This window comes from Gastrolobium bilobum, unplaced genomic scaffold, assembly GCF_033153095.1.
Source record: "Gastrolobium bilobum isolate Gb01-03AN ecotype WA unplaced genomic scaffold, APGP_CSIRO_Gbil_v1 utg1533, whole genome shotgun sequence".
In the NCBI taxonomy this organism is placed as follows: Eukaryota; Viridiplantae; Streptophyta; class Magnoliopsida; order Fabales; family Fabaceae; genus Gastrolobium; species Gastrolobium bilobum.
In genome coordinates, this window is record NW_026897265.1 from 104,010 (window position 1) to 176,098 (window position 72,089).

Genomic DNA, 72,089 nt, shown 5'->3' on the forward strand with positions numbered 1-72,089 from the left:
CACGGCTAAGAAGGCGATCCATTGTTATTTTAACCCAAGACACGACTGAAGTGACAAAATAACTTATAGAAGCCCCTCCAATTTGGGTTGTCCCTTTAGGCCCACAAATTGGATTTCCCTCGTTTTTATTTAATTTTTAGTACATTATTATTATTCTTTTAAGTAGGAAGAAAAAGAGCGGGATTTTAAGAGATTTAATCAGTTTTTTATATGGGAAGAAAGTTATTCATTTTAAAAAAAATATAGATACAGAAAATTTGAATTTTAAATTAAAAAAAAGCACTCACTTTCTCTCTCCCATTATTTTTGTTTTTCTGTGTCTATCTCTCCTAAAATAATATAACTTATGTCATTTAAAATGACAAACACCAAATCCCTTATATATATATATATATAGGGTAAGGATCATTTTACACCAGTGTAAGTTACACTCTTAATCTTAGCCGTTAATCCCACTTTTATCTAAGGGCTCAAATTTTTTAGTAATGTGAGTCATTGGATACAAGTGGATCAATGGTCAAGATTGAGTGTAAGACTTCTAATTCTTACACCGGTGTAAGAATATCCTGTCCCATATATATATATATATATATATATATATATATATATATATATATATATATATATATATATTTATTTTTATTTTTTTTTATTTTGAAGTCCACTCACTATCTATTACCAACATGGCTTTGACTAGTTATCAGTCATGGCAACATTGCATTGAATATTCAATGTTGTATTTGAACATTTGAAATTTCAATTTGAAAAAAGCAAAACGGCACCCGTGCCAAAGTAGTGTGGCCCTTCCTTTCCCTTTTGTTGTTTTTATAGTGTGAGACTGTGAGTTCAAGAGCGCAATCGCAATCTCAAATTTCTCAATTCGCCCCTTTGAAGTTTCAAACACTTTCAAAATGGAAAATGATTCTGAATCTGAGAGAATCAAAGGAATAGGAATTCCCATTCACGGAGGGAAGTATGTACGTTACAACATTTTGGGCAACCATTTCGAGGTCTACGCTAAGTACGCTCCTCCTCTTCAACCCGTTGGACGCGGCGCATACGGCATCGTTTGGTTACTACATACTATTATTCTTTTTCAGCTCTATTTCGATTATTATTTTCCCCAATTTTTTGTTAAAATCGATTTTCATCTGTTGTTTGTTGCAGCTGTGCAACGAATTCGGAGACCAAAGAAGGGGTTGCGATTAAGAAGATTGGGAATGCCTTTGGCAATAGGATTGATGCTAAAAGGACACTTCGAGAAATCAAACTTCTTTGTCACATGGAACATGATAACGTGCGCATTTTTTTTTTTTATGATTTTGTTCATTTTTATTATTTTAGCTTTCTATTTCCTGTGTGTTTGATAAAGTTCTATATGAATTTTGTGAAGATAATTGAAATTAAGGACATAATTCGGCCACCAGATAGGGAAAATTTCGATGATGTGTACATTGTGTACGAATTGATGGATACTGATCTGCATCAGATTATACAATCTAACCAGGTTCTCACGAATGAGCACTGCCAGGTAAGTGGTTGCGTGCTTTTGCTTTATTGCTAAGTAGTGCTTATTATTTTGGGATTGCGGTATTTGCCTTAATTTGTAAAACTAGAGGAAAATGAAGTGTGTGAGTTTGTATTGTGAGAAAATGAATGCAACAAAATGAGAGTTGGTGAGAGTGAAAATGATGTGTTGTGTGTGTGTGAATGTGGATAGTGAAGTTTAATGTGTGAAGTGATTTGGTGATTGTGTTGTGTGTGCGTGAAAGAAAGAAAAGAAAAGAAAAAAAGAGTGTGTGTGATGTGGAATTTGGTGGCTGCTAGTAATGTGCTGCAGCATGCATGGAAGAAAGATCAAGTCGAGAAGAATCTATATAAATAGAGGTGAGTTTGCGTCGTTTTGGTATGAGAAGAGTAATGATACGAGGGTGTTGTGACTAGTGAGAGGATTTTTGAAGGATGTAAACCATCAGAGAGTTTTGGTAAAGATGTCATTATAATGGTGAGATTGTTGTAGGATAGAGGACACTCAGAAAGATGTCAATATAATGGTGAGATAGTTGTAGGATAGAGGACATTGAGAATTCTTAGAGAGATTATCCTGTAATATCATATTGACAAAGTATTTCAATGCTGAAGCAGTTCTTCATTAGCTAAACAGAAAGAAAGAATGAAGACAAGGATTGCGAGAAAAAATTATTTCTCTTTTATGAATTTTATTTAACAAAAAACAACCAAATAAAAATAGGGTTTTCCAAGCCTTAAATAGGCAAAACAAAATGAAATGAAAATAAAATCAAATAGAATCAAAAGGATCATGCGCAATCAAAGGAGATAACGCACAATCAATGCACACTCAAACATAATCAAAGAAATAACAAAAAGTTAAATAACTAACAATTATTGTAAAAGCTAAAAACTGTTGATGCCCATGGCAAAGCAACAAGTCTTGCTCAGAAGCCCATTTCGAGTTACCTATCCAAATTTGAGCCCAATCTAAGTTGGCCAGCTTGGGTGCATCATATTTGTTCTCTTCTCGTTCATGGAATGTGAGCATATTGGTCAAACTACGATAAATGTTGTGTGCTGATTTATGCTTGGTTTATTGTTATTTTATCTGTGTTGTTATGACTCCACACAATTCTCATCTACTGAACGTACTGGAGTTTGTGAGGTGGGAAAAGGGTCTTGTGTGTAGGATAAACCAACACTTATTATATAAAGCAATATATATGACAGAGTACTTTTGAGTGATGAAGTTGAGTGCAGTTCATCCCCCCACCCACCTAATTTTTTTGGCTAAATTTTATGTTGAAGTTTGGCAGTTTGTTCAATAATTGTTAGACAACGTTGTTTGAAGGTATGGTGTAAAGCGTCAATTCAACCCAAAAACTTAAATTATTAGGTGAATGTCACATTAATGGTTTTATATTATATTTATCTAACACGTCTCCTTAGACAAGGTACGTTGAGCTTAAAGTGTGGACAATGCACGTGATAGAATTTGTGACCACTTGGGCATAGAAGCTTTGATATTAGGTAAAGAATCAATTCAATACAAAAACCTAAGCTGTTAGGTGAAGACCCCATTAATGATTTTATATTATATTTCTAACATATGGGGAAAGAACATGATATTTTAACATGTTTCTTCTCATTCATAAATGCAACCTTACTACCTGAGTGATATCAATACATAATTTATTCAGAATGCTACTGTGAAATTTGAAACTGTTAAAATGGTCATGTAGTGTTGCATCTGTTTATAATGCAATATATTGTTGTCTGAGGACCTTACATTATTATTCTGTATCAGATATTTCCTCTGGAAACTGATATTCAACCATTAGCGTACAAATTCAAATTTATTCATTATATCTTGAGCTTATAAATTTGATTTGTAATGGGGAAATTGTAATTGAATAAAGCTTAAGCAGCATGTTAAATGTCATTGCAGTATTTTCTATATCAACTCTTGCGAGGATTGAAGTACGTACACTCTGCAAATGTTTTGCACCGAGATCTAAAACCGAGCAATTTACTTCTCAATGCAAACTGTGATCTTAAAATATGTGACTTTGGGCTTGCCAGAACGACCTCTGAGACAGACGTTATGACAGAATATGTTGTGACTCGTTGGTACAGAGCCCCTGAATTGCTACTAAATTGTTCAGAATATACTGCAGCTATTGACATATGGTCGGTTGGTTGCATTTTAATGGAGATAATTAGAAGGGAGCCTTTATTTCCCGGTAAAGATTATGTTCAGCAGTTGGCGCTTATAACTGAGGTATTTGTCCTTTTTTTGCAATACTGTCTGTTTCTCGAATTGGCAGAAAAATTTAGTATTCTAGGATCGTTGTCTTCTGAGATCTCTTTTAATTAGTATTTGTAGTAAGTGTAAGCTTCCAAATGATGAAATCTTGACGAACTAAGTCCTCACTATTGTCTCTCAAAATAGTTACTAGGTTCACCAAATGACTCAGATTTTGGATTCATCAGAAGTGATAATGCAAAGAAATATGTTAAGCAGCTCCCTCATGTAGAAAAGCAGCCCTTTGCACAGAGGTTTCCTGACATGTCCCTGTTGGCAATTGATCTTGCTGAGAAAATGTTGGTTTTTGATCCCTCCAAACGCATAACTGGTATGTCTCTTTATGTTTAATATTCCTCTGTTATCGTTCTCATTCATTTCCTTGCAAGTTTTAATTTTATTTTATGGTTGCATAGTGGAGGAAGCGCTGAATCACCCATATTTGTCAAGTCTTCATGAGATCAATGAGGAGCCCACATGCCAAACTCCTTTCGTCTTTGATTTTGAACAGACAATTCTGAACGAAGAAGATATAAAGGAGCTCATATGGAGGGAGTCTCTGAAATTCAGCCAAGGTCAGATGCTGGAATAGCCTTGGCAAAATGGTCTTTTTTCTTTTCATTAGATTCTATGGAATTTCATAATACAGGTTTGGAGTTGGGTTTCAAAGTGGTTTGGCTCTACAAAATATGTTATATAAAGATTTTATAGAGGTTTGGAGTTCCAAGAGAAAGAGGAGCATGTGATTCTGTAATCTGCGGTCAGAGTGATCAGGGAGATAGGTTCTCCCAGCCCCGTTGTCCTGAGAGGGCAAGATTTTTTCTTTTCCTGTTTTTATTTGGGGATTATAGTACCCGTCGATAGTATTAGTGATTGTTATACATAAAAGAGGGACATATGCCTCCAAGCCTGTCTTTGGCTTCGCATTTGTATAAATCCAAATATAGTAGTAATACATTAGTTACTAAAGAAAATCCACAACATAGTTTTTTTTTGGGTGTTTTTGGGTGCTTATAACAGTGGTTTCGTTCTCGTTATTTGTCTTTCACTGGATTCAATTGATATACTTCTGTTTTAATTTAGTTTCGTGAAAAAATCAACCCAGTACTTGTCTCACTTAAAATTTGGAGACACTTTTGTGATATGTTCTAAACTTTATATTTTTTTTAGTTGCAGTGAGGGCGGCATGTTTGGTGTGATATAAGGACGAAGCAATAACCTATTAGTTAAACAGAAAGAAGAACAAATAGATAAAATATTATTTCTCTTTTCTTAATTTTCTTAATTTTATTTAACCAAAAACAATATGTATAATTTTAAAGGATGTAAAGTTGTGTCATTTTAAGTGAGATAAAGAGATAAATAAAGCAAGATAGAGAGTGAACAAAAAAATATAAAAGTATAGGTCCCACTTTTTTATGAGGCTGAAATGACACAAGTTATATCATTTAAAAGAACAAACACTTTTTCGATATATAAGCAACATTTGCCGTAGAAAAACACAAGAAGCTCGCAGCTTCTTGCATTGTGGAACTATAGGAGGAGTTTGCAGTTGTCACGGTCAGTGATGAATTAATCAAATTATAATGATGATTGGATTATAGATTTTGGGTGTTACAATCATATCAATAGAGATATGAAGAAGTTGAAAGACATGAATGAGTATAAATAGGGGAAAGGTGTTACTATAGCAATTGTTTCCTTGTTAACAGTTATGCAAGTATACGCGACAACAAGTAATATAGAACTTTTTTGTGAGTCCCAGTTATCGTTCCCGTAAGGATCTTTGCGTTCTAACTTGGAATAAATTGGTAATTGCTAAATAGAACTAAAAAAAAAAAAAATCAAATTAAATGCTACTACTATTCTAAACTAGTACGCTGAAAATGTTTTTGTGGAGATTTACTCTTTTTAAAACAGTGATTTTAGTTGATGAAAAGATCTTTACTTACTGCCTAGAAAAATAACTTAACTAAAAGACTTGTAAAATAAATTTTTTAATGATTTTCTTTTAAGTTTTAAAACAGAAAAATAATTTCAGATTTGAACAAAAATAACAAGTGACAAAAATGGGGTTTAAAACAGAGTTTGGAAGTAAGTTGGGTGTCAATTTCCCCTTCCCTCATTTGTCATTAGGATGCTTTAACAGAAAACAAAAATTGCTTCCAGCTTAACGAAAATACTAAAGTAATTGTTGTTTCCCAACAACAGTTTTCTTTCACTGACAACAGTTTGCATATCCCTATGTCACTGTTGTTTTAGGACCTTGAAATACCATTTTCACAAGTTACATGGGGTAACTTCATCCCCGGAGCCATACCCTTTGAGAGAAATTTTCTCTCAACTTTCCATGTGCTCACAATGGGGTCTAGTGTGAGTTATTTCTCAATAATCTCACACCACTAAGAGCTACGTATGTGTGATCATCACATAAAAAAAACTCAGCAGTAAAATTACACAGTAAACAAAGTGGAATTAACTATATAAACATCAAAACAACAATAAGGTTCTTCGAGCCTTAATTAGGCAAAAATAAAATAACAAAAAAAAGTAAATAACTATAATCATGTGCAATCAAAGGAGATAGCGCACAATCAACACACACTCAAACATAATCTAAAATAATAATAAAAAATAACTAGCAATTATTAAAATCCCTAAATAAATAAATAAATTATGGAAAAGCCTAATTCAACCGAGTCAGCTTGGGTGCATTATGATGTATAAGGGCTAATAGTATAAGTTTATACTATATGATATGACATTTTTAATTATTTGGTATGACCATTGTATAGTATAAGTTTATACATCAGAATTTTTTAATACATTAAAATAATATATAACTTAATCAGGTCAAAAGAAATAGGATTAGGCTTGATAACATCAAGCTCAACAACAATTTTTCATACCTACTCTAGTTATTTTTCTCCAATACCGTTAGATTACAATCTTAATTGATCTTTATCATTTCTCTCTCCTCTTGAGATTGCAATCTAATAGTGTTAAGAAGAAGTATGTAAAGTATGCATGAAAAAATGTACACATAATATTTTATTCTATTGTACTAATGCCTATGTAAAATAAATAACAAGAATATTATAAATAAAATAATTTTTATTATGAGAGAGGTTCTATTTACAATATGTTTTTCTTACAATTATTTTTATACTTATTAGATCAAAATTACATTAAGTGAGAATTTTGACTCTCACTTAATGTAATTTTGTAAATATTGATTTGATTTTGATTCAACAATCATAAATAAAAGTGGTAGTAAGAGAAAAGAAGTAGTAAATATAGCCTCTTTCTTTTATTATTCTATTTGAGATTTGTTTTGAAATATGTATTTTTTTTTTCAATTTTTGAAAGAAAAAAGAATAGATGACTGATGATACTGGACAAAACAAATATAAAGTGACCTTAGTGTAAATAAGTATCTTTAACTTCTGATTTTGTCTCAATTAGATTTTAAATATAATAGATTATTCTGTAACTTGGGATTAACTTACTAACAAAGAATAAATCATGATTGTTCATCCTTATCATACCAAAACTATTTAATCATATTTTTAATTAAAAAATTATATTTTTTTTTTAATTTTCATAAATTAAAAAATAAAAAATAAAAAACACAAAACACAAAACTGAGAACTGCCTTCTTTTTCTTCTCCTTGGCCAACAAAAATAATAAATATTTGGATTTGTAAAAACAAATATGAATAAAATATTTAAATTTAGTAGAGATGAACGATTAGGATTTATTCATTGTTAGTAAGTTAATCCAAGTTACCAAGAGAATCTATTATAACAATAGTTAAGGTTTATAAATTAGTTGAGATAAAAACAAAACTGGCAGTTTTCAAATTTAGAATTTGCAACAAACATTACCATTTTCAAGAAAGTAGTAACCTTGGCATGAACTTGAATGGTTTCTGCAAGTTGTTGACACTGCAAGAAGCTGTGGACAAAGGAATGCGCCTAGCAGGTTCCTGCACTTTCCATGGGCCAAGCTCTGATTCTTATACGAAAATGGTCTAAAAATGGTATGTGGAATCTAAAGGTGATTGTGATTGTCAATTTGTCATGAAAGGAATATCAATTTACGTGTCTCACATTATCTATCTATCTATTTATTTACTTTATAGTTTATACATTAAAACCTACCATTCATTTGAATAAAAAATGTTCTCAGTTGTATAAAAAAAATGTTCTCAATTAATTGGTTACACTGTACTAATGTAGAAGCCTTAGTACAGTGTGTACCAAGGCATTTGAAAATAAGTCATTATTTGAAAATTCTGTTTGTAGTCCTTAGTTAATAAGCCATTTGAAAATTCTATTAACATTTTTAACTAAGGTTAAGACATGTCTTTCTCTTGAGTTAAATATAAAAAATAAATAAATTAGAAATTACAACATAACACAATAGATAAAATTGATGAAGTCTTCCACACACAGGGCAGAGCTATGTATATTCTGAGGGTGTTACCCCAAAAATTTAATGTTGTTTATTTTATATGTTTTTATTTATAATAATTCCTGAATTTAGGCCCTATATCAATGAGTTCTTTTTTTTATACACAATATATCAATGAGTTGTTTTTCTTTGCCCAACCCAATTAAAGTGATTTTTTTTTTTTTTTGTAATCCAATTAAAGTGATTTAAGTCTGCCTTCTCATTGGATCTAAGATATAATTTGCAGCGCATAAAATTTTTTATATGACTTATGTTTAGTTTATGTTTAGTTTATTTTTAATTTATTTTTCCTTATAAATTTATAATACAGACAAAAAAATTAGGTTGATAACTTTTTTCAATAAGTAAAAAATATTCTGTATTATTTTTTATTGTATGTAGATATATATAGAGGATGTATTATATTTTTCATGTTGTAGAAAATAAAATTATTTTTTATACATACATAAATGTGTGTGAGCCTTATGTTTTCTTTTTTTCTCTCTTTTTTCTCACATGGACTTCACACATTTTTATATGTGTGTAAGAGATACATTTGTCTCTGATAATATGAGAATCATTAAACCCATATATAGAAAAGTAAAAATGTAATTATATATAAATTTAACTTTAATATTTCACCCTTTTTATTTTAAATCCATTTTTATTTGACATAGTTAAAATCATAATTAGGTTTTTTTTTTTGAGATATATACATTACTTTCGCAATTTTAACCTAAGTAAAATAAGAATTTTGTATACTAAAAATAATATGTATAAAAAAAGTCTTGAAGAAAGTTATATAAATTAATATAACTTCACGTATATTTATGATGAGAATATAGTTTCTTATGTTATATAAGATAATTTTATCTATGTAACATGAGAAACTATATTTTCATTTAAGATATACAATTTTTTTTACTAGACTATGCTAGGATAGGCCTCACTATGAAAGTAGCACTTAAATGATATCTATAGAATATGGAAATAAGAAAAGGGAAAAGGATTATATTTTCGGCTGTGTGTATGAAAAAGATTTTGTTGGTGGAGACAAGATTTATTTCGATGATCTTTACACCTCAAAATGATTAATTTTTAGTTGTTGGCCGGAGGATATCTTGAGGAAACTCAAAAAAATAAAAAATAAAAAGGAAGGAGGAAGAAGAAAAAAAAATATTGTATCATAGGGTGTTAAAAATCTTTATTAAAATGGAGAAGTAAAAGTTCCATAAAGTGAGATAGGCTAATAGATTGTGCAAGGCTAACTTAATATAATGTATGTTGCTCATAAAAAAAATTTCAACTTGCATTAACGTAGTTAATTAAAATTTTACTACATTCGCATATAACTTTTTTTTGTTTTTGTTTTGAAAACACGCATATACCTTTTAAAATATATAAAAAAATGAGATAAATAATTTATTGATCAGAAAAGGCAATCTAATTAAGGGAAAATGCAATCTAATTAAGGGGAAAATCTTTAATATATTACGGTAATTTTTAACTGAAGTCGTACCCGGTGTTGGGTACGATGGTAGCACTCAAGATCTGTTCCTAATTAAGATGTTTGGAATAAAACAAGTGTCCTTGAAAATTCAGTCCTTTTAAATATTTTAGGGGCCGTCTGGTAAGAGACATTTTTAAGGATTTTCGAAAAATTGAAAGTGGTAATCATATTTATTTACGTTTGGTACAAGTTTTTTAAAAAATTTGTTGGAATCTGATTTTTCCGAAATTTTATTTTGTGTGTAAATTTTTTTGAAAATACTATCAGGAATACCATCCTGGGGGTGATATTCTAAGATTTTTATGTGAAGGAAAAATTTAATACAACTAAACATAGTATTAAGAAAATTAACTCAATATTCCCGGAAATATTTTAGTCTATCAAACACCTTTTTACTACCATTCTCAGAAAACTCATCTTCCTATCATATTCCTGAAAATTATGATTCCCGAATAATAAAAAAAAATTCTTCTCTACCAAACGCCACCTTAAGGCCTTCTTTAATGTATCGAACATGATATGATAGAATAATATAAAAAGTATGATCTTTATACAATTTGATCTAATTAGTGTATCAAAAACAAGATTCTGAAGTTACATGAAAGGACCAATATAAATTAAAACATGGGAAAATCGAAGGTAAGAACCTGTTGGATTTCCCAACGGTCATTGAATGGTTAATTTAACTCGAAGTGATTTTCTTAGAAATAATTTTGCGCTCAACTAGTTTTTACCTTATGCTTTTCGCTTTTTCCTTTTTTTAGAGGGTATCACCATCTATTTGGATGAGTTTAATTCCTTCATAGCATAAGCCAAAAATTTTGCCATTAACTCCAAAGTTATTTTGCCTACAAAATTGAGCAGACATCTTTCAACTTCAATAATTTGCTTATTGGACAAAACCCATCTGTATGATATATCTATGGCATCTGTTGAGAATTTTGAGAAACTTAATATTATGAGTTGTGAACATTACAACAGAGTCTTCACTATTTATATGAACAGTGAAAGACAACATGTAAAACGATACACTGCTAATAACAATTACACATCAGCAAAACTGAATAACAAATTTCATAATTGTCTAACTAATTGTCTACAACTAGAAAGGGATATGCTACCCTGTGTCCATGCATATACTTGATTCTGTGTTGCTGTTTTCTGAATGTGGATATATTAACATCCCCCCGCAAGCTGGACTATAGATATCTATAAGTCCTAGCTTGGAAACAGTAGCTTGGAAGGAACTGACATGCAGTGCTTTGGTGAATATATCAGCTATCTGTCCCGAAGATGAGATAGGCAACAAATGAATGAGACCATTAAGTACCCTTTCACGAACAACATGACAGTCTAACTCCACATGTTTAGTACGTTCATGAAAGGAAGGGTTATGGGCCAGATATCGAGCTGAAGCATTATCACAATAAACAGAGATGGGCTGAGATAAAGTGAAGCAAAAATCCTTGAGCAAATAGGATATCCATTACAATTCACAAGATAGGCTGCCCAAGGCCCTATATTCAGCCTCACATGAAGACCGTGATACTGTTGTTTTCTTTTTGCATTTCCATGAGACAATAGCTGGTCCAAAAAATACACAGTGACCAGTAATAGACTTACGAGTATCTGGACATGAAGCCCAGTCTGAATCCGAGAAACCAGAAACCTTCAAGTTGTTGTTGGAGGGAAAGAAAACACCAGAACCAGGTGAATTTTTGACATAACGAAGCACCCGAAGAGCAGTAGTTTGATGCCTATCACAAGGAGCAGTAACGTATTGACTCAGTTGTTGAACCGAGAAAGAAATATCAGGTCTTGTTGTGGTGAGATAAAGAAGCCTCCCTACAAGTCGATGATAAGAGGAAGGATCACTCAAAGGAATCCCTGTGGAACGATCCAGCTTAGAGGAAGCGTCCATAGGTGTAGAAACTGACTTGGCACCAAGCAAGCCACTGTCTTGAAGGAGTTCCAAAGCATATTTTCACTGATTGAGGATGATCCCCTTTTTGGAGCGAGAGATTTCAAGACCCAGAAAAAATATGAGTTGCCCAAGATCTTTTATGCAGAATTGTTGATCGAGAAAGAGCTTAACACGTTTGATCTCAGCAAGGTCATTTCCTGCGAGCACTACATCATCCACATAGACAAGAAGTGCAGTAAAAAGAGAGCCACGTTTTATGGTAAAAAGAGAATGGTCAGCAGAGGATTGAGTATATCCCAAAGAAGACAGAGCTGATGTTAGCTTGGAGTGCCATTGTCGGCTGGCCTATTTGAGACCATAAATGGATTTGAGCAATTTGCAAGCTTGATGCGGTTTTTCTGGGATAGCACCAGGTGGAACAGCCATGTAAACCTCCTCATTAAGATCTCTATGCAAAAAGGCGTTGTTCACATCTAGTTGTTCACATCTAGTTGTTCAAGGTACCAATGATCGGCAGCTGCAAGTGCTAGTAATATTCTTACAGTGGTCAACTTTGCTACCGGAGAGAAAGTATCGAAGTAATCTATGCCTTCAACCTGGTTATACCCTTTGGCAACTAGTTTTGCCTTGTGCCTCTCAATAGTACCATCTGCATTATGTTTTGTTTTGTAAACCCACTTGCAATCGATTGGAGTTTTTCCTATTGGCAAGTCAACCAGCTTCCAGGTGTGATTAAGATCAAGAGCTGCTATTTCAGCAGCCATGGCATCTTGCCAACATTGGTGTTGCATAGCCTCAGTATAAGAAGTGGGATCTTTCTGCATGGAAACATTAAGACAAAAATTCTGAAACTTGGGTGAGCAATTAGCATAAGTGAGGACTTGCTGTAGAGGATGGGCTGTGGAATGTGATGAGGTTTGGAGATTGTTGCAGTGAAAATCAATAAGGTAGGTAGGTGTATGTTTAGGTCGTGAGGAACGGCGAAGAGGAATGTGTAATTCTGGTCGAAGGATGACAGATTGTGGTGGAATTGGATCAGGTATGGTAGGTGGTGGGGAAGGAAGATTGGTAGGAAGGCACTGGGAAAGCTCTGGATCATCTATCAGTGAGGAAGACTGTGGAAATATGCAAAATTGAGGATAGATATAAGGCTGTGGTTGCTGTTGATTAGAAAAGGGGAATATGGATTCATAAAAAATGGTGTTTCGAGAAATAAAAATCTGTTTGGTTGAAAGGTCATATAGTTGCTGTCCTTTAGTATGTTCTGGTTGGCCTATGTAGACACACTTGCGTGCTCTGGCTGACATCTTGTTTCTTTGAGATGGTAAAGTGGGAACATAAGAAAGGCAACCAAAGACTCTTAAGTTGGTGAGAACAGGTGGCTTAGAATAGAGTATCTCAAAGGGTGATTTCTGATTCAATATTGGAGTAGGTAGATTGTTAATGATTAACATTGAATGAGCCACTGCATAGCTCCAAAGGGATTGTGGGAGAGATGCCTGGAAAGCAAGTGCCCTTGTGACATTCATGATGTGTTGATGCTTCCTTTCCACTAGACCATTATGTTGTGGAGTTTCAACACAGCTGGTCTGATGAATGATACCCCTTTGGGAGTAAAAATCTGATATCAAAAATTCTCTTCCATTATCCGTGCGAATGGATTTTAATGACATGTTAAATTGGTTCTCAAGAAATATGACAAATTGCTGCAGGATATGTCTAGCCTCACTTTTATGGACCATGAATTTAACCCAAGTAAATCTAGAGAACTCATCAACAGGTGTTAAGAAATACTTGTGTCCTTGAAAAGAGGGAACCGAAAATGGTCCCCAAATATCTACATGTAATCTCTCAAAGAGTCTTGTAGTCTGTGAGGTACTCAAAGGAAAAGGAAGCTTTCTTTGTCTAGCAAAGTGACATATGTCACATGGTTTAGTGTGTACACTGGGAATAAAAGGAAATTGTAAACTAACATGCTTGAGAACATTTTCTGATACATGTCCTAATATGAGATGCCACAACAGTGGATCATCTTTATTACATTGAAGTGAATTACTATAACTTGTAACTTGTGTGACAGAATTTGAATTCTCATTACTTATGACAAATAATGCTCCCTTTCTTTCAGCTATACCAATCATCCTCGAACTGTCCCTCTGCTTAATCAAACAACGAGAGGTGTAAAATATCAACAAACAATCCATATTCTCCAGCAATCTTGTGACAGAAACAAGGTTAACCTTGAATTCTGGCACATATAAAACATTGCTTAAGGTGAGAGACGAAGTGATATTCACATTACCAGAAAAGGATGCAATGACAGAGGATCCATTAGGCAACATAATATATATTAGTTTATTCTTGTGCATAGATGAAAACGAAGATCGAACATGAGTGATGTGGTCTGTGGCTCCAGTGTCTAAAAGCCATTGCATAGAGATTTTACCTGTGATAGGAGAGGAATCTGTATTTAGCACTGTTTGAGCCATGTTAGTGACATGCGAAAATTGAGAATCCTGCATATAGGTCATGAACTCCTCATATTTTGCTTTTGGAACTGATATTTGTTGTTGTATACTATTGTTATCATCTGACTGAGGAACTGCATTGATCTCAGTTGTGTGAACAACATTGCTAGAATTAGATTGAAACTTGTTGGATCTATATCCTTGAGGAAATCCATGTTTGAAGTAGCATGTATCAACAATGTGATTGGTTTTCTTGCAATGAGTACAATACTTGTTTCCAAAACTTTGTCTTCTGCCATTGATGAATCTTCCTCGTCCTCTATATGATGAACCACGACCACAAAAGCTTTCTGAAGAATTTGCAAAGACCTTCATTCCAGGTGCATTGCTATGAACATCTAACTGAAGTTGTCTCTCTTGTTGCACAACCAGAGAGAAAGCTTTGTTTATACTTGGAAGAGGAGTCATTAACATGATCTGAGAGTGAACATGAATAAATTGATCATTTAGTCCTCTTAGAAACCGAATTACTTGATCTCCATCTTTGTATTCTCGCATTTTTGTCAAACTTCCACAGGTGCAAGATGGAAGTGGTCGAAGGTTGCTTAATTCGTCCCATAATGCTTTCAAACTTGTGAAATAATCTGAGACAGACCTGTCTCCTTGATTTGTTTGATAGAGATCTTCTTGCAGATCTGAGATGCGGAACATGTCAGATTGCGAAAAACGATTCTTCAAATCTGTCCAAACTTCATTTGCTTTCTCAATCCAAAGTATGGATTGAACAATGGATTCATCTATCGAACGGTGAAGCCAGGATAGCACCATCGTGTTGCACCTTTCCCAAACTCCATGTTTTGCGTCAGTCTCTGATGGAGCAGTGATGGTTCCATCAACAAACGACAATTTATTTTTCGAAATAAAGGCTACTTTTATTGCTCTTGACCAAGCAGCATAATTCTTGCCGTTCATCAATGGAGAAACAAGAATTAAAGAGGGAGATTCATTAGGATGAAGATAATATGGATCTGAAGTTTGGTTCTATTCTGCCATGGATGAACAGAAAAGATTGAGAGTGAGAAAGAAGAGGAATGAGGAAGAAAGAGCTTTGCGGAAGATGATGAATGGCCCAGAGCTTTTAGAGCTCTGATACCATGTTGAGAATTTTGAGAAACTTCATATTATGAGTTATGAACATTACAACAGAGTCTTCACTATTTATATGAACAGTGAAAGACAACAAGTAAAACGATACACTGCTAATAACAATTACACGTCAGCAAAACTGAATAACAAATTTCATAATTGTCTAACTAATTGTCTACAACTAGAAAGGGATATGCTACCCTGTGTCCATGCATATACTTGAGTCTGTGTTGCTGTTTTCTGAATGTGGATATATTAACAGCACCCCTCGAATTACCTTATGCTTTTCTTTATATACTCGGTTGATAAAATTAAAGTCAAAGGTATCGAAATGAGAATACATGTATCATCTAAATACAAAAAAATTTATTTTTAGAAAAAAATTAGTCAAATATAATTTTACAAATTTTTGTAGCATAAAATAATATTTTTATAATAAAGAAAAAAGCTAAAAGGTAAAACTTTCAAGAAGAGCTTTTGAATTTACAAATTTTTGTAGCATAAAATATATTTTTTTGGCATGCATCTTACGATAAAAAACATCAAAGCTAAGAAGATGTAGCTGCTCACAAACAAATGTCATGCAAAACAATTTTATTTGGAGATCACTAAGCATTTCTATTAGAAGATGACGAGTTTGAAATATTGGTAAAATCATTCCATTGTGATTGAAATTTGAAAGGTTACAAATTTGAATTTAAGAAATAATCTCTTTGTAAATATATAAGGGTTAGATTATGCACAAGAATTATCTTCTTTCACTCGTATTCTCGTTAATCGGGATTTAATGGATAATAATTTTGTATTTTTATTTATTACTAAGCATTCCTATTCAGTGCATATGGGATTCTACAAGATGTGTGATGCTTAGCAGTGCAGTAAAAATATGGCAGATAAAATACATAACACCCTCCTCTCGCCAAGATAAACATGTCAACAGCCATACTCCTTAAATCCACTTAATGTTTAAAATTTGATCACTTTCTTAGGCTGGCTCCCACGTTTGCCTTTTTCCTTAATGTTGTTTTGAAATTATTTGGCAGGAGAAAATTAAAATTTTCAGTGTTTTAGACCACCAATAATTGAGTGGTCATTTTCCCAAAATAGAAAAAAGTGATTCCATTTAATTTTTTTTAATTTTTTATAATTTCCTCTCAATCCCACTCTTTTTTTATTTTTAGAAGGAAAATGATAGTTCCAAAATACCATAGAACTCTCCATTTGGAGATTGGGCTCCGGTTGGCAAAGAGGGTCCCCATTATATAAACAAAAGAAGACAGTTTATGCTATGATATAATAAAATTTAAGAAATGTTATATTTACAAATTTTTTGTTTACAAATTACACTATGTTTGACCGGTAATATACTTTTTAGTAGAGTATTACCGGTCAGACATAGTGTAGTTTGTAAAAAAAAAATTTGTCAATATAACTCTACTCATAAAATTTATGGGAAATGTGTTTCTCATGTTGCATGAGATAATTTATCTCTTACAACACACATAAAAGTGGATGAGACCCACTTTTTTTTTTTATTTTTCTCTCTCCTTTTTAGTGGGTCCCACTCATTTTTTTGTGTGTTTTGTCTCATGCAACATGAGAAAAATCAAACCCAAAATTTATATACCTTTAAAATTTCTTGAGACATACATACTCATTTTGATTCTCCATCATGTACAAGATCTTTTATCATTGTGGTCATCCATTGTGTAAACAGACTCCCTTCTGGAAAAGTTGATGCAAATATGTGGTTCTGGACTTGTGGTTACAATCTTACAAAACAAAGCAATTTGCTATTTTAACAAGGGATATTATCTTCTCATTCAGCAGAAGGGAAATCTTCTATTGCTGAGACAAAATCGTAGCGTGCCCCAGTTAAAAAAAATAAAATGGATCGGCACGGTTTGGAAGGGTCATCAGAAAGTTCTTTTCTTCTCCAACTGCTGCAAAAGTATAAAACCCTTTTAACAAAGTAAATAGACACGTGATATTGAAAAGTAAACAACACAAACAAACTGTTGAAGAATCTAAGTGTGAGTGGGTAGAGTATCATATTGGTTAAGAATAAACTAAGTGAGTATAATATAAGTGGAACGAGTCATGTACCTAATGTTTTGGGTTTGATTGTGGTGTTTCGAACCCACTTAATATTGCTGCTTATTTGACCCATGATTGATGATTTTTTTTCCGCTATAAGCTCCTCGTGCACGGCCCAACACAAACAAATTAACACAGAAAGGAATCCTAATTCCCAACGCTAATGGTGCAACTTATTTAAACTCATTTTTTCTGTTTTAAAGATTCCAACATTAATGACAAAACAAGATGACATAGTTTATGAAAAGTGTTATCAAGTCATCTAAGCATGGAAGTGAAGTTATGTTGGGTATATCAACTCTCATTTTAATCCATGCTAATATTTGGCATTTAGGTATTTATATTTGATTGGGTTTTCAATATCCCAGCACTAAGAGAGTATAACCCTAGAATTATGTCTTAAAGTAATTTCCAGAACTTCAAATACATTTACTAATTACTAGACAGATTAACATCACAGAACCTACAATTTGCAAGCATCTATGCTTCATTTTTTGGCTAACTTTTTATTCGGAAGTTACATTTATAAAAGCTTAAAATGCGGACCTATGAGTGGGTTTGTGAACTCACAAGTATCTCCAGTGGTCTTGCAAGAAATACGGATAGGGTGGCTTGGGCTACGTCACTAGTATCATTTTAAACCAAATTGTGCACAATCAAACAACATATATTATCAATTTCTTAACACAACACTTTCTTCTTTCTTCAATTTCAACCATTCCCAATTCCAACACTTTTTTTTATTCCCAATACTTGAAGCCAAAACTTTTAGTCAAGGGAAATAAATTTATTTTCTCTTAATCTTAGACTCCAACTCAAACTCAAACTCAAATTGTTTAATTAAGAAAACAAGTTTTTTACCGCTCGAACTAATAATTATTGATATCGGCAATTCTTATTTGATTTGAGTAATTTCACGTAACCCTGACTTATTTATCTTTAGGATTCACTCCATTCATCATTAACCAATATATCTCATCTCTGTTATTGTTTATTACTCACTATTATTATTATTAGAGGTGACAATATGAGTTGAACCTAACGGGTCAACCCGTCAACCTGCCAAAACGGGGCGGGTTGGGTTACATATTTCAACCCACTAACCCGCCTAACGCGCCCCGTTGGGTTGTGGGTCAAAACAGGTTGGCGGCGGGTCGGGCCGGGTTGGCCGCCGGGTCAAAACTCGCTAACCCGCTAACCCGCCAACCTACCATAAAACGGGACGCGTTGGAAATTTCAACCCAAATTCAAGAGGCGGAGTGGGCCAACCCACTTTTGACGGGTTAGCGGCGGGTCGGGGCGGGCCGACTCGTTTTGTCACCTCTAACTATTATATTATGGGAAAAATGTGTATTATCTTAAAGGATATAAATTTATGTCATTTTAATTGAGAGAAAGAGATAAATCATGAAAAAGAGAGTGAGATTTTTTTTTTTTAAAGATGTGGATCCCACCTCTTAGTGAGAGTAAAATGATGTAAGGTGTGTCATTTAAAATGACACACTTTTTTATCTTATATTATTTAGGTGCTTAGAATTGAAATAAACAATAGAGGTCACAGAGGGACAAAAAGCACTCCGTAAAAAGAGAATGTTACTTCATCGCAAACCTAAGACAAGTTCCTCCCAAACCCAGAACAAATTCTCCAGGACCATTTGAATAAATAAAGATATAGTTTGCATTCTCATCCTCTAATGTATAAAGTAGGGTACCATCATCCCTCTGTCATTTTTCTCATTTCATGCAAGCAGTGCGCGAGGGTGAATAACCCAGAAAAAATTGCTTCAGTTCATACACACAAATAACCCACCAGAAGCACTATAATTTTAAATCGATGTTGCAAACAGAACTGTTATGAAGTAGAAAAAGGCCCGACATTTTTAGGCAGAAAACAATAGAAAGTTGTTATGATATTTGAATAAGTAGGGTATCATGTAAATAACCTAATATAAAGTGTTATTCCACTCATTTACGATCAACTCAATTGAGGTCACAAGTCAAATCAATGTAATTATATATGATAAACATAAAGAAAAATATTTATCATTTTAAAGAACATAAATTTATATCACTTTAAGTAAAATTACTATATTTTAGTACATATTTAGTGGTTTATAATATTTTTTCTTCTCCATAAAGTTAGGAGAGAAAAATTAAAAATATTATGAAAAGAAAGAAGATAAAAAATCACTAAAATACAAAAATTTAACTTAAAATGATATAATTTTTTGTCTTTTAAAGTTATAAAATAATAAAAATATTACACTTCACTCTCTCTTGGAATTGATGTTCTCAAAAATCGAATTGACTACTTTTTCGGTATGTTAAATTCTGGAATCTAATTAACTAGATCAGTAACTTTTAGATATTCCATTTCTATTTTAATATTAGTAGAAATAATTATATTTTTTAATATTAGTAGAAATATTTTTTAATATTAGTTTTATACTTTTATTGATAAATCTTAGAAATAATTACCAAAAAAAGAAATATTTTTTAATATTAATTTTATGATAAAGATTTATCAAATAAAATCAAAATCTAATCATAAACTGGATGCGAATATAAAACAAATGGTTACGAGACCTCGGAAAAAAGTAGAGGCACTGAGCTTCAAGGCACCTACACTTGTGCAGGCATAGAAGCGACGTCGTTGGCGGCGCTTGTGGGTTTGCATGGAGAACCTTTATATGAGAGGTAAAAGAACCACGTGGTTGGATCCAGATTTAGAAAATCGTATTAGATTCGAGACGCTCTAACCTCTAACCTCTAACTAACCTCTCAGCTTTTGATTTTGTCCAGCTCACACCACCAATGCCTCTAACACCTCCACGTCACGCGGGCCCCAACATCCCACATGGAATTCCGAGACATTCACACCTTCATTTTGTACACGTCAGCTTCTTCAGAATAATATCTTCTCCCCCATACTCACTCACTCTCTCTCTCTCTCTCTTCCTTTCCATTTCTCTCCCAGTCAATTGTTTCTCTACACATGGTTTTTTTTTCTTCTCTTCTTCTTGTACGGGAAAATAAAAGAAAAGAAAAGCGTTGAATGAAATGTTAGAACCTTGCTTGCTAAATTGTTGATTTTCTTCTATTGATTTTTTTTCCCTGTTGTTTTTGCTCTCTATTTTCGACACCAGATTTGAAGCTTTGACTATTTTTTTTTTTTTTTGGATTATTTTTTCTAAGTTGCTGCTTCGAGCTTGTAAATGGAGCTTCGGTTCTCATCAGTGAAGCTCTGGAGGTCTGTTTCGTCATCCTATGAATATGCTGATTTGATTTTACTGAAAAGAAAAAAAATGAACTATAGAAAAAGCTATTTTAGGTTTTGCTTTCTGGATTTTGTGTAATGTTTGTTGCAGATGAATAGAAACTTCATTGCTATTATGAGACATTAACCGTTTTACGTTTGAATCTGTTTTCCTTCCCAAATCTCTGAGTAAAATAATCTATGAAGAGTCTCAGTCATAATTATAATTGTTCTATCAGATATATTGTTCTGATATTCATTTCTCAGGTTATCCGCATGTCAATCTATGAACATCTTTTTTTAAAAAAAAAAAATTGGCTCTTCCGTTGTATCCGTCCTTCCGTGCATCTGGTGTTATGGAAGGTGGATAGAAATTATTGAAAAGAAAAGAAAGAGGAAAAATAAGATGATTTTTTAGATTATAGGTTCTGGAGTTTGTATTATATTTTATCTTATTATATAAGACACTAACTATTCGAATATCTGAATTCTGTGTTGATATCTCCATCTAAAGTAATATGTAAAGAGTCTTTCTTATATATGAATGTCGAATCAGATTTCTTTTGCAGTTTCTGTAAGAATGGTAAGTGAGTTTAGTTATTATATTCATTTCTCAGGATATTGGTATGAATGAAAAGTAATACCTTGTGCTGAGGCAGAAGCTTTGAAGGTTCTTTGATGCAGGAACAGGTTGTCATTTCATTTTATTAAATTTGCTATGAACTTTTTTCTTTTTGAGCTTTTGATTTCTGTCTGGGGACTGGAGCTTGTAGGTATGGATGTATATTTTCCTATCTTAACTTTCTCAAAAGATAATTATGTTTATATTATCAAGTCTAAATTTTTATTATATATGATCTGTTAATAATTACTATAAGCAATTACTGATTTTACTCCCCCTGGTATGTATGTGTATATATAAATTTGTTTGGGCCTCTTGGGTGGAGTAACCCCAGGTATAGGATATTTTGTCTTTCAGAATTATGATGTCGGAAAAAGCGCTGACTTTACTGATAGATAAGGTTGTGTTTGCAGAAATTGATGGGTGAAGTGCTTAAGATGTGGAGAATCCATGATTGACTTGACGAGGGTATTGCATTTGTGTAATCCTGTTAATTCCTCACCATGTTGTTTTTCGAGTGTGGTTGATATAGGCTGGTCCAATAATGTTGGGAAAAGAGGTTTGGCAGAACAAAATTATGTTTTTTGACAGAAAGAGTCTCAGTAATGGAGTAGTTAATGGGGGGCTAGGCTCTGGATCTTCAACTCAAAATGACACAAGATTTAACAAGGTAACTGAAGGCAGAAACAATGGGTTGAGGGGACTGATTCAAGTCCATGAAAGCTTGCAGATTTCGCAACAACCGCCTCAGGGTCCAGTTGTATGCTGGGAGAGATTTCTCCCTGTAAGATCAATAAAAGTTCTGCTGGTAGAAGACGATGATTCAACACGCCATGTTCTGCTTGCTTTGTTACGGAATTGTAGTTATGAAGGTATTAATATTGTCTTTGTGGTTAATCATGCCCTGGCACTTGAGTGCATTACTATCAATTTATATATAACTACTACCAACAGATTGAGATACAAAAACCATACAAACAGGATATTATTTTTCATTCCGATTTGATATATTTTACTTACTAGAAAAAGTTTTGCTATAATATTTAGCTTTCTTTAACAGAATTGCAACCACTAAGTAAAACTTAGTTTCTGAATCCATTTTAGAATGAGAACTCTGCTGAGATTAACAAATTTAGTCTATGGATGTAAAACTCTATTGAGTCAGCAAGTTTCTAAATTTTTGATAGGTTCTATCTCTTGTGCATTTATTGTACAATCTTTCTTTATTTTTGCAGTTGAATAATTCTTGGCTATGGATCCACTAGGGGGTCCCAATAATAGAAAAGAGAGAGAAAAGAGGCGAGAGAAAACGGAAGAGACCTAGTCTCTGTAATCTAATTATGAATTCTGTTTCATTGATTCACAGTGGAGATATTTATAGAGTACATTGTACAGTTGTATGAAAGCAACTGAATAACAGAACAGTAACAGAATAACTAACTTGATAGCTAAGCTAACTGACTTAGCAGAACTAACACTAAACTAACTGAACTGAAATAACAATAGTATAATAACTAACGGTCATGCATAGTTACTGACAGTAGTACATGTATACTCTAAAATACTCAATATTGTAATCCAACCTTTGGAGTCAAGTAGTTTACTCTGTTCTGCAGTAATCTGAAGATGTTTTTGCATGTTTTATGTTAAAATATGGTAACCTATACATAGATGGAATAATCCCTTGTGTTAATGGCAAATTTTAAGCTGAAACATGAGGATAATGCTTCCTTGCTTCCAGTACAGGGATTGGCCACAATCTTTTTGCATACAAAACTGTTAATAAACAGCCAGACTTGGGACTTGGGGTGGTTTTAATTGCATCTTTATATCCATTTTATTCTTTTGCAAACTGAATTGTCTCTCTAACAAATATGTGCTTAAACAATGAAGACCATAATTCTTAAAATCTATTTTTCTTCATCTATGCTATTTACAGTCACTGCTGTTTCCAATGGTCTTCAAGCGTGGAAAATCCTAGAAGATCCAGGAAATCAGATTGATCTCATCCTGACAGAGGTAGCTATGCCTATTTTATCCGGAATAGGTCTTTTGTGCAAGATCATGGGCCACAAAGCTCTGAAGAATATCCCTGTGATTAGTAAGTGTCATTCCATAATTATACTTTGTACCAAATTTAAGTATATGCTTTCAATGACTTTGTCCATCTGGTGTTTTGTTTTACTATGCATGTTGAAATGCATGCAGTGATGTCGTCTCATGATTCTATGGGTATAGTCTTCAATTGTTTGTCAAAAGGTGCAGTTGATTTTTTAGTGAAACCCATTCGGAGGAATGAACTTAAAAACCTCTGGCAGCACGTTTGGAGAAGAAGCCACAATGTGAGTTATTTTACATTTCTGTCTCAGGCATGTGCTGAAACAAATATGAATGTTGTTTCTCAGCTGATTTAAGGATCAACTTAGGAATTGAGCAAAGTGAATTACTTCATTTCTTCCTTCCTAGTAATCTTGAAGCTTCTTCTACATAGAGAGTGATGCCTTGAAAAGGCAGTGGATATGAGTTAATATAACCTATCTAGTTCCTACATCATTAGAGTTTATTTGTGGATGTTATCTTTGATCAACTTAAATATCCGATTATCTAGTTCGTTATTCAGTAAGTGGTATCAACACTTAACTAATATAAGGATCAACTGAGGAATTTGTAAAAGATAATCAGTACCTCCATTCCAGCAAATTTGAAGTTTCTTTTGAGGATAGCTTATCCAGTTTCTGTAGCATGATATTTTATCTTATGTATCTTATCATTGATCAACTTAAATATCAAATTCATTTTTCAATGGTTCATGTCATTCCTCAACTTGGATTAATGCACTTCCTCAGTCTAGTGGTAGTGAGAGTGAAAGTGGGACATACACCAGAAAATTTGCTAAGTCAAGAACTAATGATGCGTCTAAAAACCATAGTGACAGTAGTGATGAGACTGACTATGGAAGCAGAGGCTTGAGTGTTCAAGATGGAAGTGACAATGGAAGTGGCACTCAGGTATTGCACAGATCCCATTACATTATATAGTTTTTTTCTCAATTGATTTACCGTTAAGTAATCTTTCCCCATTTGAAGGCAAAATTATAGCAGTATGCTGTGTCAATATCATATTGTTTCCTCATTAAAGTTAGTTTCAAAATCCAAATGTTATTACTGTTTGTTAGTTTTCAGTGTACACATGAGAAGCCAGTCAGCATGGAAGACTATAAGCTATTACTGAACCATTAGAATCATTGATCTGTCTATAAAAAATGATGAATTTGTGGTTTTCAGAATTGAACTCCAGCATGTGCCGAGTTTAAAAAGAGTAGTAATTTCGTATGTAGGAATTTTAAAAGAGAAAGGGTACTGAACTGGATAAATTTAATACGGTAATTTTAAGCAGCCAGGAAATAGGGGTTTTTAAGACAAGTAATATGGATCTTGAAAGTGTGGGACTAGGTACTGTGCCAGACTGATAAACAATGTCAGCAGAAGGTTAAAAAAAAAAGCTCTTTTAGGGGACAACAAAAAGAAATGGAGTTGAAGTGTCTGAGTTGTCATTTATGGCACTTAGCTTGAGGGATCAATAAAGAAGAGAAGAATAATGGATAACATTCATTGATCACGTTAACCTACATAGGGTTAACTTGGTAATGGTTTGCTTGTGCCAATTACTTGCCATAACAATTGGCAATTGCATCAAGCATTACTGAATTTTCTTGTTATCCAATCCAAAATCCAGTCATTGTCGTTCTTATGAGGAACTGGGGATAACATGATGTATGCTATTAGTTGTTTCATATCTAATACCACTTAACTTTTGAATCACATGTTGAAATTAGCATATTAATTTAGGGAGAATTTCAATTTAGAATTCTTGGCAAAGTTATTTTCAATTTAGGAACAATTTAGTCATGAATAATTAACAGTGTTTGGAGGATGGCTAATGGGTTAATTCTCCCATTAAAAATTTCTATCTAGGGTCCTCATTTAAATTGTAGGTTTCACTTGAAAAAAGCTTGAGAGCGTAAGAGAATCTAGTGAACTTTGATTCTTTTTTGTTTTTAATCAACTATACTTATTTCTCTGCCAATTCAGATGGAGATTGGAGAGGTTCTTTACATTCTTCTGGTGTGTTTTCTTTTTGTAATTCCTTATCAACGTTTCTAATTCCCCTAATTATCTAGAGTTCCTCCTTGTCAAATCCATTTGAAAATTCAAATTTCCCCCTAAAGTCAAGTCTTTTGTTTTGACAATGGTGCTTGTTAGAATGTATATATTAAATTGTGTTAGTTTGTCCCACATCATGTAAATAGGGCCCAATCTCATGTATCTTATTATTATAAATATAACCCTTGTGTGGTCATATTAGACACAATTCCTCAAATTCAAGTTAGTATTAGAACTCATGTTCGAGGAAACCTTGCTTCTGCAAAATCCTAATTATGTTGTACCCACTGCGCAATGGCCATCCTCCTCCTTGTCATGCACGCTATCGGCAAGCCATCACTGCCGAGCATTCTTCATGCAGTCCTTCGTTAGCCCAGACACATCTGATAGCCGTCCACCGCTTGTCGTGCTGTTAGCCTTCGACTACTGCTTGCAATGATTTTCTGACCAGAACCCCCCGATCTAAACCATTGTGCCAAGACAGTTTTGTCTATCCAAGTCTCACCATTGTACGAGCTCCGACGTGCTGTCGCCCTTCTCCCCGATGTGGATTTGGTCTCGATTCGTTGTGGGTCTAAGTAATTTGGGAGATTCGAATGAGCTACTAATGTTTGGAACTTTTTCGCAACGGTTTCTTGCAATCTCTTGCTTCCTTTTGTGTTTTTCAAATCACCTTTTTGTTTCTTGCAATTTCTTGACTTTAAGGCCACCTCAAGAATCGTAATCGTATTGCTTGCATCTCTCAAGCATCTCTTAAACCATAGATAATTGACTCTGGTGCTTCAAATTATCTCTGTGGCAATAAATATCTTCTCACCCCTCTTACCTATCTAGAAAATTTATCTCCGATCGCCTTTGCTGATGGCACCAAGTTAGTTGTTTGTGAAATTGGATAAGCACAACTAGGTCCCTTTTATATTTAATTTCAGTTCTTTATGTTCCTGGTTACCCCATTAATTTAATATTTGTTGGTCAACTCATTCGTTCTCTTCATTGTTCCATTACCTTTAATGCAAAAATTGTTGTTGTAGGATCTGGGTACGGGGAGGACAATTAGAGTTGGTAATGAGTCATGCGGCCTTTAACATCTTGTTGTGCCTAGTTTTCCAAGGGCATGTACCCTGACAGATTTTCCTAATCTTATTCACAACCATCTTGGACATTCAAGTTTATCCAAACTCCAAAAGATGGTCCTTCATCTGTCACGTTTTTAGTCTTTGGATTGTGAATCTTGTCAATAAGGGAAATACACATGTTCTTCCTTTGTTATTCATGACAACAAAAGGGCAGAGACTACTTTCTCTTTTTTTCATTCATATATTTAGGGTCCAAGTCAGTTGAGTTGTAGTTGGGGATTAATGTATTTTGTGACCTGTATTGATGATTACTCTCGTACTTTTTTTTCTTTTTATTATATTTTTTATGAAGAATCATTTTGAACTGTTCTCCATTTATCAAAAGTTTTGTTCTGAAGTTCATATCCAATTTAAACCAGTATTTGTGTTTTGTGTGGTGACAATGCGTGAGGATATATGGCCTCTGAGCTGCTAGAATTCTTGACTCAACGGGGTACATTACATCAGACTACTTGACCTTATACTCTGCAAATGCAAGAACCGACACCTAGTTGAAATAGCCGCAACTTTACTCTTTCATATGAATGTTCTTCATCTTCACTTTTGGGGGGATGTTGTTCTTGCATCTTGTTATCTTATTAACCACATGCCTTCCTCTGTGTTAGACAATGAAGTTCCTGATCATATTTTGTTTCTTGATGCTCCTGTGTATTTGGTGCCTCGTCATGTTTTTGGTTGTATGTGTTTTGTTCACAATCTCACTTCAGGGAAAGACAAGCTCACAACTAAAGTCTTCAAGTGCTTCTTTCTTGGTTATTCATGTCTTCAGGAAGGGTATTGTTGCTACTCACCGAACCTCTGGCGTTATATTGTATTTGCTAATGTCATAATTTTTTATTAACAACCTTTCTTTTCTTCAGTTGCTATGGTCTTTGAGGTTGATACCATCCTCCTCATTCTTTTCTTTGATCCTTCGTCCACAAGTGTCTCTTGTCCTACGGCTACCCCTCCACCATTTTGTCTTCCAATTGTTATGAGCGCCATCCTCAACTGCCCATTGGTGCTAGCTCTGTCTTAGAAGATGCTCCTGGTGACTCATTGCTTTCACCTATTGTTCCCTCTGCCCCGTCCCTTGCGTCAGACAGTCTGCCCATTACCCTCCATTAAGGTATTTGCTCCACTCACAATCTTAATCCTCTTTATGTCTTTTTGAGTTATAATCAACTTTCTTCCCAACATTTTACCTTTGATTCGAGTCTTTCTTCCGTTTCTATTAATAAGACCACCGGTGAAGCACTTTCACATCTAGGTTGGCGCCAAGATCCAATGAACCATTCAAATGGCATATGGGATTTTGTTTTATCTCTTCTAGTAAAATGTTGTTGGATTTTGTTGGGTGTTCACTGTTAAAGTTGGTTCGGATGACATTATTGATTGCCTCAAAGCCCGCTTAGTGGGCAATGGATACACTCAAATTTTCAGACTTGATTATAGAGATTTCTTTTCTTTTGTAGCCAAATGGCCTCCATTCACTTGTTTCTTTCTCTTGTTGTCGTTCGTCTCTTTGGCCCTTTTTTTAGCTTGATATTAAAATTGCTTTCTTGCATAGTGATTTGCAGGAAGAAGTTTACATGGAGCAACAATCCGGATTGTTGCACTCGGGGAGTTTAGGTAGGTGTGCAAACTCCAAAAATCCTTATATGGCTTAAAGCAGTTACCTCGGGCTTAGTTTAGTTGTTTGAGTTCAGCTGTTCAGGCTTTTGGCTTAACTTGTAGCAAAGTTGATCAATTTTTTTTGTTATGGGCATAGTCCTCCTGATTAGTGCATCTATCTCCTGGTCTATGTGGATGACATTTCAATTACTAGCAGCGATTGGGTTGAGATTGAACAGCTAAAATAGTACTTAAGTCAATTTTAAACCAAAGATCTTGGCAAGCTCCAAATTTCTTAGGCACCCTTGTTCAATCTAGACATGGCATCTTAATCTCTAAGAGGAAACATGCCTTGGATATTTACTAGGAAATTGGCATGTTAGGGCATGGATCCTACTGTTAACCATTTAAATAACTAAGACAAGGGGAGCCACTTACAGATTCCGACTATTGTCGAAGACTAGTCGGGAAGATGAATTATTTTACTGTAACGAGACCATATATTTCTTTTGTAGTTTGTGTGGCTAGCCAATTCCTTGATTCTCCTTGTGATTTCCATTGGGACTCAATTGTCAAAATCCTGCGATACATTAAAGAAGCATCGGGAAAAAGCTTATTATATAAAGATAAAGAGCATGTTGATATTTGTGGCTACACAATGCTAATTAGGCAGGCTCTCCTTCGGATAGACGTTCCAACCTAGGTTATTGTGTCTTATTTGGGGGAAATTTGATTTCTTGGAAGAGTAAGAAGCAAACTGTGGTAGCCAGATCTAGTGCAAAAGTAGAGTATTGAGCAATGAGAATTGTAACCTATAAGCTTATTTGGTTAAATCAATTGATCAAAGAACTAAATCTCCGTGAACAACGACCAATGAAATTAATTTGTTACAATTAGGCAGCGTTGCACATATTCTCCAATTTGGTCTTTCATGAGAGGGTCAAACATATCAGAATGGATTGCCATTTTATCCAAGAGAAGATTCCGTCTGGAGAGATCGAGATAACATTCTTCAACTTACATTCTTCAACTTCAATGATTAGCTTGCAGATCTTTTCACTAAGGCGCTTAGGGGTCCTTGAGTGGACTATATTTGTAACAAGCGTGGTGCCTATGATATATTTGCACCAGCTTGAGGGAGAGTGTTAGAATGTATAAATTAAGTTGTGTTAGTTTGTCTCACATCATGTAAATAGGGCCCTAGCCCATGTATCTTATTATTATGAATATAACCCTTGTGTGTTCATATTGTTCACACATTTCCTCAAATATAAGTGTACTTAATATGATTAATGAAAATAATTTATTGTAGATTTGTAGGCCCCACCCCACTCTTTCTTCCCATTTTGTTTGTTATTTGCATATCTAGTTCAAAAAATGGTAGGAAACTTCAGTTACTTTGCTACTTTCCTATGGATCAAGCTTTTTGGGATTCTTGTGAGCATTTGTGTCTCCTATTTTAAACCAAATTTTGATGGGTTTGACTTTTGAGACAAAGTATAAACAAAGAGGCCAAGTTTTATGGAAATGCGCAATTTATGGAAATCTTTGGTGCTATTGGTTGGGGCGGAACACATGCATCTTTAAGGGCATTTGTTTGCTCTTGCTATGGAATATGGTGATATTTATGGCTTCTCTTTGTTGTTTTGCCCTTGAGTGTGGAGTTGGCATTTCTGATAAGCATGGAGAATGGATAGCCAGCCTTGCTGCATTCTTTATTTATTGAATTTTAATTTTTTTTTTTTTTTGTATTTTGTATTTTGTGATTTCTCTTCTGGTTGTCTCATGGCCCTATTGTTGTACTTTTCTCTTCTTTTTTCTGATAAATTTATTTTGTTATTACAAATTGGTGAACTGTGTGTTGTTTTAATTGAGCACTTGTCTATGTGATTGTTCCTAAACGAGTGAACTATAAATATTTTTGCTAGGAATTCTTAAATTGTAATTGCCCCTTAATTATTCATTTATGTAAAAGCCTTAAAATCATTGTTAGCCTCGTATTTTATGTAGAGTTCATGGACTAATTGTCTAGCTCAGGTTGGCAGCCATCGTCCAGTTTCGCCTCATAGACAATTGGTTGATGCCCCTGATAGCACATGTGCTCAAGTGATGCATGCAGAGGCTGATAATGTTAGTAGTAGGTGGGTACGTGTGACAAAAAAAGAGTGCCATGAAGTGATTGATCATCTTGGTATGCCTTGGTAGTATCTATTTTTTTAATCTGTCTATCTTCATTTGGATATTTCAGCCAAATAAACCCTTTAGTTACTTTCCAGATAATGTTGCAATGGGTAAAGACTTGGCTATGGGAATATCTTTGATTATGCCGCTAGAGCATCCACTTCAGGAACTGTCTAACAATCCAATGGGCAAAAGGAAACATAAGATGTCTGATGTGGATGGGAAGCAGCTCAATAAAGGGCACAGTAATGTCTGTAAAAAAGGAAAACTGGAACACAACGGTGATAAAACTAAGCCACAGGAAAATCAGGCTATGAATGTTGTTGATGTTACTGATAGCAACATTCCACAGGCTGAAAGCAGAGACTTGAACACTCCTAATGGGTTTTCTGGTTTCTCAAAAACTAAAGCAAGCTGTTGCTTTAAACAGCGTCCATCCCTTGAACTAACTTTGAAAAGGCTTGGAGAAGTAAGGCATACCAAAAATGTCATCGATGATGAATGCAATGTTTTGAGGCATTCAGATCTGTCAGCATTCTCAAAGTAAGAGGAAATTTACTAGCACAACTACCTTCTATTGGAAGCAAATATTGTTGTATTACATTGGTTTACATTTATTTATTTATTTTCTTTTCTTCATTTTGCAGATATAATACTGCTTCTTCTACTAACCAGGTGATGTTCTATGGTCCGTAGACACCAGGATATTTATATATTGAGAAAAAAATAAGATTTTTGTGTTGCATTTGCTTGTTTCATCCTAAATTGCAGCCTTCCCGTCATTTTATCAGGTTACATTTATTCCACATTGTGCCTTATCCGTAGATGAATATGTGCATTTCTTCCTAGCAGGTGGCGAAGGATAAACTGAATTAGTAAAAAGGTTTTTGTTTGAGTATGTTAGAATATAGTAGGATATAATGTATACATCGTAGAAACAGTTGAAATTATGCATGAACGATAGAATTATTGTAGGGTTTGATGTTTTTTATGTTGTAAGAAAATAATTTTATCTTCTACACACACATAAAAGTGTGTGGGATCCATGTGGGGCTATCTGAAAAGAAGAGAAAATAAAAATATAAATCCCACATATTTTTATGTGTATGTAGGAGATAAAATTTATTTCTTACAACATGAGAGACATTAATCCTATTATTATAATAGTTAAAATTGTAGAAATTTATGTTGGTAAAGAAAAAAAGAAAACAAAAATTGATATTGATTTAAGAGATAGGATATTCTTACTACCAAATGTTCCTACTACCAATCTAGTATAACTATGTATTACCGGTAGTAAATCAAAAACTGTTTTTTTCCTCTCTTTTCAGAAACTTTTCGGAGATTGTCTGCTAAAAAGTGGGATCCAACGGCTGAAAAGTGGTAGTAGATTGATAGTGGGAACATTTGGTAGTAAGAATATCCTACCTCTGGATTTAATAAGATAGATATGTTATAAAAGATAAAAGTATTCCTCATATTTATATTAATAGAAGATACTTAATCGTAATTAAATAAGAAAATATGGGTATATGAAAATTTAAGATAATTCAAGTTATATATGTAATCAAATTACTTTAAAATACAATCAAGATTTATGAGTATAATCTAACAGTAATTAATATTCATATTATTATGTATGAAGACTATGTGTGGACTATTACAGATTCAGTTTCACCCTATCAGGATTATTTTCTAAACTCTTAGATCTTCCAAGTTACTTTTAAAGCAAGTTTACTTGGCTCTCCCAACAAAACCTAAATGTGTTGTGCCCATTGCCTAGCGACAGATATTCCCGAATTCAGTGTGCCCACCGTTCAACAGTCCTTTTCTTCTCTCTGCACCTTTGGCGAGGTTCAAATATTCCTGAATTCGGTGTGCCCACTGTTCAACAGTCCTTTTCTTCTCTCTGCACCTTTGGCGAGCTTGTCGTAGCGTGCCTCCTGGCAAGCATTTGTTGAATCGTCAACATTTTGAACAGTTAGAAAAATTTTCAATCAGGTACCGCAACACTGGATCTGAAGCACACCATCTAGATCCTGCTGTGTTGTCATTATCTACCTCTCCTTGTGCCACCTCAAGCCGTAACACTTGCTCAGGTCCACTGCTGCGTTCTCTTGAGTTTCTGGTGTCGCTCCTTCGTAGAGTAGTATGCGACCACCCCTTCAGCCTTGTCAAGGAGTTTTCAGATTGTGGGTCTTGTAGTTTTGGAGTCAGAAAAGTGATTCCAGCTTTGTTTAGTTTTTCCCAGACAATTCCGATATTGTTTCGTTCTGTCTAGTCACTTATAAGTTCTAACCATCCTCTCAGCACTGTTCTGGTCTGCCTATCGTTTGGTGAACCCCTTTGAGCCATTACGATGGGAGACTACCATTCCGCTACATTTGAGATTATTTCACCAATATCAATGTCACGTTCATTATGGTGAAGTGATTGACCGGATTAATCACTTATAAATCTTGGGCTACCTTTGTAAAAATTTAGTTTGTAAGGCAGGGACAGTTCAACCACCTTACATGAAACTTGGGGATGTTCCCCTTTCTTGAAAAAAACTCACGCACCATTAGCAGGAACAAGTGCAAGGCTAAATTTATCATACTCTCATACCAAAAAATAATTATTAATATTTCAAAATGTGAAATCATAGTCTATGGTTTCACTTAGCATATGTATGTCACAATTTATGAAATTTGGACTTAACTTGAAATGATCGAGACGTTATCCTCACTGTTCACTGCTAGCTCCAACCGACCGAACATAAACAGTTCACTGCTAGCTCCAACCTTTGAAACTTGCTTTATTCCGAGTCTTTGCTCCCCCGAAGGATCATTGTAGAACACAAACAGTCAGGAAAAGTTAGTAATCCCAATCAAAAACATAATAAGATAGTTATAATTCTAGTATTCCATCATATTTAACTCGAGCATTAATCAAGATATTCCATTTCCATAATTAGTTTAATTTAGTTTCATTCAAAGGGAAGAAAACTATGGTAGACCGGAAGTCCCATAGTTATAATTCTAGTATTCCATCATATTTAACTCGAGCATTAATCAAGATATTCCATTTCCATAATTAATTTCATTTAGTTTCATTCAAAGGGAAGAAAACCATGGTAAACCGGAAGTCCGTGTTGCTAGTCTACTCAATGACCCTGGAGTTCTTGTTCATATAGACAAATTTGGTCATAATCAAAACATCAATTCTTAGTGTGCACACCTCTTCACCAAAGTTGTTACTGGTAGACGGGGAGTCTTTGTTGGCAGGTACCAATTTGAGAAGAATGGATAAACAACATTTATACATCATACAGCATCATAGGCATATGGCTATAAGGTTGTGTTCTTCACTTTCAGGAGAGGTACCATCGCAAAAGTTATTTTCCCATTATTTTCTTATCACACAAATTAAGGAAATCAAATCTTGTCACAAATCATATACTTAAAGATTTCTCAAAGGGTTTCATAATTTTCGCATCAATTATCTCGTATCTATCAAAGGTCAGATTCATAACACATAAGAAATTAACATGCCAACCTACTATCACCAAGGGATTAGGATTACACACTACAAATTCATACTTAAGTAACCTACGAATACCTACAGATTGGAATTACCTCTACTATCACCAAGGGATTAGGATTACACACTACAAATTCATACTTAAGTAACCTACGAATACCTACAGATTGGAATTACCTCTATTTCGTTTCAAAAGCTTCATCGTAGAAGATAAATTCACAAGGGAAAGCATAGTTGGCGTCAGAAGGGGAAAAGTCATTGTAACAGAATCTATAAGGGTTGGGAGAAAGAAAGAAGGAGAGGGAAGATAGAGAGATGCAAGAAATTGGTAAGAATGTGAGGATCGTTTGATTTGTTAGGTTATCCTCCCTTTTTTATCGCTAAGGTTTTATAATGGAAAGAAAAGACATTAATTATGGGTAATATTGAAACAGTGAAGTAATTATTGTGGTAATCATGATTATCTTCAATTACCATTAATCTGTATCTTAACGGTTATAGAAAATTAATGATAACAAAAATAAATGCTAATATAAGCCTATAAATTTCTAACATTAAGGGCAATTAAAGTAAATATTGCCTATTTATTTTGAACGTTACAAATTAACATAATTACTACCAATTACAAGTGAATGTTACAATTCTATAATCAAATAATGACATACTAGAAATGATAAAATTAATGGCAACCAATGTCTACATATGCTTATTCCTATTACACCACTTTATACCAAGGTTGACATGCCTAGCATCATATAATATAAAAATAAACATACATATTAAGATATACACCAATTTTATTTTTACCATTATTATCATTAGCATTTTTTCGGGTTATTACATTTATGCTCTTCTATAAGACTTGGATGCTATCTGCCAACAAATCTTGACCAGTGCTGATAGTCTCACCTTATCACACCCCTTTTAGCGCCTATTAAATGTTTCTAATATGCCTCCACTAGCCTCTATCGCTCTAACCATGCGAGCATCATATTCCTCTTTTCTGGTCTTACAAGCAAATGATTTCTGGTGATTATAATGGTTGTGGCGGTGGGCGTGGTCATACAAGACCTCCATGACCTTTTTGTATTAAGTTGACACATTTGGAGGAGAGTTATTGGGCGAAACATGTCAAACCAGCATCCGCTAATTGTCAATAGAATTGATGAGCAGAATATTTGGCATTATTTGTGCAGATTTGTAATTATCTTGAATGATTGTATAGTTGTAATTGTGTAATTATATCCTTAATTAAGTAGCCAGCTGTAGGTTACTGTGTAATTATATCCTTAATTAATTAGCCAGCTGTAGGTTAGTGTGTAATTATATCCTCAATTAATTAGCCAGCTGTAGGTTACCATTTTATAGCTTTTTAGCAAACAAGGCTAAAAATCAGATTGTATCATACTATTTAAATGAGAATTCTCCAAAGGAGAACATGCAGTTTTTATTCCAATTTCTCTGAGTTTATCATGGTATCAGTCTAGGTTTCGTTACTAAATTACTAAATTTTTCGCTGTGCTCACAGTCTCTGAGTTCCCAGTTCTAGTCTTTTGCGCGTACTGTTCACGTCGCGGTTCTTTTTTTCTTTTTCCTCCTGCGATTTTTCTCAGCATCATGTCTACTGAAAAATATGATGTTCTTTTTGTTCGTCTTAATGGAAAGAACTACTCCACCTGGGCATTCCAGTTCCAGATCTTTGTCAAAGGCAAGGAGCTTTGGGGTCATGTTGACGGAACTAATTCTGCTCCTGACAAAACTACGCACTAGGCGGCACATGCCTAATGGGAGGCCAAAGATGCACAAGTAATGACTTGGATCATAGGCTCTGTTGAGCCTAATATTGTCCTCAATTCAGACCCTTCACAACGGCAGCAAAGATGTGGGACTATTTGAAGAAAATTTATAACCAAACGAACATTGCTCGCAGGTTCCAGCTTGAACATGAAATTGCTCTTTTTCAACAGGATAGTCTCTCAATTTCTGAGTTCTATTCTCATTTCATGAATCTTTGGGTTGAATATACTGACATTGTCTATAAAGATTTGTCGACTGAAGGACAAACTGCAGTCCAAAATGTTCATGACACTACAAAACGATCTCAATTTCTTATGAAATTGAGATCTAATTTTGAGGGCATTTGCACCAACCTAATGAACAGGGCTCTTGTTCCCTCCTTGGATGAATGTCTAAATGAATTGCTTCGTGAAGAACAACGTCTCCTCACTCAAACAAACATGGAACACCAGAAATCTGCCTCCCTTCCTGTAGCATATGCAGTACAAGGCAAACCTCGAGGTCGAGACATGAGTACTGTCCAATGTTTCTGCTGCAAAGGCCACTGACATTTTGCTTCAAACTGTCCTAAAAAGTTATGTAATTACTGCAAAAAAGAAGGTCACATCATCAAAGAATGTCAAATTAGACCACCACGGAGAAATGCAACAGCCTTCACTGTCACTGTTGGCTCTTCTACTACTCTTGTTTCTGTGCCAACTTGAACCCCTGAAATGGTTCAACAAATGATTGTTTCTGTATTTTCTGCTTTGGGTCTTTCAGGTAAAGTTTCTTTATCCAGCTCTCCTTGGTACTTTGACTCTGGCGCATCCAATCATATGACCAACAATGTTGCTTCTCTTACCAATGTTACAAATTACTCTGGTAATTTGCAAATACACACTGCAGATGGAAACAATTTACCTATCACCGCAATTGGTGATATTTCTTCATCTCTCACCAATGTTTATGTTTCCCCTGATCTCACCAGTAACCTTATGTCAGTTGGTCAATTAGTTGACAGTGATTGCAAAGTTGAATTCTCAAAGTCTGGTTGTCATGTGCAGGATCAACACTCAGGGAAGGTGATCGTGAAGGGGCCTAAAGTTGGAAGTCTTTTTCCTCTTTATTCATTGTTGTCACCATGTTCTTTTCTGCCTTTTATTTCTTGTAATTCTGCAACTGTTAATTTTCAATTATGGCATAAGCGTCTTGGTCACCCAAATTCCAATGTACTTCATGCCTTAATGAAATCTGGAGTTCTTGGCAATAAACATTCCCCATCTTTTAGTGCTGTTCAATTTGATTGCAATTCTTGTAAACTTGGTAAAAGTAAAATTCTACCGTTTCCAGTTCATCAATCAAATGTAAATCAGCCTTTTGACATAATTCACTGTGATTTATGGGGAATCACACCTGTAATATCTCAATCACATTACAAGTATTTTATTACTTTTATTGACGACTATAGTCGTTTCACATGGGTCTATTTTTTGCGATCTAAAGCTGAAGCTTTCTCTGCATTCCAATTTTTTCATGCCTATGTTCAAACTCAGTTTTCATCAAAAATTACAAATCTGCACAAATAATGCCAAATATTCTGCCCATGAATTCTATTGACAATGGGGGGAATACACATCTCATTTGTTTCAAGAGTTCTTGCAGAAAAATGGTATATTATCTCAAAGGTCGTGTCCTTCCACACCCCAACAAAATGGGATAGCTGAAAGAAAAAACCGCAATCTTCTTGATGTTGTCCGTACCTTAATGTTGGACTCTTTAGTACCCTCCCGTTTCTGGTGTGAAGCTCTCTCAACTGTTGTCCACCTTATTAATCGGTTGCCTTCTCCAGTCTTGCACAATGATTCCCCTTTCTTAAGGTTATTTGGTAAGCAACCCAATTATTCTACTCTCCGCACCTTTGGTTGTGTCTGTTATGTTCATCTTCAGCCACCAGAATGCACCAAACTCACAGCTCAATCTGTTAAATGTGCTTTTCTTGGTTACTTAGCCCATCAAAAAGGTTTTATATGCTATGATCCTCACTTACATAGGATTCGGGTTTCTAGAAATGTCATCTTTCAAGAAGATACATATTTTTTTGCTACTAACTAAGACACTTAATCTTCTACATCCAAATCTGTCTTGCCATTGTTTCCTAACAGTTTTGTAGAAGAACAAGCTCGTCCTCCTGTCATTGTCTACCAAAGACGTCCAACTGTTCCACCAATTCAGCCTTCAATCCCTTCAAGGCCCCCTTCTGATCATTCTCTGGCTGCTGATCCAGCGCATGCACTAGAACCAGCCCCTTTACGTCGCAGTACTCGCATTCGTAAACCACCGGAAAAGTATGGTTTTTCTGAATCTTTATCTTTAACAACAACTTTAGCATCTGTTCCTATTCCTTTTTCATATAAACAGGCAATGGAGCATAAATGTTGGCAGGATGCTATAGAAACTGAACTTCTTGCACTAGAGGAAAATCAGACATGGGACATTGTTCCATGTCCTCCATCGGTTAAACCGCTTGGCAGTAAATTTGTATTCACTATAAAGTTGGGTTCAGATGGATCCATCGATCGATACAAGGCTAGATTGGTTGTTCTTGGAAATAAGCAAGAATTTGGCCTAAACTATGAAGAGACCTCTGTGCCAGTGGCCAAGATGACTACTGTGCGGACTATTATTGCCATTGCTGCATCTAAATCTTGGCCAATTCACCAGCTAGATGTCAAAAATGCCTTCCTTCATGGTGACCTCAAAGAAGAAGTTTACATCAAACTTCCTACGGGTATGCCCTCACCATCACCTAATACTGTTTGTAAGCTACAACGTTCTTTGTATGGATTAAAACAGGCACCAAGAGTGTGGTTTGAAAAGTTTCGCACAACATTACTTGGTTTTTCCTTTATCCAAAGTAGCTATGATCCATCTCTTTTTCTACAAAGGACCTCCAAAGGAATTGTGATTCTCCTTGTTTATGTGGATGACATTATCGTCACCGGCTTAGATCAAGAGGCTATCACTACAATCAAACAATTGATGCATTCAACTTTCCACATGAAAGATCTTGGACAGCTCACTTATTTCTTGGGATTAGAAGTACAATTCCAACAAAAAGGCATCTTTGTCACTCAGCACAAATATACTCAGGATCTAATTCAGCTAGCTGGTCTCACCACTGCAACTATGGTTGACACTCCCATGGAAGTTAATGTCAAGTTAAGACAGGATGAAGGTGAACTCCTACAAGACCCAACTTTATATCGAAAGTTGGTAGGAAGTCTCATCTACCTAACCATCACAAGACCTGATATCTCTTTTCCGGTCCACACAGTCAGCAAATTCATGCAAAATCCTAGACACTTGCATCTTACAACAGTACAACGAATCATTAAATATTTGTTGGCCACTCCCAGCCGTGGTATCTTCTTTCCGACAAATGCAACAATACAACTTCAAGCATATAGCGATGCTAATTGGGCTGGATGTCTCGACACAAGGAAGTCTACTACTGGCTGGTGTATGTTTTTAGGAGATGCCCCTATCTCCTGGAAATGCAAGAAATAAGAATATGTCTCTAAATCCTCCACTGAAGCAGAATATTGGTCCATGTCTGCAGCATGCTTTGAGATTATTTGGTTACGGGGCCTTCTTTCAGAACTTGGTTATTCACAAGCAACACCAACTCCGTTGTATGTTGATAATACAAGTGCCATACGGATTGCAGCAAATCCTGTATACCATGAAAGAACAAAGCACATAGAGGTTGATTGCCATTCAATCAGGGAAGCTTATGACCGTAGAATTATCACTCTACCTCATGTCTCAACATCGGTTCAACTAGCTGACATCCTCACCAAGTCTTTGACACGTCAACGGCATAATTTCCTAGTCAGCAAATTGATGCTTGTAGATTCACCAGCATCAATTTGAGGGGGGATGTCAATAGAATTGATGGGCAGAATATTCGGCATTATTTGTGCAGATTTGTAATTATATCTTGAATGATTGTATAGCTGTAATTGTGTAATTATATCCTTAATTAATTAGCCAGCTGTAGGTTACTGTGTAATTATATCCTTAATTAATTAGCCAGCTGTAGGTTAGTGTAATTATATCCTCAATTAATTAGCCAGCTGTAGGTTACCATTTTATAGCTTTTTAGCAAACTTCAAGGCTAGAAATCAGATTGTATCATACTATTTAAATGAGAATTCTCCAAAGGAGAACATACAGTTTTTATCCCAATTTCTCTGAGTTTAACACTAATTATGTTCGAACTGAATTAGCATAATCATCTTCCCTCCTCTGCTATGCAAACTAGTGAGCACATTGCTTACATCTCTTAATTATGGATAATTAACTCCGATGTTTCTGATCATCTTTGTGGTAATAAGGATCTTCTCAATTCTCTTACATACCCGGATAACTTAATCCTAGTCATCCTTGCTAATGGCACCAAAATAGTTGATTTGTTCACAATCTTACTTTAGGGAAGGGCAAATTCACAAGAAAAGCCTTCAAGTGTCTTTTTCTTGAATATTCTTGTCTTCAAGAATACCATTCTCCATGGTGATTTACACGAGGAAGTTTACATGGAGCAACTATCTGGCTTTATTGCTCAGGGGGAGTCTTTGTTGGTGTGCAAGCTTTGAACATAACTGCATCGAGATCGCTCAGTCTAGAAATAACATCTCCATCTTCTAGGGAAAGTATGCTTTAGACATTTTGGAAAAAACCTTGTATGCTAAGGTGTAAACCCATTGATACCTTTATGGATTCTAATGTCAAACTTCTACCAGGTCAAGGGATGCCGTTGTTAGACTTTGATCGTTATTGAAGTCTGGTCAAGAAAAAGATTAGCTTGCATTAACAAGACTAGATATCTCCCTTGTTGTGAGATGATAAGCCAATTTCTTGACTCTCCGTGTGACTCTCACTGGGATGCTATTGTTAGAATCCTTTGATACATCAAAAGAGCACAAGGGAGAGGCTTCCTATATGAAGATAAGGGGGCATATGGATATTTGTGGTTATACATATGCTAATTGGGCAAGTTGTCCTTTAGAACGCACTATTTCATGCTACTGAGTTCTTTTGGGGGAAAACTTGATTCTGTGGAAAAGCTAGAAGCAAGGGGTGGTTGTCAAATAAAGTGCAATAGCTAAGTATCAAGCAATGGAACTCACAACTTGTGAACTCTTCCACTAGAAAGAAAGCGGGGGGCGGTGAGGATCGAACCTGGTACACCGAGGCTCTGATACTATATAAAAAACCAATTCAACCCAAAAAGCTTAAGCTGTTGGGTGAGGATACATTAATGGTTTTATATATCTCAACAAACTCATTGGGTTAAAATAGATGCTTAAAGAATTGAATATTTGTGAACCAAAACCAATGAATCTGATGTGACTGAGGCTGCATTGCATATATGATATATCCTTAGATCCCATCTTTTATATCAGGACTAAGCACATTGAGATTGTTTGTTACTTTATTCGATAGAAAATCAATTTGGGGAGATCAAGAATGTTCAACTTGCAAATATAGGGTCCGTTTGGATGGACTTTTGAAAAAAGAACTTTTTATGAGTTGCTTCTTTTAAAAGAACTTATTTTAAAAGTTAAAGTTATTTTATGTTTGGATGTAATATTTAAGAAGTACTTTTGAGTAAAAATATCATTTGGATGTTAAAATAAAAAAGCACTTTTAAAGTATAAAATTACCATTATGCCCTTAAAAAAATCCTTTTTTTCCCAAAAAAATCTCTCCTTCCCTGTCACCTTAACCCTAATTCTTCTTTCCTATTCTTTAAAACATATCAGGGATAGCAAGAGTCACCCTCTCCAAACCCTTCGATTCCCATCTTCACGCCACCATCTAGTTCGACGTCTTTCTGCTACATAATTGTTGTTGTTTGGTTTAGGCCGACTTCATGTTTCAATTTTCACATGATGCTGGTTTGGTTTGGTATTGTTGATTTGCTATTTTGATATGTTTATTTGCTGCTGGTTGGAGTAAGTAAAAAGGATATTTTGCGTACCTTTTTTCCAGTTACACCGATTTGATCGCTACTTTTGTTCACGGTCATCTGCATACCGAACCACCCATCAACATTCTCAGGGTCCATTTGAGGTAGAAATTACCAAAATTATCGCTACTTTTGCTGGGTACTGTTAAGCTGTGTTGTGGTTGTTTAATTTTGAAGTGATGTATATTGTAGTTGGTTGAAGGTATGAAATGTTGGGAAATGAGAAAAAAAATGAAGGCTGAAGGGAAGAAGAAGAAGAACGTTGCAGAGAGATGGATAAAATTGGAAAGGACGGTTTTTGAGTTACTTTTAACTTCTGCTTTTCTCAGAAGTTAAATTTTTTAACTTCTCAAAAAAGTTAAATTTTAACTTTTTAATTGGCTTTTACTTTTATTAAAAGCCACATCCAAATAAGTTACAAAATTTCAAAAGTACTTTTTTTTGAAAAAAAAGTAGCTTCTGGAGGACAAGAAGCCCATCCAAACGCACACTTACTAAGGCTCTTATAGGTCCTCGAATCAACTATATGTGTAAAGTTTGGCACATGATATCTGTGCACTAGAAGGGGGAATGTTAGAATATTTGTTAGAATATCAAATGATATCATCTGTATATTGTAGAATAAAGGTTTTGTATTTAAGGGATAGAATCATTGTAATTGATACCTATACTATTATATATGGAGAGAATATTTTTAAACTCTAAACTTAGTGTTCTAATGTACAATTTAAAGAGACGATAACAACATGATGTATCCTAGTTATTTCTCGGTGATTGGCTGGCAAATGGCAATAGTGTTTAGCATCAAATCTCAATCTTCGGGCAAAACTTACGCGTTATGTGTACTTTTTATCAGGCTCATACTGGAAATGTAGGAAGCTGTTCCCCACTAGATAATAGCTCAGTTGCACCCAATACAGGGACAACACACAACTTTCCATCTCATTCAAATGGCACTCCTCTTAATCAACAGTCTAATGGGAGCAACAGCATCAATGACATGGCCTCCACTAATACATATCTTAGCACCAAACCTGAAACTTTTAACAAAAAGCCAGAGTCTGTAACAGTTATTGACTTGTTTAATTCTTCTGCACTCCAAGCTGTGCAGAACAATAGTAGCTCTTCATCTCAGAAGAAAACTTCTGCCCAGGAAGAATATGCAGAAATGGTTAAAGGACAAGTAGGAGGCTCTGAACAAGGATTACAAGTTGAGCACACTCACTATCAGCTTCACCGTTCTAATCACATTGCCCACAAAGTTGCACTAGATTTCCGATCAGATCATGATCTCTTACTGAAAGGCTCGAGCAAAGCTGCTCAGCAATGTGTATCATCAAATGCGTTTGGAGGGCCTGCAGAAAGTAATGCTGCAAACTTCGGTGTGGATGGAAATGCAGCTGAGAGTGATCATGGGAGCAATAGACAGGACGAAAGCAGCAACACCTTGACAATCAGAACGATAAATGTGGAAAACTGCAATGTGGCAGCTGGGAGCATTGGAGTTGGTGGCATTGATAAGAAAAATATTGGGAATGACGCAGATAAAGGACGAATTGCATTGAGAGAGGCCGCCTTGACCAAATTTCGTCAAAAGAGAAAAGAAAGATGCTTCGATAAGAGGGTAATCTATTTTTAATTACATGGTCCATAATTTGTTTGCTGAAGATCTCTGTAGCATGGGTTTTGTCAGTTTGAGTATAAAGATGTAGTTATACCCTGCTCATTGTGTTCTTGTATTTCCTGTGACTGAATTGATGGCTTATTAAGATGCTGTTAATAAAACTATTTGTTTGAAAGGATCCTATTAAAATAATATGTTGCCATTGACATTATCTCTTTCTGTGCCTAGTGGTCTACTTACTCTCCATTCTGGGTATTTTTATTGCTAGAATTTTATAAAATTATTTCCGCTTTTATTGAACATTAAGATATCTTCTGCCCCCGATAGTTATTTTACTTGTATGAGTTGCATGTTCGTGTTTGAGTCAATGACTTGGTCTTCACCAATCACCATTATGCCAACATAAATCTGACTTGTTTCAATATTCCGGAATTTTCCTTTATATTTTCAGGTTCGATATCATAGCAGGAAAAAACTAGCAGAACAGCGGCCACGTATTAGGGGACAATTTGTTGGACGAATTGTGTATGTTGATACGTGCTTGGATTCATTTTATATTTTTATTTTTCGTTGTAGAAGTGCTTAGAAGTGCCGGTTACCTTTTGTTCAATTTTTTCCCTCAGGTCTACAAAAGCAGAGAAAGATTCTACAACTTTGGTTTCTGTGGATAATTCTAGCGACGTTGCACAATAACACCAGCCAAGATGCTGATCATAATTTGACTGAATTCGTTCCAGTAACTGTCACTAGCTTCTTGCTATCAGAGTAACCCAGACATGATCATGTCTATGTAAAACACAGACATGATCATAATTTGACTGAATTCGTTCCAGTAACTGTCACTAGCTTCTTGCTATCAGAGTAACCCCTTACACGTTCACCTAGGAAGAAGCTTGGAGGTTTGTGATAGAGGAATGTGTGAGAGCGGGGTAGGTACCTTTATTGTGTGAAAAACATACATTTAATTTGAAACTTTGAGACGATGCTCTAGATTCTATTTATAGTTGTGAACTTAAAAACTCCAATGGACAGATGGAAGTGGTTGCCTTTGAAAAGTTAATCTCTGCTGAAATAAATTTTATCATGCTAGCATGCACTCCGGGTAATCTAGCTAGCAGTTTTTGCTTTTCCTTTATGAATCTATAGCCTCCTCATTGTCGATCTAGATCAGCGAATGAGCCTTGTCTCTGTTGTGCTAGTATGGAATGTGTCAACCATGCTCATGTCTGTGTTTTACATGTAAGGAATGTGTCAAAACCTTCTCATTGTTTATATTCATATTTCTTAGGCTTTTTGACCCTTATAACCCTTTATTATTAATTAATTACCGATTTGACCTTGATTATAAACTATTTCAAAAATTTAACCCCCTCAGAAAACATAACACCAATCTGCCCCTGTTTGACCGTTGACCACCAAGCCTACCCGGGTACACCCCTCTGTACCCGGGTATTTTTTGAAAATTTTTGTCTACCCGGGTAGGGAGGCGTGTACCCGGGTATTGTTCTTCGTACCTGAAAAATTGCTTGAATTATTTACCCGGGTAGAGAGGGGTGTACCCGGGTAAATCTTCGACCACCCATTTGGTATTTTCTCTCTCTTTTTTACAGCTAATGAGATAGATCAGTATTATCAAGTTAAGCATGCCTAACCAATTTGAAGAGCTTTTAGCTTTGAGAATGGATTTGGAATTTCCATACATCAACACTTTACTGCTCATCAAAGCGGTCCCTGTTCGTATCGATTATGATGGGGTCTATTTTTATGTACGTCAAAATCGCGCTCCTATATATAAATGTGGTACCGGGTCTATTGGGGAGAGTGAGACAGAAAGAAAATAAAGACAGGGTTCATGGTACAGAAATTTAGTGTGAGCATGCAGCTTTTCATTTTACTGGTAAATGACGAATTATCACGTTCAGGGAAGACATGCATGGGACAAGGTTTGTGGTTGTGGATTTATACTGTTAACTGAGAATTCTCTTTCTGAAATAATCATTGAAAAATATTTGTGTGCTTTACAGACCCAAAAAAGTTGCAGAGGCAGAGCACGTGATAGTCGGTGCCTCTATATTCAAAGCTTGGAGAAGAAGAGTGCATGGGAGATCCAAAGAGTAATCATACCGGGTGGTTGAAGATTTACCCGGGTACACCCCTCTCTACCCGGGTAAATAATTCAAGCAATTTTTCAGGTACGAAGAACAATACCCGGGTACACGCCTCCCTACCCGGGTAGACAAAAATTTTCAAAAAATACCCGGGTACAGAGGGGTGTACCCGGGTAGGCTTGGTGGTCAACGGTCAAACAGGGGCAGATTGGTGTTATGTTTTTTGAGGGGGTTAAATTTTTGAAATAGTTTATAATCAAGGTCAAATCGGTAATTAATTAATAATAAAGGGTTATAAGGGTAAAAAAGCCTATTTCTTAACTTAGTAGTTTTGTCGTCAATTCTTTTCTCCTCCCCCTCACCCCCCTCCACACACACAGAGAGAGAGAGAAAAAAAATAAAATAAAAAAATATAATTCGTCTACATGAAACGGTTGTCTTGAATGGGATAGCCCCTTTTTCTCCCCTTAACTTTATTGCATTAAATGAAGGGATATGATATTATGCTTATTTTTTTTTCATGCTTATTTTATTTACTTCTCTATTTTAATACTGTTAGATAATAACTAAAATTAATTTTTATTCTCTCTCTTTTCTTTTAAAATTGTAATTTAACTATGTTAAAAAAAGTAGATAAAGTAACTATGAAAAAATAATAGACATCGTATCCTATTTTTGAAAGAAAATGGTTATTGAGCGAACAAGTTGAGTTGGAGCTCCGTAGGTAGCATCAATCATAAATCAATTATTGTGTGATAATTCTCTTGGCAAGGATTGTGTTTCAGCTGGACACGCGTGGAACTTGGATCGATGCCCCCTCTTCTGAGCAATTATAAATTTATAATGATATACCTTAAACGTCGCCGCTTGAACTTTGCTTGTTGGAAGGCAACATCTAGGGGTTCTTTCTTTATTTACTCTCAGGATTTAAAAATTACTGAAGCTATTAGCAGACAGACACCAATCGTTGAAGCATTGGGATTTGGGGACCACGACCTTGTAGGGTTGCCTTCCAAAGACGGAGCAGGCTAATATTTGGGTTCACCAGCCGACCTATTCTCAATTGATGCCTACCTACCTATCCCTAGTTTCTAGTTCAACTTTCTTGGAGTCTTTAGTTCCTTACAATCTATTGCTAGTCATAAATACAATCCCTACTATAGCAGCTTTTAGGATATTTTATGGGCACGAACATTCTTATTGGTTAGGATAGGCTTGGTCAGGTTCTATGTACCTCACTCCAATAAATAATTTATTTATTTATTTTATATGTTGTTGTAGATAAATTTATCTTTTATATATACATAAAAATACACTAGACTTATTTTTTTTTTTCTTCATTTCACATGTTCCAATATAAACTTTATATATTTTTATGTATATTTATGGGGAAAATTGTGTATCATTTTAAAGTATGTAAAGTTATGTCATTTTAAATGAGAGAAAGATCGATAAAGGAGGAGAGAGGTAGACAAAAAAATATAAAAGTATGGGTCCCACCTCTTTGTGAGAGTGAAATGACATAAATTATATCATTTAAAAGATAAACATTTTTCTCATTTTTTTTTTTTTTTGGAGTTACCCAACCCTAATTATCTTTTTGAGACGAGTTGGCTCCCTCCGGTATCCCCACGATACTCTTTGAGCCGGCTATGAGACTAATCCGGAGTGCGGGGGAACAGTGATGGCTAAAGGTTCAGCCCCCTCCCCAAGAATGCATTCAGCGGGAATCGAACACATATCCAACCCCACTAACTCAGCGCCAAATTACCAACTGAGCTGCACCCATTGGGTCATTTTTCTCATATTTATGTATATGTATAAAAAATATTAATCCCATAAAAAAAGATATGAACTGTTGGGATTTGAAATAATATGCCCCTACATAAGGACATAAACAGGATAAAGGGATTTTTCAAAATGATCTAGCCAGCAGTTAGATTATCTCAGGTTAAATAAAATATGTTATGCCGTTATGGTCTAGCCAGCAGTTAGATTATCTCACGTTAAATAAAATATGTTATAGTCGTATAGGAAAATTATAATTATTTAAAAGTAAATTTATGGTGATAATTTTATAATTATTTATTTTAATTTTTTCTTTCTTTCTCTTATATCATTAATTCACCTTTATATAATTATAAATTTTTTATATGATCATATCATATTTTATTTAACCTAAGAAGATCTATTCTCCTAAACAGTTTTTTTTTTTTAACCCTAAGCAGTTTTTTTTTTTTTTTAACCCTAAGATCGTGGCGTACATGCACTTTTTCATTGGTTAGCCAGACATCAAGAATTCTTCAATTTGGCTCTATCATTCAAATGATAGTGGAGAATCCGTTCGCTGAACAAGCAATGTAGCCAAAACCCAAGGATGAAAAGTTTTTGCTTCTGCTCCCAAATAAGCACCGTTACCACTTTTGTAATTTTGTTTGGGGAGAGGGTGGATTTCGGGGTTCGTAAAATTTATTTTAAAGAAACCATCGTCTGTTTGAAATTTATTTCGAAAAATAATTTTTTGATTTAAAAAAAAATAAAAAAATTCGATTGATAAAGTTAAAAAAATTTAGAAATGATAACGGTTTTTTTTATTTTTAGAATTAAATTTAGAAAACATATTTAAGTTATTTTTATTTTATGCTTTAAATTTTAAATTTCAAAATAAAAATATATATTTTATTAACTATTCTACAAACTAAATTTAAAAATAAAAAAAATTAAAACACAATCAAACACGTTCATATTTCAAGCTACAATATAAGAATGAAGAAAGACTTGAACGAATGGAGCATCGTATTGCGTTGCCAAAATGTTGGAATTTGAATATTCTAGGCTCATTTTGACTAGAACAGCTTATATCTGGATTCTTAGTCAATGCATAACCTTAAAATTAAGGTGGTTACCTAACCTCTGACATGTAACTGAATGAGTTAAATAACTAAATATTTTTTCCTTTTCTACACAGAGGAAACTAGCAAGATAAGTTGAGGAATAAAAATAATGATTATTATATTTTATTACATTATTTTAATTATTTGAAAAAAATATGAAATATTTATACTTTTCAATTAATAGTTTTTATTTTAATTTTTATGTGTCGTAGTAGTACATATTAACAAAATTCAATAAATATATTAATATTAAACTGGAATTATTACTCGTACTAGAATTTTTTTAAAGTGTTATCATTAACTAAACTTTTCTTGACAAAGCGCTATCTGCCCTTCATTTAAGAAAAAAACAAAAAATTTCATGATATAAATTAGGAGGTGTTTGATAGAGGAAATTTTTTTTTTATGCCTGAAAATCACGATTACCAGAAATATGCTGGAAAAGTGATTTTTCTGAGAATGTGACCAAAAAACTGTTTGGTAGGTCAAAATATTACCGGTAATGTTGGCTCAAGTTTTTTGATTTATTGTTTAGTTGATTATCAAATATTACTAGGAATGTGAGTATTTTTACAAGACTACCCTTTATATTCTCAATTAACCCATCTTTTTTAATTCAAAACTTTTTAAAAATTAGAACTCGTTTTGCAATTAACATTCAGCTCACGGCGAAAACAAAATTTCTCCTTTTGCAATTAACATTCATCTCTCCTTTTGGTGAAGAATAAAATTTCTCATTTTGCAATTAACATTCAACCAACGATGAAAACAAAATTAGAGGGTTGGCGAAAAACAAAATTTAGTACTGTGTTCATTTTCGACAATTAAACATATTGTCGCGTTGACCTTCTGAACCGCCATCATCGAAGGAATTGTTGTGCATTTTGCTCGGTATTTCATCTCGAATTTCTCTCTTTCCAATGTTTTAGGGTTTGAAGGATGCTATGAGCTTCCTGGTATTCCGCATTAATGAACATCTATTTCCAAATCACATTTGCATACCCATTTATCAGCAACTTGCTCATCTTTGTCAATTTTTTTGTTTTGTGTTTTGTTGTTGTTGTTGTTGATTTTTATTTATTTTTAAATGAAGCTAGCACAGTTTAGGGGCAGCTTGAACGTGTAATGCCTGGTCACTTACAAGAGCAATGATTGTCCCCACGAACCAACACGAGACTTTTCAGCGTATGCTTTGCCCTCACTCACACACTTCCTAGGAAACTTCATAGGAGGTCACCCATCCCAAAATTTCTCCAAGTCAAGTACACTTAACTATGGAGTTCTTAAGTTATGAGCTATCGAAAAGTAGATACATCTTGTTAGTATAGTTAGTACATATTAAATCCTATAAGCCACACTCAACTGTATAATCCTATATCTACACAGTCTCTGGATCCCTCTCTTTCAGGAGTTGATTCGATTCATTCACGTGCCTCTCCTACTGGAAGCCTACCAGGAGCCGCTTCTTGTCTGTGCCTCTCTTGTGCGCTGGTGATCACTCCCCGCCCGTCTAAATTATAAGTGTTGCATTTAAGCCAAACCATAACAATATAATTATAAACAACATATAATTTAGAGATAAGGAGAAAAAAAAGTTTGACAATAATCAATTAATATGTGAGTTAAACCAATGTTATGATAAGATTTAATATAAAACAAAACCATTACGACACAAGAAGACAATACAAAATAAATAATTAAAAACATAATATAGGAATAGAACTTATAAACATGAATGCCGAACATAATACAAAGATGTAATTATATAATAAAAACCATTACTGTTTGATGTCGGAATATTGATCCTATTGTTGATTGCATGTTGAAATCACCACAAGAACCTATTGGGAGATAGAGTTTTGCGCTTGAAATTGGAGAACTTATGGGTTGGACAATTGTAATTGGTGATGTTATGAGGATGGTGCCAAGAGAAGCTAAAGGAAAGCTTGAAAGGTAAACTCTTGTGCTTTGGGGATTTTGCCCCTTGATGTTCCACCACACCCCATGGGTTGTTGTGGTTGGTATATCATGCATGTACATTGGTGTTTAGATTGGGTGTCCTTGCTTGTGATGTGAACACTTGGATGTGTTTACTTGAATGAACATTTGGACATGTTCTGTGGCCAGTTGGATTGTTTGAGCATTCCTGGGATGGCTGATGGACTTGAGAGATGGCTCTATTTTGCAATATATCGGCATTCTTGGGATGGCTGATGGACCAGAAAGATGTTGTGGTTGGTGTGGGTACACCTGGCATAGACGTATGCTATTATGATTTATGGCATGATGTCGTCTTTATACTTGTATATCATATCAAGGTTGGAGGAGTCTCCAAAGTCCTTGAGTTTACTGAGATTGTATCTCACCCCGTGTGGGGCTTATTTTCAAGTACCGCTAGTGGCATGATTGACGCACCTCAGGGCAAGAGACTTAAGTAGAGGCATTGACATGCATATTTTAGAGTTTTGCATCCATTGACTGGAGAGCATGCTAAGATCCTTTTGACATATGTATTTGGTAGAATTAATCATGTATGCAACTATGTCATTTTGAAAAAGTTATTGATGATGTATCATTCTGAGAGAACCTGTATTATGCATTGATATATAAATGCCAATGAGGAAAGGAATGATAATGAAAAGAATTCATGTACGACGAGTGTTGTAACATTGTCATTTAATGTTTAGTATATGAATTCAATGAAGAAGTGCATGGTATGAATACTGGAAATAAATGGAGAGATTTAGATGAAGATCAATTAGGTACTTTGGGAGATGATGGTAGCAAGAGATAGATGTCCAAAGTCTCAAAATTACATTCCCTATCCTCCATAGCGCGCTAAAGCGCCCTTGGAGCGCTAAAACGTGCTATGAGGTTTGAAGATGGAGATACCCTCTGTCGCTGAGCGCTAAAGCGCTCTAGTGCGCGTTAAAGCACTCTAAATGACCAAAAAATGCAATTCCCTCTGTCGTTCAGAGCTAAAGCGCATCTAACATGCGCTAAAGCCCGTTAAAATGAAGGAAATGGGCTCGAAGAGCCCACTAAAGTGCGCTCACTCCGAAATAGCAGAAACATGCTTTAGTAAAATGGACATAACGTGAGCTATAGAACTCCAAATAGAGCGCGGTTTGAACCTATACAAAGCTAACCCATAGACCTACAACCATACAAAATATTAGATCCAACGGAAATATATTTAAACCGGTTCCATTTTGAAGTTGATGCTTCATTTTTGGAAACTCGGCTTTGAGCGACCAACTTGTGAGTAACATAACTCGGGCTATATTTTACCGAATGGTTAATATTATACCTTTTCAAAAAGCCCAAAATATATATAGTTATGCTTAGTCGTTGTTAAGTGATTAATTATGTTTATTTAATTGTGTTTATCCTGTATTAAATTATTTGACATGGGAAGGTATTTTCCACATAAATGTGGCTGGAAATATTATTGTTCGAAAACACTCAAGAAACTGAGAATATTTATCACCTATATATTTCATTTGTTATCTAACATTTCCAGATTAGTACACAATGAATTGGGTGTATCTATGTGGCATAAGATGGAAATGTTGATCTTGATCTATGAAGACCATATGGAGGCTCATCTACTCGTTTATTTAGCTATGTAGTTGGAGATCCCTTTTGTAGGATTTCTGCTCCTATCATCTTTTTGAATGTAAATATGATGTAGGAGTATGAAAATCCTTTATTTTATATAATGTGGATGATTTTGGGTCTGCGAGCCACTAATTTTAACTGTAATTTTTTGAAACCTATATGGGATATTTGTGAGAGCCACAATAGTTAATGACTATGAATGAATGTATGAAGGAATTAACCTTTAGACTACTTTTAAAAAATTTACGTAAATTATTTTAAGGAAGAAATACACATTAAGAAATAAAATGAAAAAATGTGATACACTCTAATAATTATTTATGTAAGGTGTTACAAAAGGACCATTTTATAAGATGTTCAGATTTGTCCTTAAGCGTCAAACCACTAGAAATCAGAATCTCTTTTGCCTTGAGCACATTTCTAGCGTAAGTTTCTACCTTCCTGACAACAGACAATTGGTGAGAGCTTTCTCCTTCAAACACCAACTTGTTCCTCTCTTACCATATGAACCAACATATTGTACCAGAAAATAACACCCAATTGAGACCATTAGCTCGACCTAACTGTTTGTTGTTCATGTTATGATGGAGCTATTATGCAAAATCTTGATTAAAAAATTATGGTTGACTATTGCTAGGAACAACAACTTCCCAAACAGATTTGAACTAACTATATTCTCTTATAATATAGTTACAATTTTTAGTTGCCACACTACATCTTGGGCAAAGATCATTATTATGCAAATGACGTTTTGCTCTTCAAGCATTTGTGAGAATATTATTTCCCTTAAGAAACCAGAGAAATAATCTAACCCTCTAAGGGCCATCCCATTTCCACACTGTGTCCCAATGGTTAGCAGGGCTTGTTGATAATTATCAATCAGAGAGTTATACACATACTTAATTGAAAGGCTACCATCCAGAGATTTAGCCCGAATGATTTTGTCTTCTCCATTATCCGTTGAAGGATGGAGGATATTGGCAATCAGTTCGCAAACTTTCACATAAATAAAATTTTGGAACAAGGGCTAGTTCCATAGTTATAAATTTATCAATCGTCCATTCCTTGATATCCCCGGGAATTTCATCGGTGGTATGTTCTAAAAGGCCTCCACCCATGGGGAGTCATTTGTCCCTCCAAAACTTAGTGGCTTTACCATCCACAAACTAAAATCTCGAACCATCTATGATCTTCCACCAGACTTTAAGAATCCCACTCTAGAGGAAGGGTGGAGATTGGCTACCTCACAATTGTGGACATAAGTCATTCCCCACATTGTACTTATTTTTTAGGACATGAACCCATAAGGCTTTGCATTGGGTGAGAATTCGATAACCCAGCTCCATAAGAGAGGCCTAATTTTGGAGTTGAGCTTGACACAACTTAAGACCTCCTTCACTTTTCTTTCTACACATTTTATCCTATGCCAAAACATAGAATTTTCTATTGTTATTTGTGGACCCCCAAACAAAATCCCTCGTTCTCTTATTAATCTCTTTACAAATGCGGCTGGTAAAGAGCAAGTTTGCATTATATAGAGTGACAACAAGTATAAAACTGATTGCGCAAGGTCCGTCCTTCCAGCCAAGGCTAGAGTTGACCTTTTCTAAGTACTTAAGTAATTATGGAAAAAGGTTGATGCTCTGACTCTTTCATGAACTAAGGGTATCCCAAGGTATTTTCCAAATCAGAGGTTAAAGAAAATCCCAAAGCCTAAGCTATCTCCATACTTCTCGTGTGATGGACATTGTTCGAAAACAAAATTCTTATTTTATCTTTGCTCACTCATTGCCCAGAAACCTGGCAAAAGCAATTCAGGATATTTGTTATAAGAGATGTTTGTTCCAAAGATGCCTTAACGAATATAATGAGATCATCCGCAAAAATCAAGTGTGATATAGGGAAGCCATTTCTCCTTAATTTAAGAGGCTTCTACAAGTTTTTGTTCATTGCTTCAGATATGAAGTAAGTCAATCTCTATATGCAAAGAACGACAAGATAAAAGGATAGAGGATCTCTTTGTCTGATCCATCTAGAAGGAGTGAAATCCTTGGTTGTGTTACCATTTTAGAGAACGTTCAAGTTGCTGGAAGAAACACAAGTCATGATTAATTCGATTGCTCTTGATGGGAGACCTGCCTCAACCAATGTTGGTGAAGAAAATCCCAGTTTAGATGATCATAGGTTTTTTTTTCCAAATCTACTTTAATAGCCATCTAGCCTTTGTGCCATTTTTTGATTCTCATTGAGTGGGAAACCTCTTGAGCAATAACTATATTATCTGAGCTGTGTCTTCCCTTAATAAAACGGCACTGGTTAGGCAAAACCAATAAACTCATGTGGGGTTTTAGACTACTGGAAATCAACTTAGTCACTGCCTTATATATCACATTGCACAAACTAATAGGTATGAAGTTTTTCACGGAAATCAGATTATTCACCTTGGGGATGATACAAAGAAAAGTCTGATTTATTTTCTTGACAAGCAAAAATGTCTTTAATCAGAAAGCACACTGAAGTTTCATTTTTTTTCCATTAGCTTTGGAAGAAGATGGCCTAAAGACCATTAGGTCCTAGAGCTTTGTATGGGTGGATGGATGAAAAGGTGTCTCAGATTTTCTTAGTTGAGGAACAACACCAATGAGAAAGAATGAGGTGGATTCCACCTTCGGGAAACACTTATTCAGAGGGAAAGGAGGAGGGTGTCTTCATTGTAAATGTATAGGTTCTCAAAGAATCTAACAACCATATACTTAATTGTCTCAAGGTCAGTAATCCAAACACCTTTTTTCTTCTAGGAGAGAGAGGATTCTCTTATGTCTACGACGAACTACTGTGGCATAATGATAAAATTTTGTGTTTTTTCTCCATGAATTAACCAACTGCATCGTGACCTTTGAAACCAATTTAGTTCTTATTGCATGTAAATAGTGTTAAGTTCCTCTCACAAATAGGTACACAGTCTTTCCAAATCACTTCTGGGATGAATACTTGACTCCCTTTCAATCCTTCTTAGTCGAGCATGAATATAATGCTTCCTCTTTAAGTGGGATTTAAAAACAATGCAGTGCCAGTTAGACATTGCCTCTTTGAATAACCCATTTGTTATTTCCCTTCGGTTAGCATTCTTCTAATAGTTATCCAACACTTCACCAAAGCTATCGCAGGTCAGCCAAGAGGCAAGAAAATGGAAAGGTTTTCTATTTTGGTTAATGCATGGTTGAGGTGTCTCTCCTAAGATTATTGGACGGTGACAAGAGCTAAAGAAAGGTAGGTGTCTCACAGTTCTAGATACAAACTCCATGATCCAGTCTATGTTGGCGATGGTTCAGTCAAGTCTTTCAAGGAGCAAGCCTTTTTTCCAAGTAAAATTTGGACCAATTTAACCCAAATCAATAAGATTGGCTAGGTGCATGCACTCGCTAAACTCTCGAATAAAGTGTTTGCAAGGAAGGACACCCCCTTTCTTCTCATTGTCAGATAGATAGGAGTCGAAATCCCCTAGCAGGACCCAAGTTATATTAGCTCCTGTGGGGAGTTTCAAAATTTCTTCCAAAAGAAGTCTTTGGCTCGTACGTCTGGGGCTCCCATAAATGAAAGTAATAAGTTATTCTTTATTGGACTCAACCCATTTGGTTTTAATATGGATAAACTAATGGTGGGTCGCGGGAATTATCACTTCAACACCGATTTTATTCCACATCAACCATAATCCTCCAGAAAACCTAATATTATCCCGTCTGAAAGAACTATCAAAGCCTATTTGTTTGATTTTATGTGTAGCCTTCAGCCCACTGATATGAGTTTCAAGGAGGGCCAATATTTTAATTTTGTAATCTTTGGTCAGGTATCTAACAAGTGAAGACAAACCTCTTTTATGCACCCCGACAATTCCAAGAGAAAATGTTCATTGGAAACATTAAAGATAAATGAATCAAAAAGTAAAAATCCAAGGTTTCCCAACAAGGCATAGACATAATAGCAAATGAGAGGAATCCCTCGTGCATACCCCTAGAGAGGTCTCAATTAATGAAAACATTAGAGGATATACTGACCCCATCATTGCAATGACTTGGTTCAACGCTACCACCTTCTGATCATGCGTTACGCAACGCATCAAGTCCAAGGTCTCTGCTTCTTTCTACTTTCAGACTTTGTGTGCTAACTTTGGGCTCGAGACACGATCCTCCATGGCACTGTCTTCATTTCCTTTCAGTTCAATAGCCCCTTGGTGAATGTTACTTTGAGGAGCAGAGTATTCCTTACGATTGGTTTGTTTATCATTATGTGGTGAAATACTTTGCATGGCACCGGGGTCCACGCTACCTATTTTAGCTTTCCTGTTGTCTGACACAACTTTTCCACGTGATTCACTTCCCATTGGCCTAGAGTTCCCATGTTTTCCCTGCATATGACTTTTCAAAGTCAACTTCTTGTTATTAGATGTTTCCTTTGACAAAATCATTACCCTATTAACCTCCTTAGTACCTTGTTTTACAGTATGGTGGTCAGAGGCTTTTGTATTCCTCGTACCAGAAGTTGTCTCAAGGTTGTTGTTGCACTGTCAAAAGCTTAACCCTTGGTTTCGGTCACAGCTATTTTTGGTACCTTCTCATCATCCTAGTTTTACTGATTCATCGACATTTATCTTGGTTTTATTCCCTTTCCAGACGTTAAACCACCATCCATGCACTGAAGGCTTCCTCATTTTTATTTGTTAGACATTGCTCTTTTAGAGTTGGCTCCGTGTTTTACTATGCACCATTAGATGTTTCTCCTTCTGACTAATTCCTTGGGCTTCTCTCAGTAGTCTGGTCTTTTCTATGGCCATATTACTTGTAAGGAAAAGCAAACCATATGTAGACCTTCATAGGAAACATGGAAAACCTTCCCTCTATTGGACAAATCAATCTCAACACAAATGTGAGCAAATCTTGCTTTATCCGTAAACTCTCCTTCCCCATCTTCATTCATCTTAATAGAGTTTTTATCCACTTTCAGGGTCCTTCCAAATATGTTACCAATCCTCCAAAAATGATGGCAAGAGTAAAATTTGGTTGGCAATCCTGAAACTCTTAACCAAACAACTAGTGTCATTATAAGGGTAAAAAAATGGCCTCTACCTTTGCACAGTGACATAAGGCTAGCTACAATCCAGGGACCTTCATGAAGTACATGGTTGTAGTCATGTTAGTCATGGAACTTGATTAAGAGATAACCATTGTCCAGATAAATGAGCTCATAGGTTCTTATGGGATTTCTTAGCTTAAGAAGTCTTTCTAAGAGGAACTTAGAGCTTATTTTCCCCCTAGAAGTTTAATGATTGACTCCAACCTACAACTCTTGCATTCTTCTAAAATTGGTAGGATGTGCTGAGAAGATCCTCCTCCTCAAAGTCATCATCCTCTTCTTGCTTTTTTCTGATGTGTGAGCCAATTCTCATCTTCACTATCTAAGATGTTGTCATTACCATTGAGTAGGAGGAGTTTATCCTTGTAGGATACTACCTTCCTCTTTGAGTGATCTCCTAGCAAAGTATTCCTCCTAGCCTTGATACAGAATCTTCAATAATAGCTTCTTGTGAAACTTTCTCTTGCATGAGAATGTCCCTTGACTCTTTCTCTTGCAAGGCATATTCCTGTGGCTCTTTCTCCTGCATGGCATCATCTTCTATTGTTGCTCCTTTGGGTTTCTTAATGCTCTTCTCTCTCAGGTCTTCCTCCTCCAAGGACGAATGCTCCTGAGCTCCCCTCTCTCTTCCCATTTCCATATTCCTTCCTAATCACCCTTCTTTTAGGTAAACCAATACATAAAGGAACAAAAATACTTCTCACTATTCCTAGAACACATTGACACTTCTCACTATTCCTAGAAACTTAATTAATGGTAATAATACCCTTAATAAAATCAACACTTTTTTTTAATAACTCACTAATTAATAAGTTTGCTTTAAGTTACATCATGTGACAACCGACAAATTTTTTTATAACTTGTAACATGAAAAGACAAGTTTACTTATGTGGATGATGGTGAAAAAGCCTATCATGTTAATTTATAAATCAATTTTAAAAATTCTGTTTATATTTTATAAATATATTTTACAAAAGTACTTGACAAAATATGAAAATAGTCAAATTTTCATTAGCAAAAGGAACAAATTTAGTTATAACTATAAAAGATATAGTTAAATGAGTTTTTATATTCATTTTCATATATATATATATATATATATATATGAAAAAATATTTCTACAGTCACTTTAGATAAGGTTATCTACAGCTACCCCAAAAACTACGTCGTTTTGATTAATGAAGGGTGTTTCTGTAATTTTAGGTGAATTAATGAAGGATGTTCCAGTAAAATGCATATGATAAAAAAAAAATAAAAGTACGGAAGCACCCTTCATTAATTTACCTAAAATTACATAAACACCATTCATTAATCAAAACGACGTAGTTTTTGGAGTAGTTGTAAATAACCTTATCTAAAGTGGCTGTAAAAATGTTTACCCATATATATATATATATATATATATATATATATATATATTAATAGATGAAATTTTACTGAAATTTATAGATATTTATGAAAGGAGACTCATGTACATATTTTTTATATAAAATTATGTAAAATTTTAACATTAAAAAATTAACGCGCGCGCATATAATATGAGAGAATTTTATTTTATAATCATACATATAGATGATTAAAACTATTTTTTTCACAATCTTGTGCTCTTACTTTTTACCTCCCTTTCTCTCTCTCTATATGTTTGTGCATATCTATTTCCATGATAAGGCCGTCCATAACCTATAAATATATTAAAGTCTAAGAAAGATTAAAAGAAAGCTTATCATGCTCTATTCAAAGTGATGCCATTATCTTTTCATTTTGTTACTCATATATTCCTCATCATTAATTTAAATTTAAAAACACTTTGCCTTAAATTTAGTGACATGTGTACGAATCTTGCAATATTGTATGTCTTTTAGCATCGATTATGCACAAAATAACGACGCAATCTTTGAAAAAACGGTTGAATGCGTACCAAATCAACTAACTTTCTATTCCAAGTGTCTCTTTCAAAAAATCATATTTTACTCATTATTTTTTATGATAATTTAAAAAATAAGAAGAAGCTCATAATATCAAGTAATATGATATGCTTTGTTGTCCTTATAAAATGTATTATGTGGACAGAAACCTTCCCTTATTATTATTATTTTTTTTTTCCCCATCGTAGCCAAAGCCAAATCTTATATATATTGTTGTCACCACATTTAATTTATAGACATAGCTAATGTCTGACACATATTGGGACTTTCTAGATTGCTCGTTGTGTACTGTTTTGGTGCGCCGACCAAGTATAATTTAATGTTACGTGATTGACACTTGTACACTTCAAATATCAAACACAAATGTATTACCCAACATTCACTAATCACTACCTCTCAGGTTAAAATGAAACAGCAATTTATGTTTTTTTAATTCGCTTTCATATTCGGCATGATACATTCTTTTGTCTTTCTTCCTTCATTTGGTTTAAGTCACTACATCTGGCTTGCTTGTCTTTTTCTTTCACGTTTTATATTAATAGTTTATTTTTTAATAAAAATATCAAATTCAAGTTTGGAATAGATAAAATGAAGTTGAGCTTCCATAGGAGTTTAATAATGATCGAATTAAGATTTGGATAAAAAAATACATACCTATTCTATTTAAAAAATCCTTTAAAAATTAACAACGTTGCCTAAAATGTATTTTTTCTTCTATTTTTCATAATCAAATATTGTTAACTATGTATTTCATTGAAATTTATTTATTTTGTTCGTATATTAGAAATATTTATTTATGGGTTTGATTCTTGAGAGTCACAATCTTTGAGATGGGTGAAAAGACTAAAACTCGAAATCAAATTAATCGAATCCGTAATACTTTCTCACACTAGTTGATATATATATATATATATATATTACTCTACTGATATTTTTACCAAAAATTATCTCGCAAGGGACTTAGCTTTAATAAATAGTTAATATAAGTGAAAATTCGAATAATTTTTTTTGGCTTTAGAGCCTAACAATAACTCTTGTATGGAAATCTGTCTTGTATGGTGTTATATTCGTCGTTAACCAAATAATATAATAATAATAATCTTTTGACTAAGACCCGATTAAAAATTAGTCTCGTAACCGACGTAAAATTTGAAATTTATTGCATACTGAGAGCCCATTCATCTCAAAAAAATAATTAAAGTCATTATAAAAAAAATATCCATTCAATCCTCACTTTGAGTTCTGCTATCGATTGCTGACCAACAAAAGTAAATTTGATCAATAATGTCGTAAGTAAACAAAATATAGTATATAAATGCTTCTATATTTTTGTTTGATTTTTGTAATGGGAAATGATGGATAATTCGAATTAATTTGATAGAAGAACAAAAATAGTGAATTTGCATTTTCATTAATTTTTGGATGTATAAATGTTCCATATTACAGTATCTTTCGATCCAGGAGATTGGCCTTAGTGGTTGAAGTGGTATTGTTAACTATCACTAAACCTGCTGATTAATCCATATTTTGTTTATAAACAAATTGAGGAAAAGGAGGAAGAAGTAAACATTACCAAAAGGAAATGATAAAGGAACAAGAAAAATAAAACTACAAATTAAAAACATTTTTTCCCCTCTCTTATTTATATTTATGTTATTAACGAGATATGCAGAGCAACTTACAAAATACACACATGTTCCCTCATTAATAAATTTCACTTTAGATGAAATTCATAAATACCGTATTTGTAACGAATTAATTTAACCCAAATTTTAAGTGATAACCATTTATAAGTACAGTTTCTCCCATTTTTATTTTTTATGGTAACATTTTTTTGAGAAAAAAAAATCAAACAAGATAATGTAATTTTCACCTATTTTTCATCTCCTTTTCAACTTCAAAAATATTTTTATTATTGAAATATGTTTGAATATTTTAAAAAAACATATATTTATCTTATAATCCTTTTTCGGAACCTACTCTTTTTATTGTTCTTTTAAAAAATAATATTTTTTAAATTTGATCTAACCATCATAACTTTTTTAAAAAGATCTTTTATTAATTATTTTTTAAAAAATACAAACAAACGGACCACTGAGGCAATGTTATTAAAATCGAGATCTTATGTAAAATCGGAAGGGATTCAAAAAATCGTAAAACGTAAAATCGTAAAGTAAAAAAATCGTAAAAAATCATAAAAATGTAAAAGCGTTTGGAATATTATTAAAATCGTTTTGATTAAAAAAAATCGTAAAAACATAAAATCGTAGTGATAAATCAAGATTTTAACAACAATGCACTGAAGTGCTGTATATCAAAGGGTATAAAATAAATTAATACATTTGTTATTTCGTTAGAAAAAATATATTATTTATTATGTTAAATTTTTTTTTAATTTACTAATTATTTTTCAAACTTTTATCTTAGTATTAACAAGTAAAAAATATTAAACATAATAGTATTTTAAAAAAATAGTATTTAAAATGTTTCAATTGAATTAAGCATAATTACTTTTACTTGTAATCGAGCCTATTTTATTTTTTATTTTTTTAGATATTAACCTTTTGCAAGCTTTGATTTTTTGAATCAATTATACTATTAATGTCGAATGTGGAGTAAGTTCGAGATAAAAATTTATTTGCCTCTCAAAGATAATATTGATATAGATCACACCAATATTCTTTTACCACCTATTCAGCTTGCATGTACCAATTGCAACATTCGCTAAAATTTGTTATTGATAATGCTTAAGAATTTCTCCTTTTGTTGCAACATTATTAAATGTGTATTTAATGGTTCGAAACCAAAATGGCATTCGTAGAACCAACAAGGTCAATTCATAACGCTGATATCTACTCACCCAAACTTCACCTACTATTTATAAATACAAAATTGGTACACAATTAGCCGGGAGCACTAATCCAGTGCTGCCAACCCCAGATTGAACCTCTCCCTGATTGGTTGGCTTGCTGTCGCCGTCAAGGGTTACGGCTCCGTTACGGCGGCGGAACAGGAACGCGTGGATCACCGTGTAAACAGCTTCTTTTTTTATTTAATGATGGAACAAGAGTTAGAAACGCCAGCAGTGCGATACGCGTAGACAAATGGGTCCCACATTGTTACGTCATCATGTGGGCCCCGGTTGAATTGTTCAAGACGTTGACATTTTTTTTTTGGGAGAGAGAACCGGACAGTGTGTTTGGAGCGTTTAATCAACGTGATTTGTGTGTCACCCGCGGGTTCTTGGAAAGACAAAGATCCGTTGCGAACCAGCTCGCACAAAATTGTCCAACTCCAATCAACGGACGCCACGTCATCCAAGCAGTGTTTGATTAAATTAAAGGAGCATATTTTCAATACTTAGAAAGTAAGGATTCCCTTTTCTAAAATGAAAATAAAATAAAATAAAAGATATAAAAAAAATAACTATAAAAACAAAAATAACATGAATATGTTATTTTTTTATATTTGGTAAAAAATGTACCCAAAATATTTTCAAATCACAGTATACTGATTAATCGTTAGAATTTTTTATTTTAATATATTTAGTGAAGTTCAAAACAGCATAATGATTATGAAAATAATAACAATCATTAAATTTTTTAGAATTGAGGTAACGATACTCACATTACTGTTACACCATAATAAGGGTTGATTAACTTAGTAAGATTAGAACGTCTTAAAAATAAAAAATAAAAAATAAAAAATCTTGAGTTTGAATGTGGTTAATGATGCTTTATGATGAAGGGGAAATACCGAAACAGGCTTATGGTAAAGGCGATGCAGCTGATTATATTCTCGTATTACGAAATGACGTAAACACCCCTCCCTCCTTTGTCTTTATCGTGGCTTGTTGGTGACTATGGAACATTTGTTTACAATTCATTTCCACCTCATATTGACCCAGAATATATTAAAGCACCAAGAATACTCAAAAACATCAGAAGGCACTCTCTCTCTCTCTCTCTCACACACACACACACACAGTTTGTGACACTCTTTTTTTGATTTTCCTGAGTTTCTTCACGTTTGGGGTCTCTGTTTTCTGGGTGTAGCTTAGATAGAGACAGAACATGGATTGCTTTTGTTGCCCAAAAACTAAAGACTATAGTCACACCCAGAACCCCACCAATCTCACTGCTCCAGGTAAATTTTCCCAATGGTTTTGATTCTATTTACTTGAATGCTGTCTTGGAATGCATTTCACTTTAACAGAAAAAAAAAACTTGTATTTTTTTAACCCATTCTCTGTGATCATTTTGATTGATTATGTTTCCCTATTTTTTTTTTTCCCTTTTTAATATAAAGTTTCTGGTGGTGGGTATGTGCTAAACTGATCAAAGTTCATATTTTTTGGGGTGGGGTCATCGTGTATTATCGAGCCTTAATGGTTTCATTTGAATGATTCTTTTTCCTTTTTGAAAGTGTGTTTCCCAGTAATTGTCGTTCAGGCATATGCAAACAAAAAAAAAAAAAAAATTGAATTTTGTTTTGTTTGTTTGGTTTTCAGTATCCCAATTGATTTTGGTATTCGGCTGATAACGCCTCTTCTGGCAGTTTTTGATATCGTAAGCGTTTCTCTCTTCTGGAAAATATATTTATTATTGAATGAGTTTTGAATATCGATTGTCTATTTTTTTATGGCTTAAACTTAAAAATTAGCCATACTCAAATTCTTGATTCTTTTTGTTGGCTGCATGGTTGGAATGGTTAGATCCACAATCCAAAATTGTTCTTGTCATTTTGTGACTAGTTTGCTTTTAAGCCCGTGGAGTTGTTTTGGTTTTGTAGTCAACTCGGATTAAAGTAATTTCTTCTGTGTTGTTTGGTTTAATATCTCTCCCCCATTGCCTTATGTGTATTTTGTATGTGTTAAAGATAAGGCTAAAGTTGATTTCAAAGTGAATGGGAAAAAAGAAGATGATTCTAAGGGTGATCAACTTGCTCAGGACGTGAAGAATTCAAATTTGAATGAGGAGGTTTCTGAGGATAGAACAGATAATGGTAACCGGGCACAGACATTCAGTTTTAATGAACTTGCAGAAGCAACAGGAAATTTTAGGTTGGATTGCTTTTTGGGGGAAGGAGGTTTTGGCAAGGTTTACAAGGGTCACTTGGAGAGAGTAAACCAGGTTTGTTAGACGAAAAAAAGGGAGCAAAAAATTGACATTTTTTATGAATTGAACCTGATCCGGTTCTTGTCAATGTGTTGTGGCATCATGTTAGTTTGCAAATTTATTGTTTCTTTTGATATTTGGTGAGACTAAAATTTGCTAATGTTTGTTTAGGTTGTAGCTATAAAGCAACTCGACCCTAATGGAGTTCAAGGAATTCGGGAATTTGCTGTTGAAGTGTTGACATTGAGTTTGGCAGACCACCCTAATCTTGTCAAATTGATTGGATTTTGTGCTGAGGGAGAGCAGAGGCTATTGGTTTATGAGTACATGCCACTGGGATCTTTGGAGAACCACCTGCTTGGTATATACTATCATCCTAATTCCTATCATCTCATTTTTTTTTCTTCATATAGAATAGAATCATTATACTGTCAGCAGCTTTCTTTAACACCGGCTCATCTAATTTCCTCTCCCCCATTGTCCTAGATCTTCCGCCTGGTAGAAAACCACTTGATTGGAATACAAGAATGAAAATAGCAGCTGGTGCAGCTAAGGGTTTGGAGTATCTGCATGATAAAATGAAGCCTCCTGTAATATACCGTGACTTGAAATGCTCTAACATTTTGTTAGGCGAGGGATATTATCCCAAGTTATCTGATTTTGGCTTGGCAAGAGTAGGCCCAAGTGGTGATAAGACCCATGTTTCAACAAGGGTTATGGGAACATATGGGTACTGCGCCCCAGATTATGCAATGACGGGTCAGTTGACATTCAAGTCTGATATTTACAGCTTTGGGGTTGTTCTTTTGGAGCTCATCACTGGAAGAAAAGCTATTGACCATACAAAATCTGGCAAAGAACAAAATCTAGTTGCATGGGTATGTCAATAATCTTTACCTGTCTTTAATGTTTACTGTGGAATCCGTGTTTATTGATTTGCTTTTGTAGAAATTGTCCTTGTGAAATTGTTGTAGCTGAGAATTTGAGTTACAACTGTAATTAGTTGTAAATCTGTGGTGTTACTTTTGGTTGAGCGTGGATTAGTTCGTATTACCTTCTTCTGTGTTTCTATGGTTTTGCATTCAGGTTGGAAGCTAGTTAAAGTATCGAAGTTGGGATATGTAGGAAGTGCACTGACACTTCTCAACCATTGCTAAAAGACCAGCCTCTTTTGTTTTGATTTTCTTGTGGGGCACTCTGAAGTTCAATAGCTAGCTGATTAATTTGTCTGCTCATACATTTTCCCTTTCAAAAACTTCAAAAAAACTCACATATGACATTTATCAAGACAAGAGTCTGATCATACAGATTTATTTTCCCCCAAGATCTTGATCTCATGCATGAGAAAATTGAAAGTTTTAATCTTATAAGATGGTGCATTTAAATTGCTTACTGAAATTTTTTAGAGTTAAACCGTTGCATAAAAGTTGTTACTACTATGCATACAATGCCTTCCCCTTTTTGGACTTTTGGTAAAAGAATGGGTAAGAAGGGATTGTAGTACACCCCAAACCCTTTAAGGAGCATTGGGGCCCAATATACCATACCCCTTAATGCTAATCCCACTGGAAAAGTGTACTAAATGGTCCCAGCAGAGGAATAGCTGGAGAAATACCATGCCTCGCAAAGCAGTGCCTTTGCCTAGGTTAGCCCGTCATGCATCTTGGTGAGGAATCTAGCCCTTATTTGCTTTAAGTGGGGTGTTTCTATTTTATACCCAAAATGAACTTCTTTTGATTATTTTGTGTTCTTACTAAACTGGAACTATAGGTAACTGGAAAGCTCAAAATTGATCAAAATTGGATGACTGTAGCACGTAGTTACTCCATCTTTTCATTTTCTATGCTGCATTAATGCTCCTTATTAAGAATAGTTATTGGTTTCCATTGTTTAATAATGTCATTTCCTCACTCTAAAAAGCATAGTCATTCATAAATATCCGTATTTCTCTTTTAAGGCATACAGACCACATTCTATTTCATTGAGTACATTAAGAACAAATGTCTCAGTTTTGAAGGATGCCAATTTATTGTCCACTTCATAAGTTACCTAAATTTTATCACTTCCGAAATTATTACCTTATGTTACATGTGAATTGTTTACAGGCAAGACCGTTATTCAGAGACAGGAGAAAATTCTCACAAATGGTTGACCCATTGCTTGAAGGTCAATATCCGGTGAGAGGTTTATACCAAGCTCTTGCTATTGCTGCAATGTGTGTTCAAGAGCAGCCTAATATGCGGCCTGTTATAGTTGATGTGGTAACTGCTCTAAATTACCTTGCTTCTCAGAAGTATGATCCCCAAGTTCATCCAGTACAAAGCTCTAGAAAAAGTCCACCTTCTCCCAGAGTGAAAAGAGATGATGATCATAGACATATTTTTAGTAATGAGCATGAGACAGATAGATCTGTAAACTAGCAAAGTAGAATGTTACTTTTAGTGATGTTCTTGTGTAATGTGCCTAGTTATCAAATTTTGTTTCATAGGAGATAACAGGTGCTTTTTCAAATGCAAGTGGTTTCACATTAAGGAAAATTTCATACTACTTTTGGTATCCCAATTGGTGTACATGTGAGCTACCTTTTTATGTTTTTTAAGATGCCTCTTTGTAGGATCTCTTTTACCATTGGTTAGAATTCATCTTCAGTTGTATAATAAATGACTTCTTTTGTCATGATCTTTGCTCAATTTCATTACCCACCATTTGAGAGAGCCCATCCCAAAACTGCAAAATAACCACTTAAATACTGCAAAATTATTAGAAAACTCAACTTGAAAATTAAGACGTGTTAATCAAAGAGAGGACAGCTTATAAAGGACAATGAATTATTCAATCTCCCAGTTCTAGTTGCTCTTACCTCGGCGTCAAAAAAATTGAGAGGATTATATTTTCATAAACCTAAAATGTATGCAATTATGATATTTTTTCAGTTTAAAAATTTAATCATTCAAAAATTTACTTTTAAAAGGTCATTATACAATGCATAACTGTATTAAACATAATAAACTTAGTTTTACATGCTTGGAGTAAGTAAAATATTAAAAAAAAAAAAGCTAAGAAATGATCCATAAAGCCATGTATGTTGAGATGTTATTAGATACACCTTTTTGAAGGAAAAAAAGAAAGAAAATCTTACAAGACATCATTTTACACGGTCTATGTCAAACTTTTTAATCAGTGTCTAATCATTTTAATATTTGAGTTAGAATATTGATAAATATTGTTCGGTTCTAGAGAACCCGTAGGATATGCACTTAGAGATATCTTAAAGACAAATATTTTGGTTGGCTTATAATCAATATCTCAATCACTGCGCACAAACAACATGCTTATAATTGAGATGTGAGTGTGTGCACAGTGTTGATAGTAGTAGTAAATAAGTTCAGAGTGTGTACCTAGAAGTCTTTAGCCTTTTATTTATAGGGATTACCTTTTGAGCTTGAGCTGTGCAGATCTCCCGGTTGGTATAGAATTTAATCTCTTATTTATTGGGATAAGGGCTATCTCTCCTTATCTTTATTGTTTTATACTATTAAGATAATTATGTCATATTATCTATCAAGGGATATGAGTATATTTAGTTAAGATATGAATATATTCCATAACAACTATTATTATACTAGTGCTTTGACGATTTCAAAAACTAAATAAATTGTTCACAATTAAAGACAATAACAATAACCCAACTTGTTGAATGGTGTAACATTGTGAGCATAAAGCACGTGCGTGGCACGAGCAAACACTTTCCCGCCCAAAAGTTGTTACGACGAGCCTAACGAACCAAACCAGGGCACAAATCGTGAGCATCCACCACCGAACTACTTGACAGAGTTTCCTCTGAATCGCACCGGAACATCCATTCCTTCTTCTTCTCTCACTTTCTCTCTCTCTGCGTCCAAAATGCAGCAGAGATCTTCAAGCTCAAGCTCGCGCTGTTCAGGCGACGAGCACAGAGCCATTAACATTGGTGCAGATCAGCAGAAACATACAAAGCGAAGAAGGAACCTCGACGACGATCTGTTCGAAGGCCTTCCGCTTTACCATAACCGGAGCGCCACCGGAAGTAGGGACTTTTCACGGTCACGATCGTGTGCGGCAGAGAAATGGATTCACGCAATCCCTGTGCTTGTGGTGCTATGCCTCTTTACTCTCTGGTGGTTCTCTTATCCAGGTACCGTTTTCACCAAAATTCAACTCAACCTAACTTTAATTTCTCTTTAATCTCGTATTTCATATGCATTCATTTGTTTTTATTATGATTTTTACTTTCTTATGCTTGCTTATTAGCGACGTTCTTGTGTTCAAGATTTTAGCTAAGCTATATGAGGTTCAGATTTGTGATCGATAGACTAACACACAAAAAATAAAAATAAAAAATAAGATAAAGAGCAAGAGAAAGAGCAAAAGGTGAAGTTTAAGTGAAATTAATAATCGTTCATTAAGAATTGAATAACCTTCAATTTGTTGATTAAAAAAACTTTTGATCTTTTGAAAACAGTGGATGTGGAAATCAAGGATGGTAGGATTACAGCCATACGACAGATTGATACACCACAGCCTAACGACACTCGTATAGATCTTACCATACTGGCAGTTGCTGCATCATCACCAATTCCTTCAATTCCTCAAAATCTTTTAGGTGAGGACGAAAATTACTTGCATCCGGCTAGTTCTCCTAATTGAAGAGCCATTTTCTTCGAAGGATTGAAGAGGTTTTTTCTCTTCAGATAAATTTCAAACGCTCATTAGATGACAAAGAATAGATATATCATCTGAACCTGTGCTTCATTGTAAGTATGGCAATTTAGTCTCCTTCTTCACATTGGGGAAGAATAATGACCTTCTTACATAGAATGCATTCCAACACAACTAAGAACTTCTTATATGCTTTGTTGACTTTACATACAGGAAAAGTGAGGGAAAAAAACTGTAGAAGATGGCAAAACTTTTAGCTTGTGACATTATGATCAATGACAGTAGTTCTATTTGTGTTCTGTGGACTTTCTGATGCAACTACTGCCAATAAATTAGAACAAATAATTGGAATTTGGAAGCTTAATTTCCACCTTAAAGAATCAATTCACTAACCTCTCCCTCTCGACAATTGCCCACCCATATGTACATTGTTGATCCCTTACGTGATGGTTGAACTTTACAACAGTCCCTCCTTGGTGACTACAAAAACAAGTTTATAATTCAAGTCAGTAAAAGGATCCATTTCAATGTTGACAAACTAGTAAAGTACATATCTCATTATATATTATGCATGTATGAGTGAGTTTTTCGGAGCATCCCTACCCTTTGCCATCGTAAAGGGTCTGGTCTTTTTGAAACTATGATAGTATTGATTTCCTCTGGTGAGTCCATTTTCCACCGGCAGTAAGGAGGTTTAGACTTGTAACGGGAATAAGTACCGATAATTTGCTTCTTGGCTGGATCATATCTAGTGTTGTTCATATAGTAAAGGAACGCTTTCTGACACGGGTGTTTAGTTACAGGCCTTGTGTTGAATGCGTACGCAGTGTAATCAGCTCTTCTATACCAATTGAGAAAGGTCCGCGTCGGCATCTCTAACTCTCTAGGGGACAATACTCCCCTCAGAACTTGAACCACATAGCCCCATGAAACAGTGATGGACCAATATCTCTTTTTGTCGTAGCATATTGATTGTTGCATAATGCTGCCAGAGTCTTGCTTGACGGATTTCATTAGGTGCCTCAGGGATTGTACTCGATTCATCTTTGGGAATATCGGTTGCACTACATCAAGGTGGTGCAATGTCACTAGTGGGGTCACAGGATGTGCTCCCAGAAGGCCTAATAGGTCCCCATACACATCATACTGCATAAGCAAGAAAGATATAATATATATGCAAATTTGAATTCCTTCTAATAAATTATAGAGAATCAAAGTCACAAGCATTCCTAGTAATTACATTATTATTTGACACATCAAGGTTCAGGGAGCCTAGTATATAGTAGTGTTAATTACCTGGTGAAACCCACGTTCCTTGGTTAATGGCACCCCTAGCTCAGCCATGCAAGCTTGCATTCTATCATCACTGCCATATAAAGCAGGGTAACGCTGCATGCAACGATCCTGCATCTTTGCGAGCTCCTTAGCCAACGGGTAGCTTATAGCGAATCCTCCCCCACCATATGCCATGGCATACGAGAAATGTATGTTCTGAACATGGCTCTCGGATGAGCTCCCAACATAATAGAACTGAGTGTGGTCGTACTTGGAAAGAACTCTAACCACATTATCCACCATAAACACTGTGTCATCATCTCCCATCATGAACCATCTCACATCCTCCATCCCAAGCTTCAATGTCTCTGTTACTACCCTCGAAATCCTCAAAGCAGATCTCTGCCCCTGACGATTCGAATACTTAAATTTTGTGGTGTCCCCAGAAATTCGAATCTGTGGTAAGCCCTCACTTGCTGCAGTGCTCACTTTTTTATCCAACCACACTACCCCTCTGGTTTGATTAGGCTTCCACCACACCTTGATATATTCTTTTCTTATGTCCCACAAATTCGATGAAGCTGCTATCCCAAAAACGACGTGTTTGAGCTCCGTGTCCTGTCGTTGAGATAACTGATCAAGTGGTAATTCTTCTTCTTCTGCTTCCTCCTCCTCCTCCTTTTCTTTTTCATCCTCTCTTATTTTTTTCTCTTCAGCAACTGTACTTTCAACGATAGCTGTAGTTGAAGATAGATTACCACTCATCTCAAGTTGTTCTTCGGTGGCGGTATCTAAATGCATGGAAGTGGCACAATCTCGCTTCTTATTGGTTAAGAGGAGAAGATTGGAAGAGTAGAGTACGTATATTAAAATCAAGATTAGGATCAACCAAGTGATGATGCGTTGGTTGGAAGAAGAGTACATTTGGTTCTTCCGGTTAAGCTGAGATAATTTGTTTTCCAGAGTATTCAATTCCTTTCAGGTTGTTGCTTTACTATTTCTGCTCCCAAGTGTCAGAATGGAGAAATGTGTTAGTGGGAAGACATTCAAACTCAGAATTGTTCGGATCACCCTAAAGGAGAGAGAACGAGGGTATTACTATTTTGCTTCCTTCTGGTTTTTCGTGCTTCTAAGTGAAGTTTGTTATGTCACGAAGCGAAGTTGAATGCGGTTAATATGGAAGCAAGGTTGAAAATTGCATACCTGATATTAAGTGTATCCCAAACCTATGTATAGTAAGATGATTGGACCATCTTACTATCTAAACAGGTCCAGGAACCTGGTCCATTATCTAAACATACCAGGCCAGCCTTTGATAGAATGGACTCACAACGAATTTATAAAGGTACTTCTTTTATTATTTATTTATTTTTGCCTTTTATTTAGGGACGTTTGATAAAGATTTTTTTTTTTATGCCAGTGAATCATAATCCCGAGAATATGGTATAAAAATAAATTTTTCAGAAATATTATAAAAAAGCTGTTTAGTAAGTCAAAATATTATCAAAAATATTATCAAAAAGCTATGTGAAATTTCCCTATGTTATGGGAATCCAATAATATACCCTCCTGATGGTATTCTAGGATAACATTTTGGTTCAAAAAGCTTCCAAAAAATATTTTCTTAGGAATCTGATTTATTTTAACAATCTTTATACAAAAATGGGTAAATAAAATTACCAATGTCAATTTCATGGGAATCTAAAATTTTTCCTTGTACCAAACGTCGGTCGATCATAATTGGTTTTTTCTTATTGTTTTTTGAGCTTTGAAATTCAAGTGTAGCAACTAGCCCAGCAAAATGTTTCTTCTTTCATTACATGCTACAAAGGTTTCTCATTTTTTATTTTTTGAAGAAAAAGATTTAAGGCCAATTTTCGAGAACAAGATAACCAAATGTAAACAAAATGGCTATTAACCTTTCGTCGTAGTATTATAGCATGTTTAGAAAAAAAAAAAATTCAGATTTTTTTTTTCAAAAGTTCTTTTAAAAAAC

The 72,089-nt window shown here is 34.7% G+C and overlaps 3 protein-coding genes and 1 pseudogene across 3 annotated transcripts; 3 read left to right on the forward strand and 1 right to left on the reverse strand.

Annotated features, from left to right (window-relative positions):
• Positions 1-911: 911 nt before the first annotated feature.
• Positions 912-4,819, forward strand: LOC133305604 (mitogen-activated protein kinase homolog NTF6-like). Its single transcript, XM_061505857.1, has 6 exons — positions 912-1,072; positions 1,168-1,297; positions 1,394-1,531; positions 3,461-3,793; positions 3,965-4,148; positions 4,234-4,819. Exons 1-6 carry the CDS (start codon positions 912-914, stop codon positions 4,407-4,409), a joined length of 1,122 nt encoding a protein of 373 aa, XP_061361841.1. The 3' UTR covers positions 4,410-4,819.
• A 15,546-nt stretch (positions 4,820-20,365) lies between these two features.
• LOC133305592 (two-component response regulator-like PRR37) lies at positions 20,366-45,445 on the forward strand (annotated as a pseudogene).
• A 17,455-nt stretch (positions 45,446-62,900) lies between these two features.
• LOC133305607 (probable serine/threonine-protein kinase PBL5) lies at positions 62,901-66,759 on the forward strand. Its single transcript, XM_061505860.1, has 5 exons — positions 62,901-63,149; positions 63,882-64,135; positions 64,292-64,481; positions 64,607-64,998; positions 66,226-66,759. The coding sequence occupies exons 1-5, from the start codon at positions 63,077-63,079 to the stop codon at positions 66,538-66,540; spliced, it is 1,224 nt and encodes a 407-aa protein (XP_061361844.1). The 5' UTR covers positions 62,901-63,076; the 3' UTR covers positions 66,541-66,759.
• Positions 66,760-69,190: 2,431 nt separating this feature from the next.
• LOC133305606 (uncharacterized) lies at positions 69,191-71,017 on the reverse strand. Its single transcript, XM_061505859.1, has 3 exons — positions 70,115-71,017; positions 69,422-69,964; positions 69,191-69,298 (listed from the first exon to the last, which is right to left on the reverse strand). Exons 1-3 carry the CDS (start codon positions 71,015-71,017, stop codon positions 69,191-69,193), a joined length of 1,554 nt encoding a protein of 517 aa, XP_061361843.1.
• Between the last annotated feature and the right edge of the window lie 1,072 nt (positions 71,018-72,089).

What these genes read in the sequence shown, in the direction of transcription:
- LOC133305604 (XM_061505857.1), top strand. Translation starts at nt 912, where the DNA reads ATGGAAAATGATTCTGAATCTGAGAGAATCAAAGGAATAGGAATTCCC. An exon ending in AGTTGGCGCTTATAACTGAG is followed by an intron (nt 3,794 to 3,964) that starts GTATTTGTCCTT and finishes CTCTCAAAATAG; the next exon opens with TTACTAGGTTCACCAAATGA. An exon ending in TCCCTCCAAACGCATAACTG is followed by an intron (nt 4,149 to 4,233) that starts GTATGTCTCTTT and finishes ATGGTTGCATAG; the next exon opens with TGGAGGAAGCGCTGAATCAC.
- LOC133305607 (XM_061505860.1), top strand. Translation starts at nt 63,077, where the DNA reads ATGGATTGCTTTTGTTGCCCAAAAACTAAAGACTATAGTCACACCCAG. An exon ending in CACCAATCTCACTGCTCCAG is followed by an intron (nt 63,150 to 63,881) that starts GTAAATTTTCCC and finishes TATGTGTTAAAG; the next exon opens with ATAAGGCTAAAGTTGATTTC. An exon ending in TTTGGAGAACCACCTGCTTG is followed by an intron (nt 64,482 to 64,606) that starts GTATATACTATC and finishes CCATTGTCCTAG; the next exon opens with ATCTTCCGCCTGGTAGAAAA.
- LOC133305606 (XM_061505859.1), bottom strand. Translation starts at nt 71,017, where the DNA reads ATGTACTCTTCTTCCAACCAACGCATCATCACTTGGTTGATCCTAATC. An exon ending in AGGAACGTGGGTTTCACCAG is followed by an intron (nt 69,965 to 70,114) that starts GTAATTAACACT and finishes TTGCTTATGCAG; the next exon opens with TATGATGTGTATGGGGACCT. An exon ending in ACCCTTTACGATGGCAAAGG is followed by an intron (nt 69,299 to 69,421) that starts GTAGGGATGCTC and finishes TTGTTTTTGTAG; the next exon opens with TCACCAAGGAGGGACTGTTG.